Source organism: Nicotiana sylvestris, chromosome 3, assembly GCF_000393655.2.
Source record: "Nicotiana sylvestris chromosome 3, ASM39365v2, whole genome shotgun sequence".
In the NCBI taxonomy this organism is placed as follows: Eukaryota; Viridiplantae; Streptophyta; class Magnoliopsida; order Solanales; family Solanaceae; genus Nicotiana; species Nicotiana sylvestris.
In genome coordinates this window covers 178609665-178680765 of record NC_091059.1, presented here as the reverse complement: position 1 = coordinate 178680765, position 71101 = coordinate 178609665, and the positions used below count along the sequence as shown (strand labels likewise).

The 71101-nt window shown below is 38.6% G+C and overlaps 6 protein-coding genes across 10 annotated transcripts; 4 read left to right on the top strand and 2 right to left on the bottom strand.

Annotated features, from left to right (window-relative positions):
• Positions 1–29752: 29752 nt before the first annotated feature.
• LOC138888422 (uncharacterized) lies at positions 29753–30508 on the bottom strand. The gene is made up of 2 exons (XM_070170282.1): positions 30293–30508; positions 29753–30097 (listed from the first exon to the last, which is right to left on the bottom strand). Exons 1-2 carry the CDS (start codon positions 30506–30508, stop codon positions 29753–29755), a joined length of 561 nt encoding a protein of 186 aa, XP_070026383.1.
• Positions 30509–37577: 7069 nt separating this feature from the next.
• On the top strand, positions 37578–39169 carry LOC138888421 (uncharacterized). Its single transcript, XM_070170281.1, has 2 exons — positions 37578–38314; positions 39088–39169. Exons 1-2 carry the CDS (start codon positions 37578–37580, stop codon positions 39167–39169), a joined length of 819 nt encoding a protein of 272 aa, XP_070026382.1.
• Positions 39170–47407: 8238 nt separating this feature from the next.
• Positions 47408–53485, top strand: LOC104219748 (polynucleotide 5'-hydroxyl-kinase NOL9). Its single transcript, XM_009770474.2, has 9 exons — positions 47408–47679; positions 48567–48664; positions 48763–48796; positions 49778–49944; positions 50065–50248; positions 50559–50739; positions 50971–51070; positions 51678–51805; positions 53164–53485. Exons 1-9 carry the CDS (start codon positions 47492–47494, stop codon positions 53215–53217), a joined length of 1134 nt encoding a protein of 377 aa, XP_009768776.1. The 5' UTR covers positions 47408–47491; the 3' UTR covers positions 53218–53485.
• Positions 53486–53928: 443 nt separating this feature from the next.
• Positions 53929–58077, bottom strand: LOC104219754 (probable myosin-binding protein 5). 3 transcript variants are annotated; one of them, XM_009770489.2, is made up of 5 exons: positions 57250–58077; positions 55613–56461; positions 55287–55507; positions 54843–54959; positions 53929–54142 (listed from the first exon to the last, which is right to left on the bottom strand). In XM_009770489.2, exons 1-3 carry the CDS (start codon positions 57983–57985, stop codon positions 55302–55304), a joined length of 1791 nt encoding a protein of 596 aa, XP_009768791.1. In that variant the 5' UTR covers positions 57986–58077; the 3' UTR covers positions 53929–54142; positions 54843–54959; positions 55287–55301. The 3 variants fall into 3 exon arrangements, with proteins under 3 accessions (XP_009768791.1, XP_070027342.1, XP_070027341.1); XM_070171241.1 differs by having other exon boundaries at positions 55613–56458; XM_070171240.1 differs by lacking the exon at positions 54843–54959.
• Positions 58078–61098: 3021 nt separating this feature from the next.
• Positions 61099–66459, top strand: LOC104219780 (5-formyltetrahydrofolate cyclo-ligase, mitochondrial-like). 3 transcript variants are annotated; one of them, XM_009770519.2, is made up of 7 exons: positions 61099–61434; positions 61532–61671; positions 62095–62245; positions 65283–65324; positions 65454–65499; positions 65735–65805; positions 65920–66459. In XM_009770519.2, the coding sequence occupies exons 1-7, from the start codon at positions 61176–61178 to the stop codon at positions 66054–66056; spliced, it is 846 nt and encodes a 281-aa protein (XP_009768821.1). In that variant the 5' UTR covers positions 61099–61175; the 3' UTR covers positions 66057–66459. The 3 variants fall into 3 exon arrangements, with proteins under 3 accessions (XP_009768821.1, XP_009768834.1, XP_009768815.1); XM_009770513.2 differs by having other exon boundaries at positions 61101–61434; positions 62086–62245; XM_009770532.2 differs by lacking the exon at positions 65454–65499 and having other exon boundaries at positions 62086–62245; positions 65920–66115.
• A 2079-nt stretch (positions 66460–68538) lies between these two features.
• On the top strand, positions 68539–69611 carry LOC104219800 (germin-like protein subfamily T member 2). The gene has a single exon (XM_009770541.2). It carries the CDS (start codon positions 68645–68647, stop codon positions 69323–69325), a length of 681 nt encoding a protein of 226 aa, XP_009768843.2. The 5' UTR covers positions 68539–68644; the 3' UTR covers positions 69326–69611.
• Positions 69612–71101: the final 1490 nt, after the last annotated feature.

The following is a 71101-nucleotide window of genomic DNA, read 5'->3' as shown; positions in this document are numbered from 1 at the left end:
TGAAGAGGAAGATAGACAGTGAAAGAAGAGAACCAAAGAAAGAAAAGAACCCGGTACTCAAAGCTGATAGCAATGACTCAAGTGAGGAAGAGTAGAAGGAACAGCTTAGGGAACATGTTCCTACCAGTTCTCGAGGAGACTGTATGAAGTCAACTCTCCAGTAGGAAAGTTGCTGCCTGCATACGCTATTGTACAGGAACAGTTCAACAGTCAACTTTCTGTGGAAGGATTTTTACCTACCTTGCTTACATCATTTTAAGTGATGTCACACACGTATAAATACAATCAAGGAAGGTAAAATGACTTACTTCATGAGAGAACTAGATAAAGGACCTGAAGCATGTCTCGTACAATCATTCAAGTTAATCGACTCAAGATAATCTAGGCAGTGTACTTTAGATTCACATGAACTAGGTTAGGGACTTGATACCTTGGTGTTCCCCTGACAGAAGTATAAGTCAATAGTACAACTAGAAAGCAACTACAGAAAGTGACTGCCTATAACTGTACATGCAACAGTACAACAGACAGTGCAATAGTCACTTCCCATTGAGAAGGGGCATGTACTAACCAAGATTGGACATCACCAGTGAATTAACATGACTAAGGTGATGTCTTTTGTAATAAAAACCTGGTGCAAGACACAAGGCAATCTTCTCTCAAGACTTGCAAAATCAAAAACGAAAATCCTCTCTCATGACTTGCAATAACCTCTCTCAAGAATAAAGTTACTGCAACCTCAAGGACCTCATCCAAGATCGAAGATATCTTAAGTCCTTAGGTTTGTTGAGTGTTTGTTATTTGTTCTTCATTGTAACTCCTATCTTGCTTTCTTAGAAGCTGTTTTTAGGAAACCCAAAATCCATAAATTCTTCAGTTTATGTTGTGACTAGGTTTAGTCATAAGTTAAAAGTTTTTGTAACTAGAGTGTTGCAAAGTGCTTGTAATAAGTGTTATTACAAGTTAGAGTGAGTAAAAGCCTTTGTAAATATAGAGTGACAAAGTGGCTTGTGGTGAGAGCATCACAAGTTAGTTAAATTCTTTGTAACTAGGGAGTCACAAAGTGGCTTGTGGTAAGAGTACCACAAGATAGTTGAATTCTTTGTAATAGAGTCATTACAAAGTGGCTTGTAATAGGTATTTACAAGTTAGTGAAGTTGAAAGCCTACAAGTGTAGGTCGTGGTTTTTGTCCCCTTGAGTTGGGATTTTTCCACGTAAAAATCCTCTGTGTTCTTTACTTACTACCGTGCTACTGTGGAATAATTAGAGAACCTGATTCCCTACACTGGTTTTACAGTCTGTTGCTTACAGTGGGAGCTGATAGAGAATCTGGTTCTCTATACAGTAGGAACTTATTATGTGTCTCATTTACATACTAGTTTAGTAGTTAGCACTGTGGGAACTGATATAGGACCAGATCGCTATACAGTTCGGGACATTAGTATCTTCAATGGAAACTCATAGAGAACCTGGTTCTCTATTCAGTCTGGTGGACGCTTAGTTTCTAACAAATTCCAATGTCTCCTTGTGGAAGCAGAGATATATTTTGCTAAGACATTAACAGAAAAAGTTATGTCAGGTCTTATAGTATTAGCAAGATACATTAGTGCACCAATTGCACTAAGATATGGTACTTCAGGACCAAGTAGCTCTTCATTCTCTTCTTTAGGTCAGAATGGATTCTTATTTACATCAAGTGATTGAACAACCATCGGAGTACTTAATGGATGTGCTCCATCCATGTAAAACTGTTTCAATACCTTTTCTATGTAGGCAAATTGATGAACAAAAATTTCATTTTCCAAATGTTCAATTTGCAAACCAAGATATAATTTTGTCTTTCCGAGATCTTTCATCTCGAATTCCTTCATTAAATAATCAATTGCCTTTTGGAGTTCTATAGGAGTTCTAGTAAGGTTTATGTCATCAACATATAGGGCAAGTACAATAAATTCTGATATTGTTTTCTTTGTAAAAACACATAGACAAATGACATCATTTATATAACCTTCCTTTAATAAATACTCACTACGACGATTATACCACATTCGTACTGATTGCTTTAGACCATACAAAGATCTTTGCAATTTGATTAAAAACATTTCCCAGGACTTTAAATTATGTGCATTGGGCATTTTAAATCCCTCGGGAATTTTCATATATATCTCATTATCAAGTGAGCCATAAAGGTAGGCGGTAACCACATCCATTAAATGCATGTCAAGCTTTTTATGGACAGCAAAACTAATGAGATAACAGAATATTATAGCATCCATAACGGGTGAATATGTCTCTTCGTAATCAACACCGGGCCTTTGTGAAAATCCTTGTGCAACATGGCATGCCTTATATCTTTTTACCTCATTTTTCTCATTCCTCTTACGTACAAAGACCCATTTATAGCCAACAGGCTTAGCACCATTAGGTGTTTGGACTACAGACCCAAAAACTTCACATTTCGCAAGTTAATTCAGCTCTGATTGGATTGCTTCTTGCCATTTTGGCCAATCATGTCTTTGTCGCCATTATCCAACAGATTGAGGTTCAAGATCCTCACTATCTTGAATAATGCTAGATGCAACATTATATGCAAAGACATAATCCACCACTATATCTAATCGATTCAAATTTGTCTCACTATCGATTGGATTTATTGATAGTTCCTTATTTTCTTGAGTCTCGGGCTCAGTGGTTTCCTCATGAATCTCAGAATTTATTAAATCGTGGATTTCTTTACGAAATTCTTTCGTAGTGTCATTTTGATCATTTGTTTTCCTTTTTAAAGGATTTCGATCTTTGGAACCCAATGGTTTGTCACGTTTTAGGCATGCTTTTGACTCATTAGCTATGAGACTAGAAGATTGTCCAGCAGGAACATCAATACGGATTGGAACATTCTCTGCAGGGATATGTGATTTTGTTATCCTTTTCAGATCCGTAAATGTATCTGGCATTTGATTTGCTATTTTTTGCAAATGGATAATCTTTTGCGCCTCTTTTTCACAAATAGAGGCACATGGATCAAGATGAGACAATGATGGATTTTTTCACAAAATTTCCCGTTTGGTTTCACCAATTTCTCCCCCTAATTTTGGGAAAAGTGTCTCATCGAATCGACAGTCTGCAAATCGAGCAGTGAATAAATACAGGCAAATATACTACGCATCCAAAAATTCTTAAATGTGATATATTAGGTTCATGACACAAAACTAAATGCAACGGAGAATATTTATGATAATTTATCGGTCTGAGACGAACTAGCATTGTTTCATGCAACATAGCGTGACCCTAAACAGAAGTGGGCAACCTCGTTTTCATGAGTAATTGTCTTGCTATCAATTGCAAACATTTAATTAAGAACTCTGCCAGGCCATGTTGAGTGTGAACATGAGCTACATGATGTTCCACTTTTATCCCAATTGATAAGCAATAATCAATAAATGCTTGGGATGAAAACTCAACAACATTATTAAGTCTAATAGACTTAATTGGATTATCAAGGAATTGCGCCCGTAATCGAATTATTTGTGCCATCAATTTTGCAAACGCGAGGTTGCGAGATGACAATAGGCACGCATGAGACCATCTAGAAGATGCATCTATTAAGACCATAAAATAACTAAACGACCCACTAGGTGGATGAATAGGTCCACAAATGTCCCCTTGTATACATTCCAAAAACGCAGGGGACTCAATCCCAACCTTTGTTGGTGATGGTCTAATAATTAACTTGCCTTGATAACAAGAAGTGCAAGAAAATTTATTATTTAAAAGAATCTTTAAATTCTTTAATGGATGCCCATTTGAGTTTTCTATAATCCGTCTCATCATAATTTATCTAGGATGTCCCAATCGATCATGCCAAAGTACAAAAGTGTTGGAATCGGTAACCTTTTTGTTTACAATAGAATATGTCTCAATTGTACTAATTCTTGTCCAATGCAGGCCACAAGACAAAGATACCCTTTTCTGGCCAGAGACATTTTTGGTAATGATGAGATATTCAAGATTATTCTTATCTATTATCTCAATATGATATCCATTTCGACGGATATCTTTAAAACTCAACAAGTTCCTCTTGGACTTAGAGGAGAACATTGCATTCTCTATGATAAGTATTATTCCTTTAGGCAGAGTTATAGTAGCTCTTTCAGAGCCTTCAATTAATTTACTACTACCAGAAATTGTAGTAACATCTGCCTTATACATACTTAAATGAGAGAAATATTTCTTCTCTTTGAATATTGTATGTGTTGTACAAGAATCAACTAAAGAAATATTTTTACAATTGAACTTTGATCCAAGTTTGTTTTATGAGATATTCATATTTGCTTCTCATTGTTTGACAAACAAAAGAAATATACGAATAAAGATTAGTATTTTCAGGGAAAAAGAAAAGAAACAAAATTAAGTCTATGATTTGATTATGTGAATACTAAAATTTACAATGGTAGCATGTACAATATAAAAGCCAGTACAACACAATCATATTTTGTGTACGTATATATTATTCAATAACAATAGGTACTATAAGAATTAGTGTCATTTGTGTACAAAGTTTGCATCGAATTAGTGAGATGATTGAAACATTTTGTAGTTTCATAAGTTTCATGAGAAACTAGCCAAAGATTTTGAAGATTTCAATTAGGAAAGGTCGTAAAGGGAAAAAGAATTTGTTTTACGTCTCACTTATCATTCTTTTGCTGAACTGTAAAGAAAATAGTATTATTTATTGGAAAATAAAAACAGAAAAGAAGAACGACAAAAGATACATCATGTAGACTCACTGGTGATTATTTGTGTAAAATAATAAACTTTGGTATAATAAACGTAGTTACGTAATAATATCAAACAAGATAGTGTAACTTAAATAAATACTACTAATAATTCTCTGTCTAAGTAAACTGAAACTTTCTTTAAAACTAGAGCCGTCAATATTGACTTGGCCCGTTGGGCCAGCCCAGCCCATGATTTAGCAAGGCTGAGCTAGAATTTTTGGAGCCTGTTTAAAAATAAGGCTTTTAAGCCCGGCCCGAGTAAGCCCGTGGCCCGTGAGGTTTGATTGAAGCTGGGTCGGCCCGGCCCGTGGGCCTAATAAAATATTTATTTAAAATATATAAAAAATAAAAAGTATACTGCCTTTAGAGATGAAAAGTCAGAATTGGATCTTTATTAAGAGGAACCAAAACTTGATCTTGAGAAGTTTCAAGAGATGATGTTATCATGTATTGGAATGACCATTCTAGAAAATATCTCGATCTTTCAATAATGGTGCGTAATGTACTTAGTATTCTTATTACCATTATACCATCGGAATCACCATTTAGCATTGGTGGCGTGTTCTTACAAAGTACATAAGTTGCATTTATTATGAAAATGTCCAAACACTTGTTACTACTTGAAATTGGCTGCACAGGTTTTTCCGAACTCAAACTGGAAATATTTTTTATGCGAATTTAAATATTATTAATTTTTAAAATTTAATTATTTTTAATATTTAACTAATTAATATTGCATATGAATTGTAGATGAAAGTGAAGATGTTAAGACAACCTTGTCACAAGCGGATTCAAATGTGTTTGATGAAGATGGTGTGTTGGATATCTTATAAGCATCATGAACGTTCTCTTGAATAGTTTGCCTTAAGTTTTGACTTTTAGTGAATGAAATATAGTCCTGTCTTTTACTTTTTTTAGTATTTATTGTGATATATTGGAACAATATAAAAAGTTATTAAGTTTTGCGAATTTTTTCCAATAAGATATTTTTTAACTTTTAAATAATTATCTTTTTTTAGGTTAGAACTTAAAGAAAAAATATAAAATTATATTTTTAAAAATGATGGGCCGGCCCGTGGGGGCCCGTGACCCACATAGGGCTGGGGTGGGCTAACCATTATAAGGCCCATCAAAATGGTGGGCTAGCCTAGCCCAGCCCGTCAATTGCTAAAGCCCATGTGGGCTGGGCTGCCCGACCCATATTGACAGCTCTATTTAAAACAAATATTTGAACTATATTTAATCAAAACGAACTAACACTATTCCATAAAATAAATAATACTAATTGATACTAATGACTACTACTCATGTAAAGAAATATGATTACATGATGTTTATTAGCTACTACGAATATACAAAAATAAAATTTAAACTACTCAATCATCTTTAACCACGGATCTATCACCGATCAAGTGGTCTATTTTCCCATCAGGGTGCTCAAAGAAGTCTGCCACATCCAAGCGGGTGATGTCAAAATCATTGCCAGAGACAAAATTGGCTTTAGGGCCTTTATTATTTAGAAATGTTTGTAAGCACGTGATTTTTGCCCTATGAAAGAATTACTCCCAAAAAACAAATTCAAAAAATAAAACAATTTTCCTTTGTGTGCAATTTTTGTTATTTTTGTGTGGTATTTTTGTATAATTATTTGTATTTTTATGAGTGCATGTTTATTTGTTTTAATTAATAAAAATATAAAATATATCACATTTTCATTTAGTATTTAATTAAGTTTGTTTTACAAAAAATGAAAGTCACAAAAATAGGAATATTTTGCATTGTTAGCATTTAATGTCAAATTAAGCAATTTTATTTTTATTGGTGTTTAATTGTGTATGATAATTTTTGTTAGGAGTTTAATTAGTATTTTTGGAGTCAATTTAGTTTGTAGCTCAATTTAAAATTTTAGTTTTATCAAAATAATAATATATATATATATATATATATATATATATATATTTAGTTTTATCAAAATAAAAAAAAAGAAAAAAATATATATAGTTCTATTAATGTTTTGTAGTCCTTTTAATTTTGAAAAATACAAAATAATAATAAAAAAATATAGTACTTCATATTTTATCTTTATATAAAAACGAAAATTACAAAAATAGTTTTTATTAATATTTTGTAGCTATTTTAATCTTGAAAAAATATTTAAAAAGATATAGTTTTGTCTTAAATATTAGTCTTTTGGTAGTTATTTTGCTTACATAATTAGTTGAGCAACGTCGTGTTCTTATTTCTTGGGTCCAGGCAAAAGAATAATATTCGGGTTCAAACTACCCGTTTTAGGCCTAATTTTCAGGCCTAGCCCACAATAATCTGAGTCCACCACACGTGGGGAACACGGACGGAACCCGACACACGGGAAACCCCACCACGCGTGGGGGACACAAGTCTTGAACCCCACCACGCATGGGGGTCCATTTTCCTTTGCACCTATACAAAATACACGGACTACTTTTGGAAAAGGGGGGATATTAAAAAGGGACTTTGAAAATTTTGAAAGGGAGGAACTGTTCATCTTCTTCATTCTTTGAAGAAGATAGAAAAAAAAACCGAACAAAACCCTACTGTCCAAAAGCTACCGTCCGCAACCCCCTCGTCGGAGCTCCAGCTCCAGTCCGTCACCTTCCCATCGTGACCCACCTCCGACCAGCTTCCCCGTCGTCACCACTCCAAACTTCCCCTACTCCGGACCTCCATAGCTGCTCCTTCCTCAAGCCAAACGACCATCGGAACCCAAGAAAAACCCTACCCCAAACCAGTCGCACTCCCCCCCCCCGACGCCATAACCATCGTCGACCACTTGCGTCCGGCTCCCTCTCCGTCTCACGACCACCATCAACAAAGCCCGCCACCAGCTCCCTCCTTGAAACCACCATTGCTGCCCGCTACGAGCTCCAGCTCCACCCAAACCAACCCACTGCAGCATCGACGACCCACAACCACTGCTCCATCTTTTCTGTCCAAACAGCCCGCCACTAGCACCCTCCATAGCTGCTACTTCCTCAAGACAAATGACCACCGGAGCCCCGTCGAGCAGCAGTTGTTGCTTCTGCGTCGTCACTGTCCCCCAACCCTACTCCCCCACAACCAAACAACCACCCGTCAAGCAGCAGTCATTGCTACTGCATCGCCCAGCAACCACCGTCAAGCAGCAGCTATCGCTGCTACTCCTCGACGCCACGACACCCTCGTCCCTCCATGCTAATCCGCCATAGTCCAAATGTCCAGCTGCTGCTTCGTCCTTTTTCAACGTCCACAAAACAGTCCGTTCAATCTCCAATAGTTCAACTCCGAGCTCGACTTGGGTTCGTTCAAGTTTTAGGATTTTCTTTCAAGATTATTTAGTTCTTTTGATTTATTTTCCATTAGGGTTTTTGGTTTTAAGTGTTGTTCATAATCTTGTTTTGTTCGTTCTATTTTTTTCGGATTATTGAATCTTTGTTTAAAGTGTTTATTTTTGTAAATCTTGTTTTGTTCATTAATTCTCCTTCTTCTTCAAGACCTTTTTATTTGGTCAAGGTTTTTCTTCTGTTTGTTTGAGTTATAAGCTACATTCGATTTGAACAACTTCGTCGAATAGTTAGTTTGTGACTGCTTTGTTTGGACGAATGCAGCATGAATCACTTTGTTGGTCTGTTTTGATGCTTGAATCTTTTGTGTGAATTTGACTTAAGGATTGGTTGTAGTTGTGTAGTGATTTGGTGTGGCTGTAAATCAGAGAGGTTTAAATACATATTGCTAAGAGTGAGGGCAAGGCAATAATAATAGGGGATTTTTCAGGGGTATTTTTGGGTGTTAAAAGATTTAAAATGATTAGTGTTAGTAGCCTGCCAGTTAATATTCAGTGTATAATTAATGAATTATTTAATGAAAAGGGAATTAGTAGTGCAGAATACACCCTGTCTGGTATCTTTAAGGGTGGAAAATCAGAAAATAAGCATGAGATTAATGATAAAAGTGTATAGATGCACATGAGAGGGAATATACAGGCTGAAAGTGAAAAGCTTTGAATAAATAATGTTTAGTTCTAGCCTATAAATAAGGGGAGTTGATATAGAGAAGGGGACTGGAAAAAAAGGATTGAGACTGGAAGTTATGAGAACAGAAATTTTCAGAACTTAAAAGTGAGAGATAGACTAATTTTTCAGAACTAAAAATCAGTCTTTGAGAGATAAAAACTGAAAGTGAGGTTCTTTTCTTTACTGCTAAAATCAGAACTTTATTACTGCCATCTGTTGGATTGCGTTTAGTACTACTAATTTTCAGTCAAGCTTTCTGGGGTTTTCAGTTTGGTTCTGACCATTGTTACATTGGTTATTACTGTTTTGTTGCTGTTATTTGCTGTGGGATTCTGTTGTTGTGCTACTGCTGTACATTGTTGCTCCTGACCTCTTTTCTCTATTTGTAGTCCGAATTCCAGGTACACATTCGAATTTTGTAGTGATAAAGCTTTGAAGTTGAAATGCAGCAATAAAATCGAACCGCTTCAATAAAGCAGATAGTAGACAATCTGGTCTATTTAGTTTTTTTATGAACTGTTTTATTTTTTATTTTTTTATAATTGGATTGAAAAGAGAAGAAATCGTATAAATGGTCATGCGCTGATATAACATGAACCTTTCAATTTTATTAGATTAATGGGGTAAATCATGATAAGTAGCATATCTCTAGTTAGTTGTTTGTTTCCATGCATATATTCAAGTAGTCCATAAATGAGATAGAGTATTTAGTCAAAACCCAATTAGTATTTCGTTTAGATGGTTAAAACTAATTTCCATTAGTCCTCTTAAGTGATTATACTCTCATCAGTATTGGCATTAATTCATGTTACAAATAATCTCACATAGATAGATTGTGGACTTGATAAAAATGTAAAAATAAGGTGGTTGGGTAGTGTCAACATTATAGCTCCAATAATAATAATAAAAGTAAATAAATAAATAAATAAATAAATAAAGGTTCGTAGTCGATAATTTTATGTATTAATAATTAAGTATACTTACACTAATGTAGAGTAGTTTCAATAAGGTATAGTTAAATTGCGAATCCATTAGGGTTAATGAATTAGTCTATAGCTTTGATCATTTAGTTAACCTCACCACAGTTAAAAATGGCTAATTGTAGTAACGTTAGTCAATCTTGTACGTTTTTTATATACATAATTCCATTTTTAGTAATATTAGCTTATGGAATAAGGCGCGAAACAATTTTTCATTTTTACAAGTTCAAGTATAATTTTCGTTAGCATCTGTTGTAATCTATTAATTAAATAAGTTACGGTTTTTTTAGCATGTAATTAACTAGGATTTTTCTTTATTTAGAGACAAATAAAAATAGAAATGTAGTTACTTTCCTTTTAAAAATAAATAAATAAATAAGTGAGACGAGCTTCGTCAAATAAAAAATAATAATAAAAAATTTGCAGGACCCTCAGTAAAGGTTTAAGAATTTTTTTTAGTCGGGAAGGGCCGTTTAGCAAATTTCACGGCCCTACCCAAAATAATAATACGCTAGTCGCTTTAGGCGCGTATTTAATAATGTTATCTCCTTAAACTCGGGTGCACATTTATGTGACCCAAATCCAAATCTCAACGAAATCGAAATGTGTCTCTAATCACGGGTACATTGATTGTGACGTGGTCTGAGATGTATTTCCATGACATTGCAAATTCTTTTTAATAATGAATGAGACGAGCCTCGACAAACAAAAAATGCACAAGCTGCGGGGCCCTCTAAATGTATATATTAAAATACTTAGAATTCGAGGACAGGCCGTTTAGCGAATTTTACGGCCTTCCCCAAAATAACAAGACGCTAGTTGCTTTAGGCGCGCCTTTAATAATTTATTTTCCTTAACTCGGGTGCACATTTATGTGACCCAAATCCAAATCTCAACCGAGTCGAGATATGCCAAACAACTACGGGTGCATTGATGTAACGTGGTTCGAGATATGTTTCCACGACGTTGCAATTCTCGTAAAATAATAACAATAAGTAAGAAAGCGGTAAAAAGATAAAATTTTGCACATAAGTTCATATTTGTATAAAATCAGATAATCAAGCCGAATATAACAGTTGAGCGACCGTGCTAGAACCACGGAACTCGGGAATGCCTAACACCTTCTCCCGGGTTAACAGAATTCCTTATCCGGATTTCTGGTGCGCAGACTGTAATATGGAGTCATTCTTTTCCTCGATTCGGGATTAAAATTGGTGACTTGGGACACCCTAAATCTCCCAAGTGGCGACTCTGAAATAAATAAACAAATCCCGTTTCGATTGTCCTTTAATTGGAAAAACTCCCTTGTACCTTCGCGGGTGCAGAAAAAGGAGGTGTGACAGCTCTGGCGACTCTGCTGGGGATGAATGGCCCAGAACCACTGGTTCAGGGTTAGAAATTCGAGCTTGGAATAATTGTTCTATTTGGCTTTATTTATTATCTGATATTCTTATATGTGATTCATGTGCAAAATGATGTGTGTTACCGCTTTGATATTATTTGACTGTATATATAAACTGCGCCGAAACCCTTCTCTTCTTACCTCCGGGGAGAAGCTCGCTGGTCGAGACTCCCTATTCTGTTAGTGTCATACCCAAGTAGAAAGAGGCTCGGATAAGTTACAAAGCCGGACGACCCCGCGGGTCCCCGGTACGTAGCCCCCTCCTCAACTCGAGTTGTCCGCTCGTGTAAGCCAGGTCTAGAACAAAGCCCAGTTTGAAGCTTAGTAAAACATAACTTCATGCCGGATCCCTAGTAGGAAAGCGCTTATTTGCATCACGTTGCATTTGACTTAGGGGGCTCAACACAGGGGTTGGGCCCGTCTAGGAATAGCAACCTGGAACAAAAAAAAGACCATCATGTGGCATTTTATCTGTTATCGCATTAATTTGCTTCAAATTTGCATGATGACCAGCAGGTGGTAACGGGAATTTTGAAAAATAAATAAATAAATAAAAGAAAAAAATGAAAAAAGGAATTTCAAAATTTCTCGCTTAAAAGGCAGTGTCCAAATATTTTTGAAAAACCGTGATAAATTTCTTACCCGAACTACGTCGGTTTGATTCCCACCGGATGTGGGATACGTAGGCAACCCTTATCGGGTCCAACTCCCCGATTTTTGTCTTACCAATAATTATATATATATACCCATGTATGTATATACACATATTATTTCTTTCAAAAAAAAATGTTTGGAGTCAAAAAAATAAAAAAATTCCTTGTCTAAAATCACCTTAATAAATGTGCAGAATGAGCACAAGTAGGAGTTCATCTGAGGCCATTATAAACAAAGTTCCTATGGGCTTATGCATGTGGTGGAACGACTTGGGAGGATCAGGGCAAGATACGGTCAAAATATACTTGGGAAATTTGGTTGGATTGCTGGACATCGATCCACGAGGGGACGTTATCAGGGCTCTAATTTCATTTTGGGACTCGGCTCACAACGTATTTCACTTCTCAGATTTCGAACTCACCCCGACACTGGAGGAGTTGGCAGGGTACATTGGATGTCCTAACATCCCTATGAAAGAGCAGTATCTCATTGCACCAAGGACCGTAACCATACACAAATTCCTGGACATCGTAAAGATCCGCAAGAACGGTACATAACCCAGAGTTATCAAAAGGGTTTTGTAGTTTTGCATTTCTGTACGACAGGTACGGTCATCTGGGAGGGTTCAACAATCCCGAGAATAAGATTTGCAGTGGGGAAAGCCGTTTGAAATGGGAATGACATAGATGTATTGCTTTCATGATAGCCTTTCTAGGTTTTCTGGTGTTCCCTAGAGAGGATGGGAAAATTAACATACAAATCGCTGGGGTCGTCAGCACTTTGCTCAAGCAAGAAAACAGCACTCTAGCACCAATGATAATAGCAGATATTTTCCGCGCACTCACTATTTGCAAAACCGGAGGGGTTTTCTTCGAAGGATGTAACATACTACTGCAAATGTGGATGATAGAGCATCTATGTCATCGCCCTCAATTGCTGAAATATGGGTCATCACAAAAGACTTGTATAGAAGAGTTTCCCACCAGGATCGACGGTTTCAGATTGCCGGAAGGGGTCGTCGAATGGGTCACGCTACTGCGCTCTATTTCAGCAAACCAGATAGAGTGGGCATTCAAATGGCTACCCATAGAGGAAGTCATACACATGTCAGCCACCAAATCTTATTTACTATTGATGGGTCTCCAAAGTATCTAGCCCTACGCACCATGCAGAGTATTGAGACAGTTGGGACGATACCAAATAATCCCAAAAGAAGAGGATCTCAGTAGTCAGGTGATCGAAATCGGGCCTGGTGGGCAGTTCCCTGAGGCGGTCGTTCGGCGAATCTGGAATGAATGTCAAACCCTGAAGGTAGATACTTGTGTACGAGACAGGGCCAAGGGCGAAGTGTCGCCAAAATACCTCACGTGGTACCGAAGAGAGCTTGAGCACCAGAGACCAACTAAGAGAGCTCACATCCAAGACTTTGAGGAATCATCACATGCACAATGGGGCTGGTTAAAAAGAGAGGAAGGCTACCGGGCTGAAATCGGGAAGCTAAAACAACAAGTCGAGAGGCTTATATTTGAGAACAACGTGCAAGTCGCCTCGGAGCAGGGCGAAAAGAACAAGCTAGCCCAAGAGAACCAAGACACTAAAGGCCCGCCTACGCCAAGCCAGCAAAAGTAACATTGACCGACAGAAACGTCGCTCCGACGAAAGGTTGATAGCAAGTTTGAAAAATCAGGTCGTCCAAAGCCAAGAAGAATTAGAACAATCAGAAGCTCGCGTAGCAAGGATGAAGGTCAGATGGGCAAAATACACAATGGCCCGGAGGCAGCGTCTGCAACAGGTCATAAGGGATTATGAAATGAGCATCGGGATATTAAGGGAAACGAACTCCACTCTACATGATCGGATCATCAAACAAGCACGAGATGCCCAGGCCGACAGAAGACATTGTTACGATGCAATGGCCTGCATGGAAAGACAAATGGAGTTGTTCCAGGATCGACTTGCCGACAATGCTCAGGCACTGGGATTGAAGAACCGACAAATCAGGCAATTGTTCATTGAAAGGGACAACATTCGAGGAAGGATCGACGAAATTGGACATTACATCTACATGAAATGCCTAGCATGTGAGCAAATACCTCGGAAGACCCTCCTTGTTTCCATCATGGGCTGCGTCCACCGGATTATGAACGAGTTGAAGAGCTTGCAGAGGGACCTCACACCAAGGGCCGCGGAAAGGCCGAATGATGCCTCGCGGGCCCCTAAGTTGGAAAATTAATCTTTGGTCGAATCCCGTTTATTTGGCTTTGTGGCTGCCCCATATGTTGTTTTCTTTTCTTTCAGCCAAATCAATTTAAAAACTGTGGAGTCTGTATTGTTGCTATTCTTTTGTTTGAAGTAATTTGTAATAGCAAATTTTAATGATGAATTCAATGATTCCAAAAAAGAATTTTGTGTGTCTTTACTTTGTGGCAGAACTACGCCTGGTCTGATTCGCGCGGGGACGTGATACGTAGGCAATCCCCATAAGATTCGACCGCCTTTAATAAAGAAAGAAAAAGATTAATAATAAATACAAGAATAAAATAAAATACAGGGTTTCCCAAAGTGCTTTAAAATGACAATTGAGCAAGCCGGGATGACGCATGTTGTTTGAAGCAAAGCATGTTAGAAACGGTTAACTGCCTAGGAGCATTGCATCCTTGATGTGTTGTTATCAAATCTGTTAAGCTCTAACGCTAACAAAGTTTGTTGTTGTCTGCATCCAGACAGTTAGTTGTTAAAGAATTCTGGCAACACACCCTTACCAAACCAGATCCAAAGGACCAGTAGCAACAAGCATGACTACTTCAGAGAATAGTACCGAGGGAGAAAGGCCGATGAGCCAGTTGTTAAAAGAAGCGATGGAAAAAATTGAAAGGATGGGACTAGAGATGAATGCAATGCAACTAGCTTTAGCCAAAGCACAAAAGAACCCTGAGCCACTGGGGCACATGCCGGAATACCATCACTCCGGCCCTTCAACAAGCCTCACAAATCCCCGTTATCATCAAGAAAGAAGCCCCCACGATTCCCAAGCTCCACCACCGCATCAACCTCTCCCAACACCAAATGTTCCCACTTTTGCGGGACCCACATCAGCCACCCTGCAGAGAACGGCCAGCGAGCCATTGTTTCAGGCTCCCGATACGCAATACTATCCCCTGAGCCTACATTCCATGCCCCCGAACCACATGCCTACAATCCACATTTGGAGGTACCGGCAGAAATTGAAAAGTCGGTTAAAGCCCCAGAACAAGATGAGGTATTGAGGAAATTCAAAAGCCTGGAGCAGTCCTTTAGGAACCTGCACGGATTGGGCAACCAGGTCAGCGTGGCCTACAAAGATCTATGCCCTTTCCCGGATGTCCAACTCCCAGCTGGGTTCAAGATGCCTAAGTTTGATTTATATGAAGGGCACGGTGATCCCATGGCGCATTTGCGGGGATTCTGTAGCAAAATGAGCGGGGCAGGTGGCAAAGATGAGCTGCTGATAGCTTATTTCGGCCAAAGACTGAGCGGATCGGCACTAGAATGGTATACCAGGTAGGATTCCAGGAGATGGTACACTTGGGATGATCTGGCGCAGGGTTTCGCAGGTCATTTCCAATACAATCTCGAGATAGTCCCTGACCGTCTCACATTATTGAGGACCGGGAAGAAGCTCGGGGAAAGTTTTTGCGAGTACGGGTTTCGCTGGAGAGAACAAGCATCTAGAGTGGATCCTCCCATGAGAGAGGGAGAAATGGTGGACTACTTCTTGCAAACACTGGATCCAACCTACTTTGGTCACTTGGTGACGACGGTTGGAAAATCCTTCAACGAGGTAGTAAAAATAGGGGTTATGATAGAGGAGGGTCTGAGGTCTGACAAAATCTTGAATTACTCGGCACTCAAGGCCACGACCCAGGCTATTCAGAGCGGTTCGGGAGGTGCGTTGGGAAGAAGGAAGAAAGAAGAAATTGCCACGATTGAGGCAAGCAGTTGGCCCAGGTCTGGCAAACCCCACTACAACCAACCCAGGCCCCACAGGCCAAAATACTCATACAGCCCAACACAGCACTATTACCCACCTCGAGAACCACATTTCTCCATACACCAAGCCCAGACATACACTCAGCCTCCGGTTCGCCCGCAATGGCGCGCGCCGGCTCCCCAGAACACATATGCACCACCACAAAACACCTATCCTCCACCGAGGGCATATAGAAACCCTCCAGGGGCAGGCTTTCGGGGAAATCCGGATGCTAGGAATGACAAGCTGCGAAAACACAGAACTTTCACTGAGTTGGGAGAAACCTACATCGCTTTGTTCCACAAATTGAGGCAATTGGGTTTGGTTAGTCATGTCCAGACTCGAGAACCAAATCCCCCACCCCAGAATTTGGACCGATCAGTAAGCTGTGAGTACTGCTCAGGGATGCTGGGGTATGATACCGAAAAGTGTTGGAAGTTGAGGCATGCCATACAGGATCTTATTGATACTAATAAGATCGAGGTACAGACACCGGAGGCTCCTAACATCAACCAGAACCCACTGCCAGCGCACCACAAGACTCACATGATTGAGTTGGTGTATGAGGGAGGAGAGTTGAGAAAACCCTCACAAACAGTGATGATGATCCAGGCCGCTCCGAAAGAAGGACCGACCAGTGGAGGAATGGGGGTACAGTCCCAGGGAGAAGGCACCAAGCCGGTAGTGATATTGGGAAAGAGACCGTCCGCCATAACAAGCAAACCTGAGCCAAACAAGTTGGTAATATCAGGGGCTCCGCCCACACCTACGGTTGTGTTGAAAGGGGTATACAGGGAACTGGTCACCATAAAGCCTGTAGTTCAGTTGCCGATAATTGATAGCAAGGCTGTGCCTTGGAAATACGAGAAGGCAGTGGTGATGTACAAAGGAAAACAAATGGAGGAAGTTAGTTGTGAAGCGCAAGGGCTGACTCGATCAGGTCGGTGTTTTGCTCCGGTGGAGCTGAGAAGAACCAACCCCGCTACAACCAAGAAACCTGTGTCCGAAGAAGAGGCTGAGGAGTTCTTGAGGAAGATGAAAGTGCAGGACTACTCCGTGGTCGAACAGCTGAGGAAAACACCAGCACAGATCTCGCTGCTGTCATTACTAATCCATTCTGAGGAGCATCGCCGGGCCTTGATGAAAATATTAAACGAAGCTCATGTACCCAACGAGATTTCTGTAAACCACCTAGAAACTATTGCCAACAAGATTTTCGAGGTGAACAGGGTAACATTCTCAGATGATGATCTGCCAGTGGAAGGTACGGAGCACAATAAAGCTCTCTACCTAACTGTCAAATGCGAAAACTCAGTAGTTGCTCGGGTATTGGTGGATAACGGTTCGAGTGCCAATATTTGTCCATTATCCACTCTGAACCAGTTAAAGATCGACCACAGAAGAATCCACAAGAATAACATCTATGTTCGGGGATTTGACGGAAATGGAACAGCCACTGTGGGGGATGTTGTGCTTGAATTAACCATCGGTCCGGTCCAGTTTACCATGGAATTCTAGGTATTAGAAGCCACAATATCTTATAACATGCTGCTAGGACGACCATGGATCCACGCAGCCAAAACAGTGCCTTCTACCCTACATCATATGGTCAAGTTCGAGTGGGATAGACAAGAGGTCGTACTACACGGCGAGGACACGTCATGCACCATGGGTGGCGCCATTGTGCCATTCATAGAGACCGATGATGACAAAGGTCCTTCGGTCTACCAGATTTTCGATACAATGTCGGCAAACAAGATTTCTGAGGGTGAGATCCTTCAGTACCCTAGGGTAGCTTCCGTAATAATCATGATGGTCTCGGAAATGCTGGGCAACGGGTTCATGCCGGGAAAAGGCCTGGGAGTTGAGCTTCAGGGGATTGTCCAACCTTTCTCCCTGCCCAAAAACTTGGAAAACTTCGGTTTGGGGTTCAAACCAACCGCGGCAGATAGGAAGCAAGCGCGAAAAATGAAGAAGAGAGTTTGGTTTCTGCCCAAGCCGGTGCCACGTCTCTCAAGGTCTTTTGTCAGAGCAAGCGCCAAGGGGACGCCAGTCCCAAATATTCTAGGACCATTGATTGGTTTGGATGGGGACCTGAATCAGAGTTTCGAGAGGCAATTCGCTGATGTCAGTATGGTAGAAGTTGGAGAGAGTTCCAACAGGGCAGAGATACAATTTGTGGGGCCTGAGGCCAAGACCAACAATTGGACGGTTACTCCTCTTCCTGTCCGAGGGGAGTCTTGGTAGTAGGCTTTGATTTATGTTTTTTGTTTGTTCTGTTTTGTTCGGATTATTCCAGGGTGTAATCCAAATTTTACTTTTGTTTTGTAAAAGTGTGAACCCTTTTATCCCGCAAGTTTAATAAAGTTCTCTTCTTTTGTCTCATTTTAATTTTGTCTTGTTCTTTTTCTTTCTTAACAGTTCTCTTTTTACTGGTTCTAATGACATGGCATGCACAGCGGATCTTCGACCTAGTCTAATAAATCAATCTGCATCCGACTTAATGATACAAGAGGTCGTTTGTGACGATGAATCTGAATATGACGAAGATAAAGCCTTCGAAGAGATAAACCGAGAACTATGCCAATTTGAAGAAAAACCCAAACCTAACCTAAATGACACTGAGGCTGTGAATCTAGGAGACGCTGATAATGTCCGAGAAACCAAGATCAGCATCCATATTGAGCCGAATGTCAGGGAAGAATTGATCAAAACCCTCGTGGAATTCAAAGATGTTTTTGCATGGTCATATGATGATATGCCGGGATTAAGCACCAATTTAGTGGTTCACAAATTGCCCACTGACCCGGCATACCCTCCGGTCAAGCAAAAGCTAAGGAAATTTAAAACAGAAATGAGTGTAAAGATCAAAGAAGAGGTGATTAAGCAGTTGCAGGCGAAGGTCATTCGGGTCACTCGATATCCCGAGTGGTTGGCCAATGTAGTACCAGTTCCAAAGAAGGATGGGAAAATCAGGGTGTGCGTCGACTACCGCAATCTCAACAAAGCAAGCCCCAAGGACAATTTTCCGTTGCCCAACATCCATATCCTGATCGATAATTGCGCTGGGCGCGAGATCGGATCCTTTGTGGATTGCTATGCGGGTTATCATCAGATCCTAATGGACGAGGAAGATGCGGAAAAGACAGCATTTATCACGCCATGAGGAACTTACTGCTATCGGGTAATGCCGTTCGGACTGAAGAATGCCGGGGCAACGTACATGTGAGCAATGACTGCTGTGTTTCACGACATGATACACAAAGAAATTGAGGTGTACGTAGATGATGTGATCATAAAGTCTTGGCGTCAGGAAGACCATGTAGCAGACCTAAGGAGATTCTTCCAAAGACTCCGAAGGTATGATATCAAGCTTAACCCGGCCAAATGCGCATTCGGGGTTCCATCAGGAAAGCTGTTAGGATTCATCGTCAGTCGACGGGGTATTGAGTTAGACCCATCTAAGATCAAATCCATCCGAGATTTGCCACCGCCAAAGAACAAAACAGAGGTAATGAGTCTGTTGGGTAGACTCAATTACATCAGCAGGTTCATCGCTCAACTCACAGCAACTTGTGAGCCCATATTTCGGCTGCTGAAAAAGGATGCTGCGGTAAGTTGGACGGCAGAGTGTCAAGAGGCTTTCGACCAAATCAAAGGGTATCTGTCTAATCCACCCGGTGTTGGTCCCGCCTAAGCCAGGGAAGCCCTTAATTCTTTATCTGACGGTCCTGGAAAATTCATTTGGTTGTGTACTGGGGCAACACGATGACACAGGAAGGAAGGAGCAGGCCATTTACTATCTTAGCAAGAAATTCACAGTATATGAGGTCAAGTACACTCAACTCGAGAAAACATGTTGCGCCCTAACTTGGGTAGCTCAGAAGTTGAAACACTACCTGTCCTCGTATACTACTTATCTCATATCCCGTTTGGACCCATTGAAGTATATCTTTCAGAAACCTATGCCCACAGGGAGGTTGGCAAAACGGCAAATTCTGCTCACAGAGTTCGATATCGTCTATGTGACGAGGACAGCCATGAAAGCCCAAGCGCTGGCAGACCATTTGGCAGAGAATCCCGTTGATGAAAAATACGAGCCTTTAAGAACGTATTTTCCCGATGAAGAAGTGATGCATACAAGTGAGCTGACGTTACCCGAGGAACCGGGTTGGAAGCTTTTCTTCGATGGAGCTACAAACGCGAAAGGGGTTGGAATAGGAGCAGTACTCATTTCTGAAACAGGATGCCATTATCCTGTTGCGGCTCAACTACGCTTCTATTGCACCAATAATATGGCCGAGTATGAAGCTTGCATTTTGGGTCTACGATTGGCTACGGACATGGATGTCCAAGACGTTTTGGTCTTGGGAGACTCGGACCTCTTGGTACATCAGATTTAGGGCGAATGGGAAACACGGGACTTGAAACTCATATCTTATCGACAATGCTTGCACGATCTGAGCAAGCAATTTCGATCGGTGAAATTCAAACATATCCCGAGAGTTCATAACGAGGTTGCGGATGCATTGGCCACCTTAGCATCAATGTTGCACCACCCTGACAAAATGTATGTTGACCCTCTGCACATCCAAGTTCGTGATCAGCACGCTTATTGCAACGCGGTGGAAGATGAAGCAGATGGCGAGCCTTGGTTTCATGATATCAAGGAGTACCTCAGAATGGGGATATATCCGGAACAGGCCACTGGAGACCAAAAAAGAGCCCTTCGGCGTTTGTCGAATGGTTTCTTCCTCAGCGGAGGAGTTTTGTACAAAAGAACCCCGGATTTGGGATTGTTAAGATATATAGACGCCGGTCAAGCCACGACGGTCATGGCAGAGGTACATGCTGGAGTTTGCGGGCCGCATATGAGCGGATATGTATTGGCAAGGAAGATCCTTCGAGCAGGGTATTATTGGCTTACCATGGAGCATGACTGTATCTCTTTTGTGAGAAAATGCCATCAGTGTCAGATACATGGAGATCTGATTCATTCTCCGCCAACAGAGTTACATACGATGTCAGCACCCTGGCCGTTTGTGGCATGGGGCATGGATGTCATTGGACCTATCGAGCCGGCAGCATCCAACGGTCATAGGTTCATTCTAGTAACCATTGACTACTTCACCAAATGGGTTGAGGCTAAAACCTTCAAGTCGGTAACTAAAAAGGCAGTGGTGGATTTTGTGCACTCCCATATCATCTGCAGATTTGGGATCCCAAAAGTAATCATCACGGATAACGGTGCAAATCTTAACAGCAGCCTGATGAGAGAGGTATGCCAACAATTCAAGATTACACACCGCAATTCCACCCCATATCGTCCCAAGGCGAATGGAGCGGTCGAAGCAGCCAATAAGAACATCAAGAAGATACTGCGGAAGATGGTGGAAGGGTCCAGACAATGGCACGAGAGATTACCCTTTGCTTTGTTGGGTTATCGCACTACCGTCCGGACTTTCATAGGTGCAACTCCTTATTTGTTGGTGTACGGAACTGAGGCCGTAATACCAGCGGAGGTCAAAATTTTGTCCCTCCGGATTGTCGCTGAAGCCGAAATTGATGATGATGAATGGGTCAAAGCTCGACTAGAACAATTGAGCTTGATAGACGAGAAAAGATTGGCAGCAGTGTGCCATGGTCAGCTATATCAGAAGAGAATGGCAAGGGCATACAATAAGAAGGTACGCCCCAGGAAGTTTGAAATAGGGCAGCAGGTATTGAAGAAGATCCTCCCACATCAGGTCGAGGCAAAAGGCAAGTTCGCCCCAAATTGGCAAGGGCCTTATATCGTGACCAGAGTATTGTCCAACGGTGCTTTGTGTTTGACGGATATCGAGGGAAGATGTGTTGACATGGCTATCAATTCGGATGCAGTCAAGAGATATTATGCGTAATTTCTTTGATTATGGCAATTATTGGTTCGTTTGTTTGTACTTGGTACTTATTGGATAATGAAATGACGGAGGCAATTCTTTCTTCTATCCAAACACTTTTTACCCTTGTTTCCCCCTTTTGAGCCTTAAGTTATTCTTTCATATCCCTCTTTTGGAATCACTAATGAAAAAACAAAAATAATAAATATAAAAAGAAAAAAAAAGAGAAGGAAAAAGAAAATTGTAAAAGAAAATGAAAAAGAAGAAGATAAAATCACAAGAAAAACAAAACCGTGGGAACTACGTTTGACCTGATTCCTCAAAGAGGATACGTAGGCGCCTCACGGCTCGGTCATAGTGTGCATAGTGTACATAGTGTGCATAATAGGCACAGTGTGCGTAACGCACGTAGCTCAACATAGTGTAAAAAATAAAATCCCCCAAGCAAGAAAACTGGGGCAGAGGTTATGTTTTAAAGTTCCAACAAAGGTTTGATTCCAAAAGTTGTAGCGGATCACCCATCAAAGTTATTTCATTTTTTGATAGCCTTTCTTTTAGCCCCACACCAAAACCAACATCGACGTCCAAAAGACCTCCCGATCAATATACAAGAGGTGCCAAGTCAAGCAAATAAAGCCGAGAATAATACACTGATCCCCGGCGAAGAAGAGGATCATAAAACTGGAAATAAATTGATAGTCCAAAGGAATCTCCAAAAGAGAGGGTCATATCGACAGCACTCCAATTCTCCGTTGAAGAAATAAAATGAGAGAGTCTTGGCGGTGAAAACCTTCGCAGGCACCACAAGGCGACGAAAGATGAGAGATATAAAACGAGAGAGTCTTATCGGTGAAAACCTTCACAGGCACCATAAGGCGCCGGGAGCTGAGAGAAAAGAGAGAGTCTCATTAGTGAAAAACCCTTGAAGGGCACTATGAGGTGACAAGACAGATCAACAAAAGGGTCCGCGTTCGCAAAGAAATGGACACCCATTTATCCCCAGCAAGTAAGGTCATCAGGCAAGTTGATTGATACAAATAGACTGGGTCAGGAATCTACGGTGCATGTCATGATCACAAGGACCAGTCATGTCTTCCAGATAAGTTCTTCTCTTTTCCTTTTTTCCACCAAGTATTGGTTCAGAGAGATTTTCCTCCTTTTCTATCTTTTTCATTTTTCTTGCTAAGAATTCGTTTTGAAAAAGATTTTTCAAAGTTTACTACCAGAGGCCGAAGGGGTACAAAAGCAAAATACGAAAGGATAGGCCAAGAGCCGAGGCAATAAGACAAAAGGCATCGGCTGCAAAACCAAAGGACGAATTGTGTAGAAAGAAGGGTGACGTAAAGAGAGCGGAAAATGACGGGTGAAGGACTTGTGGACCAAGTTCCGAGAAGGTTTCCCCGCAGAATGTTGATAAATCCCGGACCCAAATCCGAAGTGGTCAGACGCCACAAGAAAGGGAAATCAATCCGGTGCAAGATATCCCCAGGCAATGCAATTCTATGCCTTGCCATTCCGGGAGGAAATAAAACTCCTAAAGGAGTGGTTTCGGGAGGGAAGCGGACTCCCACAGTTTGATTCTGTAAAGAGAAAAGCAGAAAAGGGGGAAAACCATCCCCATCAGACAGGTCACCCCCAGCAAGCAACTTTGTCCCCCAACCAGTGGTGGGGGCACAAAGCAAGAAAAGAAAACCGGAAAATTAACACTAGGATTAAAAATAACAAAGTCCTTTTGTCTGCTGCAGGAAAATAAAGGTTGATGATGGCAGAAGGACGCGATGCCAGAAAGGTCACCAAAACTGGGGCAGAAAATTTTCTGTCGTTGTCAAAAAAATTTCTCGGAGGAACGAGGAAACAAATACATTTTTGTTCTAGGTCGCCCACCAGTATAATGTGGGAATACATTTCTGTTCTAGGTCTCCCACCAGTATAATGCGGGAATACATTTCTGTCTTTTCATTTCTGTTCTAGGTCACCCACCAGTATAATGAGGGAATACATTTCTGTTCTAGGTCGCCCACCAGTATAATGCGGGAATACATTTCTGTTCTAGGTCGCCCACCAGTATAATGCGGGAATACATTTTCTGTTCTAGGTCGCCCACCAGTATAATGCGGGAATATATTTCTGTTCTAGGTCGCCCACCAGTATAATGCGGGAATATATTTCTGTCTTTTCATTTCTATTCTAGGTCACTCACCAGTATAATGCGGGATTACATTTCTGTTCTAGGTCGCCCACCAGTATAATGCGGGAATACATTCATGTTCTAGGTCGTCCACCAGTATAATGCGGGAATACATTTCTGTTCTAGGTCGCCCACCAGTATAATGCGGGAATACATTCATGTTCTAGGTCACCCACCAGTATAATGCGGGAATATATTTTTGTTCTAGGTCGCCCACCAGTAGAATGCGGGCATACATTTCATATTTTTGCATTTAGGCACCCACCTGTATAACGAGAGGAATACTTTTGAGTCTTATACTGCAGATCTTGAAATCAGTAACCCACCGGAAGGTAGAAGGTTACAACAGGAATCCCAGCAGGAAACAATAAAAATCCCCAACACCGGAAAGCAGAAGGTTGCAACAAGAGGTCCCAGCACAAGTTCAAGCGCATGAGTCAAAAGGAAGAAAAGACGCGTCTTGAAAGAAGCGGCCTGTGAACATTAAATTATGCCCAGCATAACAGATCTGATGAAGAGAGCCGTATCCCCAGAGGAACCGCCAAAAAGCTTAATGAAGGAAGCCATGTCCCCAGCGGACCGAACAAAATGATGAAAACTGGTATTCAGAAAAGCAAAGGGCCAGTGTCATCCCCAAATTCACGGAAGAAAAGCACCGGAGGAAACACAAGCCGACAAGAAAGCAAGGCAACAAGAACAAATTGCAGTCTAGCCTAGTTTCTTGTTTTCTTTTAAGCACGATGTAACAAGGAGATCGGTAAGCAGTGGTAATAGCATGCAACAGCAAGTAACATTGCAGTCCCACGGTAGTCCCAGCTACCAAAACTTCCCGAACTACATTGACCTGATTCATGTTTAGCCAAGGATATGTAGGAAACCTCTGGAGCAAAGGTTCGGTCAAATCTTTCAAAAATGCTTCACGTGGAGTACTTGGATGGGCAAAAATCGCTCACTTTATCTTTGCACGAAAACCCTTCGTGTTTTCGGGCAAAGAGGGGCAGCTGTAAGCACGTGATTTTTGCCCTATGAAAGAATTACTCCCAAAAACAAATTCAAAATAAAACAATTTTTCTTTGTGTGCAATTTTTGTTATTTTTGTGTGGTATTTTTGTATAATTATTTGTATTTTTATGAGTGCATGTTTATTTGTTTTAATTAATAAAAATATAAAATATATCACATTTTCTTTTAGTATTTAATTAAGTTTGTTTTACAAAAAATGAAAGTCACAAAAATAGGAATATTTTGCATTGTTAGCATTTAATGTCAAATTAAGCAATTTTATTTTTATTGGTGTTTAATTGTGTATGATAATTTTTGTTAGGAGTTTAATTAGTATTTTTGGAGTCAATTTAGTTTGTAGCTCAATTTAGAATTTTAGTTTTATCAAAATAAATAAATATATATATATATATAGTTCTATTAATGTTTTGTAGTCCTTTTAATTTTGAAAAATACAAAATAATAAAAAAATATAGTACTTCATATTTTATCTTTATATAAAAACGAAAATTACAAAAATAGTTTTTATTAATATTTTGTAGCTATTTTAATCTTGAAAAAATATTTAAAAAGATATAGTTTTGTCTTAAATATTAGTCTTTTGGTAGTTATTTTGCTTACATAATTAGTTGAGCAACATCGTGTTCTTATTTCTCGAGTTCAGGAAAAAGAATAATATTCGGGTTCAAACTACCCATTTTTAGGCCTAATTTTCGGGCCTAGCCCATAATAATCCGAGTCCACCACACGTGGGGAACACGGACGGAACCCGACACACGGGAAACCCCACCACGCGTGGGGGACACAAGTCTTGAACCCCACCACGCATGGGGGTCCATTTTCCTTTGCACCTATACAAAATACACGGACTACTTTTGGAAAAGGAGGGGATTTTAAAAAGGGACTTTGAAAATTTTGAAAGGGAGGAACTGTTCATCTTCTTCATTCTTTGAAGAAGATAGAAAAAAAAACCGAACAAAACCCTACTGTCCAAAAGCTACCGTCCGCAACCCCCTCGTCGGAGCTCCAGCTCCAGCCCGTCACCTTCCCATCGTGACCCACCTCCGACCAGCTTCCCCGTCGTCACCACTCTGAACTTCCCCTACTCTGGACCTCCATAGCTGCTCCTTCCTCAAGCCAAATGACCATCGGAACCCTAGCAAAACCCTACCCCAAACCAGTCGCACTCCCCCCCCCCGACGCCATAACCATCGTCGACCACCTGCGTCCGGCTCCCTCTCAGTCTCACGACCACCATCAATAAAGCCCGCCACCAGCATCCTCCTTGAAACCACCATTGCTGCCCGCTACGAGCTCCAGCTCCACCCAAACCAACCCACTGCAGCATCGACGACCCACAACCACTGCTCCATCTTTTCTGTCCAAACAGCCTGCCACTAGCACCCTCCATAGCTGCTACTTCCTCAAGCCAAACGACCACCGGAGCCCCGTCGAGCAGCAGCTGTTGCTTCTGCGTCGTCACTGTCCCCCGACCCTACTCCCCCACCACCAAACAACCACCCGTCAAGCAGCAGCCATTGCTGCTACATCGCCCAGCAACCACCGTCAAGCAGCAGCTATCGATGCTACTCCTCGACGCCTCGACACCCTTGTCCCTCCATGCTAATCCGCCATAGTCCAAACGTCCAGCTGCTGCTTCGTCCTTTTTCAACGTCCACAAAACAGTCCGTTCAACCTCCAATAGTTCAACTCCGAGCTCGACTTGGGTTCGTTCAAGTTTTAGGATTTTCTTTCAAGATTATTTAGTTCTTTTGATTTATTTTCCATTAGGGTTTTTGGTTTTAAGTGTTGTTCGTAATCTTGTTTTGTTCGTTCTATTTTTTTCGGATTATTGAATCTTTGTTTAAAGTGTTTATTTTTGTAAATCTTGTTTTGTTCATTAATTCTCCTTCTTCTTCAAGACCTTTTTATTTGGTCAAGGTTTTTCTTCTGTTTGTTTGAGTTATAAGCTACATTCGATTTGAACAACTTCGTCGAATAGCTAGTTTGTGACTGCTTTGTTTGGACGAATGCAGCATGAATCACTTTGTTGGTCTGTTTTGATGCTTGAATCTTTTGTGTGAATTTGACTTAAGGATTGGTTGTAGCTGTGTAGTGATTTGGTGTGGCTGTAAATCAGAGAGGTTTAAATACATATTGCTAAGAGTGAGGGCAAGGCAATAATAATAGGGGATTTTTCAGGGGTATTTTTGGGTGTTAAAAGATTTAAAATGATTAGTGTTAGTAGCCTGCCAGTTAATATTCAGTGTATAATTAATGAATTATTTAATGAAAAGGGAATTAGTAGTGCAGAATACACCCTGTCTGGTATCTTTAAGGGTGGAAAATCAGAAAATAAGCATGAGATTAATGATAAAAGTGTATAGATGCACATGAGAGGGAATATACAGGCTGAAAGTGAAAAGCTTTGAATAAATAATGTTTAGTTCTAGCCTATAAATAAGGGGAGTTGGTATAGAGAAGGGGACTGGAAAAAAAAAAGGATTGAGACTGGAAGTTGAGAGAACAGAAATTTTCAGAACTTAAAAGTGAGAGATAGACTAATTTTTCAGAACTAAAAATCAGTCTTTGAGAGATAAAAACTGAAAGTGAGGTTCTTTTCTTTACTGCTGAAATCAGAACTTTGTTACTGCCATCTGTTGGATTGCGTTTAGTACTACTGATTTTCAGTCAAGCTTTCTGGGGTTTTCAGTTTGGTTCTGACCATTGTTACATTGGTTATTGCTGTTTTGTTGCTGTTATTTGCTGTGGGATTCTGTTGCTGTGCTACTGTTGTACATTGTTGCTCCTGACCTCTTTTCTCTATTTGTAGTTCGAATTCCAGGTACACATTCGAATTTTGTAGTGATAAAGCTTTGAAGTTGAAATGCAGCAATAAAATCGAACCGCTTCAATAAAGCAGATAGTAGACAATCTGGTCTATTTAGTTTTTTTATGAACTGTTTTATTTTTTATTTTTTTTTTTTTATTTTTTTTGTATAATTGGATTGAAAAGAGAAGAAATCGTATAAATGGTCATGCGCTGATATAACATGAACCTTTCAATTTTATTAGATTAATGGGGTAAATCATGATAAGTAGCATATCTCTAGTTAGTTGTTTGTTTCCATGCATATATTCAAGTAGTCCATAAATGAGATAGAGTACTTAGTCAAAACCCAATTAGTATTTCGTTTAGATGGTTAAAACTAATTTCCATTAGTCCTCTTAAGTGATTATACTCTCATCAGTATTGGCATTAATTCATGTTACAAATAATCTCACATAGATAGATTGTGGACTTGATAAAAATGTAAAAATAAGGTGGTTGGGTAGTGTCAACATTATAGCTCCAATAATAATAATAAAAGTAAATAAATAAATAAATAAATAAAGGTCGTAGTCGATAATTTTATGTATTAATAATTAAGTATACTTACACTAATGTAGAGTAGTTTCAATAAGGTATAGTTAAATTGCGAATCCATTAGGGTTAATGAATTAGTCTATAGCTTTGATCATTTAGTTAACCTCACCACAGTTAAAAATGGCTAATTGTAGTAACGTTAGTCAATCTTGTACGTTTTTTATATACATAATTCCATTTTTAGTAATATTAGCTTATGGAATAAGGCGCGAAATAATTTTTCATTTTTACAAGTTCAAGTATAATTTTCGTTAGCATCTGTTGTAATCTATTAATTAAATAAGTTACGGTTTTTTTTAGCATGTAATTAACTATGATTTTTCTTTATTTAGAGACAAATAAAAATAGAAATGTAGTTACTTTACTTTTAAAAATAAATAAATAAATAAGTGAGACGAGCTTCATCAAATAAAAAATAATAATAAAAAATTTGCAGGACCCTCAGTAAAGGTTTAAGAATTTTTTTTTTTAGTCGGGAAGGGTCGTTTAGCAAATTTCATATCCCTACCTAAAATAATAATACGCTAGTCGCTTTAGGCGCGTATTTAATAATGTTATCTCCTTAAACTCGGGTGCACATTTATGTGACCCAAATCCAAATCTCAACGAAATCGAAATGTGTCTCTAATCACGGGTACATTGATTGTGACGTGGTCTGAGATGCATTTCCATGACGTTGCAAATTCTTTTTAATAATGAATGAGACGAGCCTCGACAAACAAAAAATGCACAAGCTGTGGGGCCCTCTAAATGTATATATTAAAATACTTAGAATTCGAGGACAGGCCGTTTAGCGAATTTTACGGTTTTCCCCAAAATAACAAGACGCTAGTTGCTTTAGGCGCGCCTTTAATAATTTATTTTCCTTAACTCGGGTGCACATTTATGTGACCCAAATTCAAATCTCAACCGAGTCGAGATATGCCAAACAACTACGGGTGCATTGATGTAACGTGGTTCAACATATGTTTCCACGACATTGCAATTCTCGTAAAATAATAACAATAAGTAAGAAAGCGATAAAAAGATAAAATTTTGCACATAAGTTCATATTTGTATAAAATCAGATAATCAAGCCGAATATAACAGTTGAGCTACCGTGCTAGAACCACGGAACTCGGGAATGCCTAACACCTTCTCCCGGGTTAACAGAATTCCTTATCCGGATTTCTGGTGCGCAGACTGTAATATGGAGTCATTATTTTCCTCGATTCGGGATTAAAATTGGTGACTTGGGACACCCTAAATCTCCCAAGTGGCGACTCTGAAATAAATAAACAAATCCCGTTTCGATTATCCTTTAATTGGAAAAACTCCCTTGTACCCTCGCGGGTGCGGAAAAAGGAGGTGTGACAATGTTTGATAAAGCTCAACCAAATGTCTTGGCACACAACAAATATTCGCTCAGTGCCCTTTTCCACCGCAACGATAACATTCCGTTTCTGAACCATTTGCCTTTGGCTTCTCATCTTTCCCTTTCCACTTTTGGTGGTTATTTTTCTTTGGGGGATGATTAACACTAGGAGAATTTCTTCCTTGTCTACAACCACGGTCACGACCACGACCACGAATAGGGCCACAGCCTTTTCCACGCTTAGCATAATGGGAATACACCTCATCAACTTCAGGCAATGGTGTAGACCCAGTGGATCGATTTTCGCGATTTCTCGTGAGCAAGTCATTGTTTCGTTCAGCCACAAGGAGAAGAGAAATCAACTTAAAGTACTTCTTGAAACCTTTCTCTCTGTACTGCTATTGCAGGACCATATTAGAGGCATGAAACGTTGTATACATTTTTTCAAGCATATCATAGTTAGTGATAGTATTTTCACAGATTTTCAATTTAGAAGTAATTCTAAACATTGCAGAATTATATTCAAAAACAGACTTAAAGTCTTGGAACCTCAGATGAGCCCAATCCTATCGTGCTTGTGGAAGAGTGACCAACTTTAAGTTGTCATATCTTTCCTTTAAGCCATTCCACAAAATAAGTGAATCTTTGACTGTGAGATATTCTATTTTCAACCCTTCATTAAGGTGACGGCGCAAGAAAATCAAGGTCTTAGCACAGTCTTGGCTGGATGCTTTATTTTTGTCTTGAATGGCGTCTCCAAGACCCATTGCATCTAAATGGATTTGAGCATCCAACACCCATGTCATATAGTTCTTGCCTTAAATTTCAAGGGCAACACATTTTCTTTTCATAATATCAGTCATAATTAAAAGAGAAGAAAAGTTATACCTTAGTCTTCTCAAAGAGCTTCTTGAGACGGTAGAGTCTCGTGCTGATAACGTGTAATAAAACAATAAAAGAAGAAGAACAATATTGCAGAGAAAGAGAGAGAGAGAGAGGAAATTCTTATTGAATTTTGAAATCATTTACAATGGGGGTAAGACCCCTCTATTTTTAGGGGAAAAATGACTTAGCCACAAAGTAAAACTCTCTACAAGATAGATATTCACTCTAATTACAATTCTATTAATAACATTCTCAGTGATTTAAAATTCTTTAATTTTTGCTTGTTTCATGTAATTTTACTAACATAATTGTTTTGTCAAATCTTCGTGCCAATTTATACTTGTATATAGGATGAACATTAAATCATGAATATAAAATCGCGATTATAAATTAAAATTGTGATTATAAATCGTTCTTCCACCATCGAACGCGTAACGCGACGATAATTAATCTTCTCCATTATACTAATAGAAAAGCCACCCGACATATCTAATATGTGTTTTATCCACAAAATATTAGTGGTATATAACTTCAAGGAGATCAAACAAAGGATTCTTGCTTCTTTGTGAATGTATATTATGCCACTCTTTTACAATTGGCTTTGTACACCGTGACTTTTCTTCTTCTTTAGGGTAGTTTTTAAATTCTAATTTCAAATTTAAATAAGAATATCTGTTACTAAATGTGCTTTAACTTCTCATTCACTGATTGTTCATACATCCTAATTAACTAAACTATTGAATATGTCCATTAGAGAAGAGATGTTACACTACACACACCGAGGAACTACAGTAACAGAGAGAAGAGCAACCTAATTCGAGAGTGGAAAATGGGGATCAAAACTGACAGTATATTACCATCTCACCAAAAATTTAAATTGCTATTTCCATTTATCATTGTTGCGGTTTTTCTTTCTATTTCTATATGAATATAATTAAGGAGAGGAAATGTCCGCAATGAATTTAGACATTAGTTACAACTCTCACCAACAGGCTGACACATTTTCGGGTCTTGTAATTCCTTCCTAAAATTTACTCCATAGAAAACTAAAAAAATATGCTAGTTGAAAGAGGTTTCGTTATATTAAGAAGGATTGCTTTTGTTCCTTGTATAATTCAATCTTTGATATACTATTTAAGGGAAAATGCATAAGTATCTCCTGACCTATACCAGGATTCTCAACTACACACTTTATCTTTGCGGGGTTTTTATTACCCCCCTAAACTATTTTAAAGTAAAATTATTTGCACCTTTAAAGCTGACATGACAGAGTACCTATTTCATCCTCCTTCGGGAGAGTGAGAAGCAAGAAAAAAACAATTTTCAGATTTTTCTTTTTGCTTTTTTACTATTTTTTCTTACTTTTTTTTCCTTTTCCTTTTCCTTTTCCTTTTCTTTTTCCTTTTCCTTTTTCTTTGTCTTTTTCTTTTACTTGTTTTTTCGTTTCTTCTCTAATTCCGGCGGATATTCATTCACCGGTGACTTTATCTTACCGTTTTTCTTCAATCTATTCTGTTTTAATTTTTCCACTTTCTATCCTTTTCACACACAAATTAAACTCTCAAAAAGATCTATTCATAAGCAAAGCAAAATATACTCAGATCGGGATAAAAATCTATCGTCGGAAAAAAAAAATTCGCCGGAAAAAATAGTGTTCATGAAATTCCGACGACTACCATTTTATGCCGCCGGTGACCAAAATAAAAAGAAAGAGAATGAAATAAGCAAAAAAATGAGAATAATAAGAAATAAGAAAAAAGGATAAGAAAAAGAAGAAAGAATAAAAAAATACTAAAAATACATGTGGCAGTGCGTGTACTTCACCACTTGCCAAAGGTTTGGTTGTCTAGTTTTAGGGTGTTATTTATTCCTTTTGAAAATAGTTTAGGAGGTAATAGGATTCTCGCAAAGATAAAGTGTCTAGTTGGGAATCCGAGTATAGGTCAGGGGGTACTTATGCATTGTCCCAACTATTTAATATTACTTTGTGAACTGAATTGTGTGTTCATTTTTTAATTTGTCATGGATGCTATAACAAGAATATTTGAGGAAACAAAAAAATGTAGGAAGTTGTATACGGTTAAAATTGGGCCCACCGATTTTACTGATTAACCGAAACCAGGGGATGGATCGAGGATCGGCCTCGTAGTATATCAGACCGAGACATGAGGATAAGGTACTGAATTCGGGATTCGAAGTACCTGTCGAGATCGAGACCAAACAGGATAGACATCGAGCAAGACCGTAGATAGCATAATAGCGGAAAGACGAGATATCCGTGACTAGTCGAGGATCATGGCAGAAATATCGGAACGGATCAAATCAGGAACGATTGTTTAGCTAATCATGAGATTTCCTTCTGTAATTAGAATTGTACCATAAGTGGAATTTCTCTACTATATAAAGGGGGTTATAATCATTTGTAACTATCTTATTCTCGCATATCAAAGCAATACAACACTCTTTTTCTTTTATACTCTCTTGTTCATCAGTTTATTTCATATTCCATAACTTTATTCTCAGTCGGTTCAAGAGCGACCTAGCTCGAGGGTTGAATTATATTTCAATACTGGTTTGCTTTACTTTGCTGTTAATTTCTATTATTAATCATCATATTTATCAACTGATACTAGGTGAAATTACGTATCCTTAAAACCACTTATAAGTTTAATTGTTATTCGATTTTAAGGGTAAACAGATTGGCGCCCACCATGGGGCTAAGGATAATAGTGATTGCCTATTACAATTTTCGTAACACACACTATTTATGCTTGTTATTTGAAGTATATTTGATTTCAGGATCAACATGTCAAACTCTCAAGTAGCGCCTACACACACAAACAATGGAACCGTCCCAGGAAATGGAGTAACTCTAGTCAACCCCGATGGAGCTCCGGCCATGGACCCAATCGACGTCAGCTCCCATATCGCCAATAATGAAAATTTGGGCGTCGAACCTGAAAATAGAGTCCGCATAGATGCTCGAACAACCGATTAGAATGCACAAAGAGGTGGAGAAGGCGGGATTAGCCTTCGAATGATATTCGAAATGTTGTAGACTCAACAAAGTGCAATAGCACAACTCCAAAATCAGAATCATGCACCGAGTAATATCGAGCTCGAGCCATCACAAGAAGTTGTTCATAGAGCTGAATCGATACCAAAAAGAGATCGAATGGAGGAGAATCGGAAACTAATCATGTTATCGTAAAAATGCTCGTGGAACTGACAAAGCGAGTCAAGACTAGGGAAAAGAATATCGAGGAAGATGATAAGAAAGTGGAAACCTATAATTCCAAGGTCGACCAAATCTCGAGAGCACCCCCGCTATTGAAAGGGCTAGATTCTAAAAAGTTTGTACAACCCCCCGTTCCCCCACCAAGTGCGCCTACGAAGCCAATCCCCAAGAAGTTCCGTATGCCCGAGATTCCGAAGTATAACGGGACAACCGATCCGAATGAACACGTCACCTCGTATACATGCGCCATCAAAGGAAATGACTTGGAAGATGACGAAATTGAATCCGTATTACTAAAGAAATTCGGGAAGACTCTATCAAAAGGTGCCATGATATGGTACCATAATTTACCACCTAATTCTATTGATTCATTTGCTATGCTTGCATATTCCTTTTTAAAGGCTCACGCAGGAGCCATTAAGCTTGTAACAAGAAAGTCAGACCTATTCAAGGTAAGGCAAAAAGACAACGAGATGCTCAGAAAATTCGTATCTCGATTCCAAATGGAAGGGATGGATTTGCCACCGGTTACCGATGATTGGGATGTTCAAGCCTTCACTCAAGGTCTCAATGAACGGAGTTTTATAGCTTCATTACAACTAAAGCAGAATTTGATCGAATATCCAGCCGTCACTTAGACCGATGTACATAATCGATATCAACCGAAGATTAGGGTCGAAGACGATCAACTAGGGGCTCCAATTGGTTCTATTTATCCCAACAGGCCTGTGGACAAAGTTAAAAGGGACGTCGATCGGGAACCACAATCGAACAGAGACTGATATCAGCCATACAATGAAGTTCGGAGAAATAACGGGCCTGGACGCAACCCCGTTTAGAATGATAAAAGGAATGATCGGGGATAGAGCTCCTGAGGGCTCATGAGCAAGGAGTGGTTTCATTAGGGATGTCGGGTCCAATGAAGCACCTCGATTGTCAGAATATAGCTTCAACATAGATGCTTCTGCCATAGTATCAGCCATTGGGCGTATCAAAGATACCTGGTGGCCTCGACCTCTACAGACCAATTTGGCCCAGAGAAACCCAAACCAAGTATGCAAGTATCATGGCACCAATGGCTATAAAACAGAAGACTGTAGACAACTAAGGGAGGAAGTAGCCCGATTGTTCCACTAGGGGCACCTTCGAGAATTCTTAAGTGATCGGGCCAAGAACCACTTTAAAAACAGAGATTCGAATAGACAGAACGAGCAGGAAGAGCCACAACATGTGATCCACATGATCGTTGGAGGAGTCGATGTTCCTTAGGGACCGATATTTAAATGCACCATGGTGACAATCACAAGGGAAAAGCGAACTCGGGACCAGAAGAAACCTTGTCTTTTAATGACGAGGATGTAGAAGGGCTCGAACAACCTCACAACGACACATTGGTAATATCTATCTTTATAAATAAATTCAAGTTAAACATGTGTTGATTGATCTAGGAAGCTCGGCCAACATTATTCGAGCAAGGGTCGTAGAACAGCTGGGCCTTCGAGATCAAATTATGCATGTAAACCGAGTACTTAACGACTTTAACATGGAAAGCAAAACCACTAAAGGTGAAATTATTTTACCAGTAAATGTGGAAGGGACCATCCAAGAAACAAAGTTCTATGTGATCGAGGGTGACATGAGGTACAATGCACTACTCGGAAGGCCTTGGATCCATAACATGAGGGCAGTACCCTCGAACCTTCACCAAGTTCTGAAGTTTCCAACTTCAGAGGGAATTAAAACAGTGCACGGGGAACAACCTGCCGCCAAAGAGATGTTTGCAATCGATGAAGTGATACCGGTATCGACACTTTCATCAACAAAGCGATCGGATTCAAAGGGACAGCAGGAAGCAAAATAACAAACATAGTTACCAGCCTTGACCCAATTGGAAGAGCATGGAACTTACGAGGATGATGAGTGTATGATACCTCGAACCTTCATAATCCCCGATGATTCTGACTCCACGAAGTCAACGGTCGAAGAACTAGAACAAATCATATTGATCGAGTATCTGCTCGATCGAAAGGTATACCTGGGCACGGGGTTAACTCCCGAGCTCAAGAAAAAACTTATTCAATTTCTTAAAGCTAATATGGATTGTTTTGCCTGGTCCCATCTCGATATGACAGGGATCCACCATAGATCACTACTCATAAACTAAGCTTGGACTCAAAGTTCCGCTCGGTGAAATAAAAAAGGAGGCCTCAGTCCGAGGTAAAACATGTTTTCATCAAAGATGAGGTAACCAAACTTCTCAAAATAGGATCCATTTAAGAAGTAAAGTATCCTGAATGGTTAGCAAATGTAGTAGTAGTCCCTAAAAAGGGAAACAAACTTAAGATGTGTGTAGATTATAAAGATTTGAATAAAGCATGCCCCAAGGATTCTTTTCCTTTGCCTAATATTGATCGTATGATCGATGCTACGGCTGGCTACGAGATTCTCAGCTTTCTCGATGCCTACTCCGGGTACAACCAAATATAGATGAACTCGGAGGACCAAGAAAAGACATCATTTATCACTATATGGCACATACTATTATAATGTAATGTCATTCAGACCAAAAAATGCAGGTGCAACCTATCAACGCCTAGTAAATCGAATGTTCGAACAAAAAATAGGGAAATCTATGGAAGTTTATATTGATGCCATGCTAGTTAAGTCCATGCGAGAAGAGGACTATTTGAAACATTTGCAGGAGACTTTCGATATACTAAGGACGTACAATATGAAATTCAACCCAGAAAAGTGTGCATACGGGGTTGGCTCAGGCAAGTTTCTCGGCTTCATGGTGTCCAATCGGGGGATAGAAATCAACCCCGATAAAATCAAGGCTATAGAGGATATCAAAGTCATAGATAATGTAAAGGCCATGCAGAAGCTAACCGGGCGCATAGCCACCCTGGGGGCAATTTATTTCGAGGTCCTCAGACAGGAGTCACCGATTTTTCTCACTACTTAGGAAGAAGCAGAATTTTGCATGGACCCCAAATGCCAACAGGCCTTGGAGGAACTAAAGCGGTACTTATCAAGCCCGACACTACTTCACACCCCAAAAATGGACGAGAAAGTTTACTTGTACTTAGTAGTCTCAGAGATAGCGGTAAGTGGAGTCCTAGTCCGAGAAGAACAAGGTACACAATTCCCTGTTTACTATGTTAGTCGGACTGAGGTGAGGCCAAAATTAGGTATCCTTACTTAGAAAAATTAGCGCTTGCTTTAATAAGCGCCTTTAGAAAATTAAAACCGTATTTCCAATGTCACCCAATATGTGTTGTAACTACCTATCCCCTTCGAAATATTTTGCATAAACCCGAACTTTCGGGGCGATTGGCGAAATGGGCCATAGAATTCAGCGAGTACGATATTGAGTATCAACCCCGAACAACCATCAAGTCTCAAATCTTGGCAGACTTCGTGGCTGACTTCACGCCAGCTCTCGTACCTGAGGTCAAAAAGAAACTGTTATTAAAATCGGGTACATCATCGGGGGTGTGGACCCTCTTCACAGATAGTGCTTCGAACGTGAAGGGGTCTAGGCTGGGTATAATTCTAAAAACACCAACATGTAACATAATCAGATAATCTTTCAAGACTCCGAAATTAACTAACAATGAGGCCGAGTATGAGGCCATGATTGCAGTATCGAATTGGCTAAAAGTTTGGGAGTAGAAATCATTGAAGCCAAATATGATTCCCTCATCGTGGTAAACCAAGTCAATAGGACTTTCGAAGTCCGAGAAGAGTGAATGCAGAGATATTTGGATAAGCTACAGGTAACTTTACATCGGTATAAAGAGTGGACCTTACAACATGTACCTCGAGAACAGAATAGCGAGGCTGACGCCCTTGCAAACTTGGGGTCATCGGTCGAAAATGACGAACTTAACTTGGGGACTGTCGTACAACTCTCAAGATTAGTGATCGAAGAAGGCCACGCTGAAATAAATTCTACAAGTCTGACCTGTGATTGGAGAAACAAGTACATAGAACACCTAAAGAACGGGAAGCTCCCATCATATCCAAAGGAGTCGAAAGATTTACACACAAAGGCAGCACGGTTAACTTTGTCCGGGGATGGAACGTTGTTTAGGAAGATGTTCGATGGACCGTTAGCAATATATATGGGACTGGGAGATACCAATTACGTCCTACAGGAGATTCACGAAGGCACTTGTGGAAACCATTCCGGTGCCGAATCGTTAGTTCACAAAATTATCAAAGCAGGATACTACTGGGTTGATATGGAAAAGGATACAAAAGAGTTCGTTCGAAAGTGCGACAAATGTCAAAGGCATGCGCCAATGATTCACCAGCCCCGGGAACAGCTCCACTCGGTCTTATCCCCATGGTCGTTCATGAAATGGGGAATGGACATTGTTGGACCTCTCCCCTCTGTCCCAGGTAAAACTCAGTTTATTTTATTTATAACTGACTATTTTTCTAAGTGGGTTGAAGCACAGGCTTTCGAGAAGGTCAGAGAAAAGTAAGTCATAGACTTCATTTGGGACCACATTATATGTCGATTCGAGATGCCTACCGAGATTGTGTGTGATAATGGAAAGCAATTCATCGGCACCAAAGTGACTAAATTTCTCGAGGATCATAGGATCAAAAGAATTTTATCGACATCTTATCATCCCAATAGGAAGGGATAAGCCGAATCGACTAACAAAACCATTATCCAAAATCTTAAGAAGAGACTGACCGACGCCAAAGGAAAATGGAGAGAGGTACTGCCGGAGGTTCTTTGGGCGTACCGGACAACATCAAAGTCGAGTACGGGGGCAACATCGTTCTCTTTAGTTTATGGTGACAGAGCTCTTATTCTAGTCGAGGTCGGGGAACCTAGCCTTAGGTTACGATATGCAACAGAAGAATTGAATCACGAGGCCATGAATAAAAGCCTAGAATTATTGGACGAAAGACGCGAAGCCGCCCTCGTTTGATTGGACGCACAAAAATAGCGAATCGAAAGGTATTACAATCGAAGATCCAATCTTCGACATTTTAAAATCGGGGACTTGGTGCTAAGGAAAGTCACCCTCAACACTCGAAACTAGAATGAAGGAAAACTGGGTCCAAATTGGAAGGGACCATATCAGGTCCTCGACATCACTGGAAAGGGATCCTACAAGCTCGGCACGATGAACGACGAGCAATTACCAAACAATTAGAATGTATCACTCCTAAAGCGATACTACTACTAAGGTACGACCTTCTCCATTTTCATTTATATTTTAAACTAACTAATTGCAGGTGTTGGATCAAGGACGGTGATAGATTCTTCAATATAAAGTCTTTAGATCTGAAAGCACACGTTGCACTCTTTTTCCCTTAGACCGGTTTTTGTCCCAAATGGGTTTCTTCGGCGAGATTTTTAACGAGGCAACCATTGATCGTGCTAACTAAGAAAAATTCAACAGTATCCAAGGCTTCTTTACAATCAACCTCGAATACTAGGGGAATTACCCTTGAATGTCAACTTTGTTGCAAGGAAATTACTTTGTAACAGCGGGGTCTCGATAGGCAAATTTTGTAAGGTCCAAACGGTCAAATGAATCGTTCCCATATAGGTTACTCGATCCCTAACGTCAAACATGTACGCATGTATAATCATCTATTGAAAGAAGTATTTTTCCTTGCCGATATCTCATGCCTTAGAAAAATTTTCTACTTTACAATTTCATACTCTTGATCTATTGTGTAAACAGGCTTAAGGGCCAATCATAATAGAAGTTCAAACAACTAACCCCATGCTCGGGGACTGCCGTTTGAAAAACAAATGAGATTGAATTATTAAAACTTCGAGATCATAAGACCTTAAAGGAAACCCTCAATTTTTATAGGCCACGATAACCCCACTCAGGGACTAATAATTCGGACAAGCTCGAAGTGAAACGGGAAAATAATCCTAATAGGCAAGTCCCAAATAAAAAGGCTACGACCAAATTAACACGGTTCGGAGATGTCCGAATTCCATAATAAAACAGGCCTTCCATATTTTCATAAACCGGTTAAAGGGGCTACCCTCGACAAAATTATAAAGGGATTCGATAATATCAAGCCTTAAAAACTCTAATGAGTACAAAATAGTTCGAACTCTCGAACAATCCCTTATTTCATACCAAGGCATTACAGATTTTACAAATGCAAATGATAAAAACTTTCAAGCCGAAAAAGGGGAAAAAGACATAAACATTATACAAAGGCCATGTCGGCCTAATACAAAAGACTAAGGGATATCTTTTGCTTCGAGTTTGAAAGATCGTCCTCGTTCGAATAAAACCTAAGGGTTACCTTATTTCGAGTCCGAGCAAATACTCACTCGAACTATGTTAGTTCGGTTTCGGTCAAATTGCCTAAACCTCGAACCTATGAATAATAATTTCATAAGGCATAAATAAAACATAAATTTCATAAGGTAGAAGTGAAATGAAATTTCACAAGACAAGACAGAAAGAGGAAGATCATCATATATGTCAAAAGTTATTTACAAGGGCAACATGGCCTGATTGGAATTCCAATAAAAAAAATCCAAAAAAGATCCTAAGTACTTAACCTTCTCCAGGAGAAATTTCTTCACCCTCGAGATCTTCTCCGCTCTCGGATCCACTCATGCTCCTGGAATCATCATCATCAGAAGAGACCAATGCTTCAGCTTCGGCTTCAAGCTCTATTGCATTTTTGATCTCGACAATAAGATCGAAGCCACGAGCATGGATTTCCTCGAGAGTCTCCCTTCAAGACTGGCACTTGGCATGCTCGGCAACCTAATATGCTCGAACCTGAGCAGTATCGACAACTTTCTTTGCTCGAGCTTGAGCGTCTTCGGCGTCGTACTGGTAGACGGCCACGATTGCCTTAGAATCGGCCTTGGCCGTCTCAACCTTAGACTTGGCCGCTATAAGTTCAGTGACCATATGAGCTTGGAGATCCTCAATTTTCTTGGCTTGTGCCAAGTTCTTCTCTTTTATGCCTTGGAGTTGGCTTTCATCCAAGGATAATTGAGCTCGAGCATCCTCCTTCTCTGAGGCAAGATGGTCCATGTTTTGCTTCCACGCTGTAGTTTCCGCCTTCACTGCATCTACCTCTCCATGAAGCTACTCGATTATCTCGAGTTTCTGCTAGACCTGTGAGATCAAATTATTAGCCATCGCTCCCGAACCGATGCCATGAGCTTCTAAGATTTTTATTACCTACTCGGTCGGGTTGCTCTATTCTTTCTGAGCCGCGGCCAACTCAGCTCAGAGGCCCTTGATTTCTTCTTCTTTCTGCTCACTGAGAAGTTTGAAGGCATCTTTTTCCTCAGTCAGCCCCCCGATTTCAGCCTCATAACGGCTCAGTTACCCTCGAAATTGGAGGAAAGCTTCGTGATGAAGCATCGAAGCCTGCAAACATAGAAGGGAAAGATTATACTAAGGGAGAAAAACCTAAGTACAAAAATGGATAGAAGAATAAGGGATTACCCGGTTTAAAGCCTGTTGGGCTTCGTTGAAAAGACAAGGCACTCCCACCTCATCCATCTAGGATCGATCTTCCTTTGTGACCAAACACTGGAGGTATCTGGCCACCCCTATAGGGGCAACAAGAACCCGAGCCTCCTCTAGGACCGTAATCACGATTGTCCGCTTGCACCTAGGATCTACACTTGGGGCCGAAAATTGGCTAGTCAATTTAAAACTCGAGGAAGCCTCACCCGAGCTCTTTTTCGGAACCTCCAAGTCACTCAGACTGGTGACATTTTCTACCCTAACAAATAAACCATAGAAAAGATCTCCCTCTTTGTAGGCTCCTTCCCCATGACAAGCCTCTGTGTCCTGAGCATCGCGTATCATCGAATCGTAGACTGAAGGAAACAAGGAGGAATCTGCGATTTCTATTGCCCCAAATGGGTCCTTAGAGGCACTACCTCCGTCTTGGGGAGTCTTGAGTTCGGTTTCACTGCCGGCGTCTGTTGCCTCTTCAACGGCTTCTTTGCCCTGAAGTAAAACATCTTCGGTTCCTTTAGGCTCGGGGACTTGGGCCGACGTCTCCTCCTCAACCTCATCAAGCCTAGGTTGAGCAGTATCGACTGCCATCAGCTCCGAAGCTTTTCGCGCCCCGGTGCTAGTTCATGCATGAGATACTAGCTCGGAATCATCTTCATTTTCTTCTTCTTCTCCCTCTTTGGGCTTATCTCGTAGCCTGAGGGCTGAGTCCATTGTTAGAGGGATAACATTTCCCTTGCGGATTCGCCTCTTCTTGGGATTTTGTTCATCCAACTTCATGAAGATCGAAGCCCCTTTCTTTTTTCTTCTTCTCCCTCTTTGGGGAAGGTTTCCTTCATCGCCGGTTAGGGGCCTCATCGGCACATCTTTCCCGAGACCTGCAAAAGAAAGACAAGTAAGGTCGAGGAAAAATTTGAAAAATGATCAAAATTGTCGAGACATGTGAAAACTTACTGTGGTTTTGTGCCTCCCATTGACCCTTTGCCAACTCACGCCATGCGTGGTCAGTGTGTGTCGACTTTGACACTAGGCTCCTGACCCAGTTCTCGATATGGGGGATCGCACCCGGCATTCAGGCAACAACTGCACCAAATAAAACACCGGTAATAGAGAATGAAAAAGTGAAGATAATAAGCAAAAGTTAAAAGATGGAGTTATACTTACATCTCATATTCCATTTCTCCGGAAATGGCATGCTTTCGACCGGGATCAGGTCCGAGGTCTTTACTCGGACAACTCGGCCCATCCAACCCCGGTCCTTGTCCTCATCTATGCTCGAGAAAGCTGCCTTAAAGGCTCGATGTTGAAGCTTTATTAGTCCCCTCTCGATAAAGTCCAGGGCTATATAAGCGTATAAGGTGATCGAGGGTAAAGGGAAGCCCATTGACTTAGCTCACAAAGAAGCGGAGCAATATCACTATCCTCTAGAAGGAGAGGTGAATTTGGCCGAGGGTCACTTCAAACTTCTTGTAGAAGTCTATAATAACCGGGTCCAAGGGGCCCAATGTGAAAGGGTAGATGTAAACACTTAGACACCCCTCCTCATACATAATGATTGACTCCTCAGGCGAGGGCACAACCACGTGCTTGTTTACCCAGTTGCAATCCTTTTTAACTTGGTCTAGGAGGTCACCAATGATTGTACATATGTACCTCGACATTGGCTCGGATCGGCCCGGAACCGAGGGGGTTTTTTCAACCTTGAAGTCAGAATCAAGAACACATGACGGAGGAAAGAATCCTTCAGGGCGGGGCTCCGCCGCTGGTTGCTTGCCGGCCGGCTAAGACGAGAAAGCTTTCTCTTTCTGCGGAACGATTTTAGATGTTTTGGCCATTTTGTTTTTGTGAACAAGGAAGAATAGAGATTGGGAGATTTGGTATTTTGGGTAAAACAAACAAAGAAAGGCTTTAGAATTTGTAGAAAGAAAAGGAATATGAAGATTGAAAGTAAAGTTTGGGCAAAAGAAGGAAGATATATTTATAGGTTGGAGACGACGGTTCAGAATCGATAGTGGCCGACAACAACTGACAGACATTAAATTCCTCAACATCTGAACCGACGGGATGTTTCGGTGCCTATCAGTTGCTGACGTCACGGTCGGGCTCGTCACTTACGTCATGAAAAATCGAGGGAAAATTCGAAGACTCAATTCGTGTCTTGTCATTGCACTCCAAGAAATGAGGGGACTATCTGTATACAATTAAAATCGTGCCTACCAGATTTTACTGATTAACCGACACCAGGGGATGGATCGAGGATCGGCCCGTAGTATATCAGACCGAGACATAAGGATAAGATACTGAGTTCAGGATTCAAAGTACCTGTCGAGATCGAGACCAAATGGGATAGACATCGAGCAAGACCGAAGATAGCATAATAAAGGAAATGCGAGATATCCATGGCTGGTCGAGTATCACTGCAGAAATCTCGGAACGGATCAAGTCAAGAACAATTGTTTAGCTAATCATGGGATTTCGTTCTGCAATTAGAATTGTACAATAAGTGGAATTCCTCTACAATATAAAGGGGGATTCTAATCATTTGTAACAATCTTATTCTCGCATATCAAAGCAATACACCGCTCTTTTTCTCTTATACTCTCTTGTTCATCGGTTTATTTCATATTCCATAACTCTATTCTCAGTCGGTTTGAGGGCGACCTAACTCGAGGGATGAATTGCATTTCAATACTGGTTTGCTTTACTTTGATGTTAATTTCTATTATTAATCATCATATTTATCAACTGGTACTAGGTGAAATTACGTATCCTTAAAATCACTTATAAGTTTAATTGTTATCCGATTTTAAGGGTAAACAGAAGTATTAAAAGATTCTTTTAATGATAGGTGAGTTCTTTGCAAATGAAAGGGCCAATTTAGAGCCTGTTTGGCCAAGCTTCTGGGAGGACAAAAGTACTTTTTCCCCCCAAAAAGTACTTTTTAAAAAATTTAAACTGTTTGGCCAAGATAAAAAAGTACTTTTGGCCAGCAACAGACTTTTCTGCTTTTGGGAAGAAGCAGAAAATTCTAGTTCTTCCAAGAAGCAGAAGCAAAAATTAATTTATTCAAGACAAAACTATCCTCACCTTAAAATTTATACTTTTCAAATTATCCCTTACTAATTTAAGCTTTTTTTTTCTTCATATTTGTTTCTGATTTTTATCATTCTCTTAAATTTAAAGATATCATATACAAGAATCATATCGTAACTTTTCAAAATTTTTATTGACTTTTCTTGTTTTTTTTGGTGTAATGTCTTTTAACTTTTCAAATTATCTTCTTCTTTCTTCACACTAAAGCAAAGTATCTACCTCCTTCTTTGGATTATCAATTCTCTTCCTACAAATAATCATATATAATTTCTTCTGTTATAAGTTATTAGTTCTCGAATCTTTAAAACAGTTATCAAATCTAATTTATGAAAATTACCTACAAATAGGTAATAAATTTATAATTTCATCGCATAATCTATTTGTATATTATTAAAAGATGAATAAAAAAATATCCACATTAAGCCAAGTGGCAGTCTCACAATAGGCCGCTAGGCAATTTACGATAAAGTTAGTTAGTTTACGTAATAATTAGTTTATAATTTAAATTAAAAAAAATTAAATTATACATTATGTGTTGCTAATAATTAGTTACTCTTTTAAATTATTTTTATTTAACGCTCAATGCCATATTTCAAGTTTGTCACTCAGAATCATCTAGTTACAACTACCATGGCTATCCATAATTTCATCTGACGATATTCTTCTACCGATAAGGAATTCAACTATTATGCTAATGAAGACATTACTGCAAAGATTGAGGAAGGAGATGGGTTTTCTGATATTCCTTTAGAAATGCAAGACAAATCTTCTACTAACATGGAGACGTTGTGTGATAGAAGCAGAGAAGCAGAGATGAAATTGTTGAAAAATATTATCATGTGTGAGTGACTTTACTTATTATTTCATGGTAGATTATCAGTATATAGTAATTTGTGGAATAGATTTCTATTCCATGAGAAATGATGTATTTTGATTATTCAAATTATTGTGTAACAATAAGTAATTATACTAGATAATATTGTATACTTTGGTATAACTATATATGTAAAATTGAGTTAAATCTTTATTATGTTTGTTTACTTTATATTTATATTTTAATTAAATAAAATAAAAAATAATAAAAATCTCTTACAATAAATATTTAAGTTCATTTTTCTCTTTAAAATAATTATAAGACCTTGGTACTATCCTTTTTGGTAATTTGATACTCAAAAGCACTCTTTAGAAAAATTATTCAAATACAATTTGTTTATTAAATGTTGTAAAAAGTACTTCTTAAATGAATTGGCAAAACACAAACTATTTTACGGAAAAAGTACTTCTAAAAAAAATACTTTTTAAAATAAACAGATTTTGGTAGCTTCGCCAAACAGGCTCTTAGTCTAACTATTGGCGAAGGACAAAAATATATCAATTCATATAAGTTGCCATCAAACAATGGCATTACTGGTCAAGCAAATTCACTTCATAAAATGGACGCATCTTCAAAATTTGGTGTTGCCAATTTGAGGTTATAGGCTTATAGCTTCCCAATCTGTTTTCTTTATTTTGTTCCATAATACTAAGTGAATAGTTATTACTTAAAAATTTAATTTATGCTATAATGATCATTGACTAGTTATAAGTTCACTATAAGTTGTAGGGAAAATGTATAAGTACCCCCAGACCTATATCCGGATTCTCAACTATACACTTTATCTTTGTGGGAATCATATTACCCCCCTAAACTATTTTTAAATGGAATAAATACCACCCTAAAACTAGACAACCAAACTCTTGGCAAGTGGTGAAGTACACACGCTGCCACATGTATTTTTAGTATTTTTTTTATTCTTTCTTCTTTTTCTTATCCTTTTTTCTTATTTCTTATCCTTTTTTCTTATTATTCTTATTTTTTTGGTTATTTCATTCTCTTTCTTTTTGTTTTGGTCACCGGCGACATAAAATAGTGGTCGTCGGAATTTTAAGAACACCATTTTTTCCGGCGACAGAATTTTATCCCGATCTGAGTATATTTTGCTTTGCTTATGAATAGATCTTTTTAAGAGTTTTATTTGTGTGTGAAAAGGATAAAAAGAGGAAAAATAAAAATAGAATAAATGGAAGAAAGACGGTAAGATAAAGTCGTCGGTGAATGAATATCCGTCAGAATTAGAGAAGAAACGAAAAAAGAAGTAAAAGAAAAAGACAAAGAAAAAGGAAAAGGAAAAGGGAAAGGGAAAGGGCAAAAAAGTAAGAAAAAATGGTAAAAAAACAAAAAGAAAAATATGAGAATCTTTTTTTTCTCTTCAAATACACATACTTTGCCACGTCAGCTTTAAGGGTGCAAATAATTCTACTTTAAAATAGTTTAGGAGGGGTAATAAAAACCCCGCAAAGGTAGAATATGTAGTTGGAAATCCGTGTATAGGTCAGCGGGGATTATGCATTTTGCCTAAGTTGTATTACATTAATCGTTTTGTTTAAGTAAAATATATATATCCATATATGCTTTGCATATTGTATTTGAAATTGTTGAATTTTTATTTGCTAATCATAAACGTAAAACATAGTAGAATGTAAGACATAGTCGAATTTTAAATTGTTGACCTTTTATTTTTATTGTGTTTTAAATGTTTTCCAAGATTTAAATAGAACTTTTTGTTGAACAGATTAAAGAGAATTTTTGCTAATCTAATCATGTAATTAAAGTTTATATTAAAACAAAAATAAAAAATAACACGATTTTCAATCGAACTCGATTGTGCAAATTCTACTCATGCTAGTGAGTACTGATTACTAATAATTCTATGCTTTTAATACTTGGATATTAGTAGTACAAGAAAGTAAGACTCGATCTTGAGACTTGAGAGAATTGCTAACAATTCTTTGTTTTGTTTTTTGAAGAGAATTGGTAACAAGTTATTTAAAGAGTTTTACAAAAGTAAAAAAGGAAAAAAATATTAGAAAAAGGAATACGATAATTTACTTTCGGGCCCTAACCCGACCCGCTACATCACAAGAAGAACGTGCCTTTGTGTTCCAGTTTACTTGAGAACATCATAGACACGCCTCTACTAACAGGATACACTTTGCTGCTACAAGTGCGGAGACAGAAGATACAGAGAGAGTGAGGAAAAATGGCGTCCTTGGGTCACGACGACCTCCAATCGGCTAACATATTCATACCGGAGGAGTGGTCTGACGCCGCCGACACCATAGCTTATGATTCTACAACTCCGCCGCCGCCGGTTACCTTTGTCTGCGGTCCCAAAAATAGCGGCAAGACCACTTTCTCTCGCCTCCTCCTCAACGTTCTTCTGCAGAGGTTGAGCAATCGACCTTTTATTTTTACTTTGTAAATTTCGTCTTGGAGTACGAGAAGTGGTTGCATACTTGTATTGAATTGAATTAATGGACTCGTGCTATGTATTATACATTGCATATGTGACATTGTTGCATGTTTTGAATTTGAGAATGTACTTGTTTGATTTGTTCAGTTCTTTTAAACGATGTCCTAATGTTCTGCTTTCTTATTTCATGGTACCTTAAGGTTGCCTATGGTTTAAAAGCAAGCTCAAACCATTTCTAAAACAGAGGACAGCTTTAGCTTTCTCCTTGTAAAGCTATTATCTTTTTGTTGAATAGTTAGAATATTTACTATCAAATATAAATATACTTAGTCAATCTTATCCTGTTAGTATTCATTTTAATTTTTTTTGGGTTTTGGTACAATTGATTTCCGAAACCAAATTCGATTTAAACCGTGTTTTCCCAAAAAACCAAATTCCCACATTCAAACGGTCCAAAACCAGAAACATCGCCACCTAAGAACCAAAATATATTCCAGTTTAGTGTTTTCAGAGTACAGTAATACACTGGGTACTATACAGTCCTGTTGATGATTGGAAAGCCTTATGCCCCGATCACTTTTCCTCTGCATATTGATATTTTTGATGATCACATTGTTTTGTTATTACTGCTGGCTGTCCTTGAGTGGCTCTGTGTGATTATTGTCTGAATCAAACAATTATGAACAACCACTCTACCTCTGCATATACTTGTGGATGATCACATTTTCTGTTATTATTGTTGGCTGTTTGTGAGAGGCTATGCGTCCTTTTTGTCTGAATTAGGTAATTATAGCCTGTTGATCCCAAAATTTCTTTGACTATAGAAGTACATATTTGATCATAAATTGTCTTTGGGTTTCAGATACAAGAAAGTGGCTTATTTGGATACAGATGTTGGGCAGACAGAGTTTACTCCGCCTGGTTTGTTATCCCTTACTACAATTGACAAAATAACTTCAGGTACACCTATTATTCCTCAACTGTTACATGTTTGTGTTTGAGCTGTTCGCATGATGCTTTTATTCACATTCCTCTCTTTTCTTGTCTTTCTGCATCAGATCTGTCAATTCCGTGCCTAAAGACTCCTGAGAGGTATAGTTGTTGAATCCATACCTTGGGAAAACATAACTTTGTGCCATTAATTCACTTCTGTTGTTACTTGTTTAACTAGAAAAAGACATACTTAAATTTGCATACTCTTTTCGGTCTCTGTTGTTGGAAGAGTTTAGAACCCTTCTTCCCCTTTCCATTCCCACCATCTTTGTCTTGCAGCAGCAAAAAATAGGACGAGTGATATGATATCTAGTCTATTTTTTTAACCATGTTCAATATGATATTTAGTGTTTTTTTCTTATGTAAAGAGGGCAAATAAATGGAGAATGGCACACCCAAGAGTGTGGCCTAGTAGTAAATGGAGAAGGCGCACCCAAGGGTGTGGCCTAGTGGTCAATGAAGTGGATTGAGAACCTGAGGTCTCAGGTCAAATCCCAACGGAGACAAAAATAGTAGGTGATTTCTTTCCATTTATCCAAACCTTGCTAGATAGAGTTACCTTGGTGGATAAAGTTACCTAATACCTGTTGCTGGTGGGAGTTAGCTTGTATCCCGTGGAATTAGTCGATGTGCATGCAAGCTGGCCCGGAAACTACGTCTGTTAAAAAAGAAATAATAATAAATGGAGAATGGCCGCCGGGACTCTAATAGCAAACATGCTTTGCATTTGAATCATGTGCCAGAGGTTTAACGTCGTTTTAAGAGCTGGTGTTGGCAGCTTAAATCTGGTAGTAGATTTCCTTTGTAGCAGAGAGCATTGGCATTTGCGAAATTAAGAGTGTCCTCAAGCACATTGAAGATTTTGTCTAGATCTTGCTGGAAGAGAGAGATGCCTTTTTAGTTTGTCACATGAAAGTGGAAAAGCTGCTTTCTCTTGTCTTTGGGAGTTCTGTAAGCTAAGTTGTGCATAAGTTCGTAGTTGCTGAATATATGAGTTGAATGAAAGAAATTTCATCCTCTTTTGGTAGCAAGTCCAAAATTTGCTTGATATTGATTTTGACTCCAAATTTTTTCTTTCAGATGCTTCTTTTTTGGTGACATATCCTCAAAAAGGGATCCCAAAACATACTTGGCTTATATATTTGCCTTGTATGATCACTACCGGAGAACATACCTGTTGAGCAATGGCAAAAGTCCTGGAAATGCTGGGGTTCCCCTTGTCATTAACACAACGGGCTGGGTGAAAGGCAAGCTTCTGTATTTATTTACTTGCTTTTGCCTGAATTTAGGCTAGTGTGGTTCGTTTTATCATCGATTTGGATGCAATTTTCATGATCAAGTCTGATTCTGGTTTTCTCATCTTACAGGTATTGGCTATGACATTCTTGTGGATATTCTAAAATACATCTCTCCTACCCATGTTGTAAAGATTTGCATATCAGCTGAGAGCAAGAATCTTCCAGCTGGTGCATTTTGGGTTGAGGATGGTGATGCTGCTGTTTCAACTCTAATTGAGATCAACTCTGCTCGTCAGGACTCTTTTAACAGATCGTATGTGTTTATCTTTTCTCTCTTTAGTTTTTACATCAGATGAGTGAAGTTATATTCCATTTGAGTTGGAAATAATTCTCTTGACAAAGATGCTTTTCCTAGTACATTAACATCTCTTTACCTTAGCCCTTAAAATATGTTAAGGGAGGGAGGGAGGGAGGGTGGAAAGGGGGGGACACTATACATACCACATGTCACTTCATTTGCCTTAAGCAAGATCCAGAATTTATTTGTAACTGGTTGGGTTGTCTCTGCTCCTTAAACAATTTATATCCCCCTTGTTTCTTAGTCCTCTGATATGTTTTCCCAGGGTTCTTGTACAGAAAGATGCACGTCTTCTGCGTGATCTACGTGTTATGGCCTATTTCAGACAATGCTTCCAAAGTGATATGCAAATCACAACAATCAAGGAACTCTCTCGAGCATTAGCTGCCCACCCTCCATACGAGATTCCTGTATCAAGTATCAAAATTAAACACGTTCATTGTGAGGTAGGTTATGTCATGCTGAATGACATGTTCTACATGCAATGCTTTGTAACTTTGGTGTTGACCAAGAGCATTGCCGTCCATATCTGTTGGATCTTCTTGCCTGGGGCATTTTCTACATTCTTGCTTCCTCCTTTTCTTATTTATTCAAATAGTTTACTATTATTCCAGTCTTATACAAATATATTTAGATATTTCTGTCATATTCTGATTAGCTCTATATCCGTATGCCAGGTTCCGAAGAGTGAGGTTTTCTACAGCTTGAATGCAACTATTGTTGGTTTGGCAGTTGATTCTGAATATTCTGAAAAATTTCCTGACTGCATGGGCTTGGGTAAGTTGTTGCAACTAAATTCCCACACTTAAAATTTTGTAATATTGTCAGTTTTATTTACCTCTCTAAAAAACATTACCAGTTTTCCTTCTTTTCAGTGGACAATTACTTGTTTTCTTTGTCTAGGAGGACTTCAGTATTTTTTGCAGGTCACAGTGTTTATTTATGTGGATTTTTAAGTGTTTAGCCACAGATAGGGTAGTTGAAGAACCATGAGAGCGAGAAGCATGAACATGATGCAAATGATCTAGTTTTACAATGAATACACTTAGTAAAATGTACTGTATGCTATTGCATCATTTAGCAGTGATCTTGCTTGTTGGATCCATTTCCACAACACTAATGGTCACTTGTATTTGATGATGCAGAAGTTTGTGCTATTATTACTGATTGTCCGCATCAAACATTATTTCTTAACTGCGACTCGGCTGCCTTTGTATTAGCTAGAGGAATCACACTATGCCCAACCATAGAACTAGATCTAGACATGTTTGTTTAGTGTTAATGGCAGTGTTTTCTGTTCCTAATAAGCTTAAATTTGATGTTGCTATTGGATGTCACTTCCCGCTCATTGTTTTCTTTCTTTCCCTGCTTCAAAATGATTCAGGAATAGTGCGTGCCATTGACACTCTGAAGCATGTACTCTATGTAATTACCCCTGTTCCAAAAAGCAGTCTACAGAAGGTGGATCTTCTATTACAGGGCTTTATCCAAATACCGACTTGTTTGTTGCAGGTAATTATGCCTCCCTTTGCTTAGTCAATCTAATCCCTGCTGTTCCTTGTTTTACTCTTTTTCTTTGCTTTGGCTATAGTACTTGTTTATTTTTTTATTTTTTTTGATGAAGTAAGTTGTTCCATTAAAAAAGCTTCAAGAAGATGCATAGTTACATAGTTACAGGAGGCCTAGTTACAAAGGCAAAAACAAAAAGGAGAAGCTAGGCCCTATACAAAGTGTCAATCTAGGACAAGAGTACTAACAAAGTCCAAAAAATGACCAGCACTAATTACAGGGGACAATTTTGTCCAGCAAAAAAGTTCAAGTAGGCATTTTGCCTTGAGAGAGTGATTTGGAGTTGAGATGCCATCAAAACATCTTCTATTTCTCTCTGTCCATAAACACCAAAAAATAGCTGCAGGAATCAACCAGATTTTCTTGATGGCCTTATCAACTTTCCACAAACATATCAACATCTTCTATAGTATGCCTTTTGTTTATTTTTATGGCTTATGTTGTATGTGAAGAATTATAACAGAAGAAAATATATGGTGTAAAGGACAAATTTTGAATCAAAAGGTATTTATGAAATAATAGATAATTTAGACCTGTGACACTGCATGCTGTTTTCTTATCTGGCATGATTTACTGGAAAATTATGAAGTTTCACATCCTGCATCCTTTTATCTATGGACTGTGGTAAACTATAAGTAGCCTCTGTATTTAAAAGGTTGAAAGATGGCTTGTTTATATACAATCGCACAAGAAGCTAGTGTTTTTTTGGTATGATGTTATCCTTATCCTTTTCCAATTAAGAAATGACGATCATGGCCTAGCTTTTTTCTTCTAAAATTTTATTACTATTAGGGGGAGGGGGAGGGGCAAGGTTTAGGGGGAATTACATCATGGGATTCGATCCTTCACCATAGGGAGAAGGATGAGGGGGTCACACCATGTGAGTTACCCTCAAATACCTATAATCGCCTAGTTTGAAACTTTATTGCAGGAACTTATCAAAAACAAAAAAAAAAAAAAAAGGAAAAAGAAAGAAACTTCGTTTTCAGGAAACTAGAATGGTTGTGTACAGTTTGCATGATAAGTACATCTGCTGATGAACCTGTACACATGCATGATCTGTTCTTTTCGCTTGGGGCTAATGATGTCAAAGAAAGCATTTCAAAATGAAGAGGACAACTTCAGGGAGACTGTATTACTGCAAATAATTTGTTTTCATTTTTTCTTCTCAAATTGTTGTTGATTTGCATTTCAACTGTAACTCTTTCAGCTTGTGCATAACACTAGAGAAAGAATGGGTATTACGATTGTCTGATAAATTTTCTGAATACTTTGTCTTAATGTGAGTTGGTTCTCCTCAGGTACAAGGCTGCATCTCACCTTACATGTCTGCTGATGTGTTGCCTTCAGCTTAGGCAATAACTAGGGCTCACGTATCTGGATAACTTCACTCAATCTTGTACAGCTTAGTAGAAGTGACTCGTGAAGGTTGGTTATGCTAAGTTATATCTACTTCTTCGACAATCACCTTATTTGAAAGGTAGATTTAAGAAACTTAAGAACTGTCGGCCTTATAGTTTGCTACTTGCTTTATAGAAGGTTATTAAGTATAGGGTGACTTTTGTATCTTTGTTGGACAACAAACTTTCCTCTGTTTAAGTACAATATAATCTGTTGGAGTCATCTTGTTCTTTTGGAATTTCTGGTCATCCTAACATTGGTTGCTCTACCATTTATGATGTGTTGGCGCACAATCACTTGATGACTTGTATCCTTGTCTGCTGTGGCATACTCTGATGAAAGCTTTGGGGAATAAGGGAAGCTTGTCTAAAGACTGAGTTTGGCTCAGAAACCAAGATTGGAACAATCGCAATAGCAGCTCTTATCAAAGCATTTTGGGAGGAAATTTTCATCCCTTCGTATAAAAGAGAGGAAACGAAAATGAAGATTCTAGTTAACTGAGGCTTTAGGAACCAAATGAAGGTGTCTATGAGTGAAAAAGAAAGAGAAGTAACGCATTAGAAGATTAGGATCCATTTAATGCTCGCTCACACCTTCCACTCTGCTCGTTTAGTTACTGTTTAAGTTATATTATCTGCCAAACAAGAAGCTGTGTACATCTGCTGTCAATGAAATCCCTGTCGTAGCATCTGATGAACAACTCGTTTCAAATAGATTTCAAGAGGTCAAGAGAGGTGGATATTATACAAATATATAACCATCTATATGCATTTACATTTAACAAAACTATTTCTTCGTTTCAAATTGGAGTCCTCCCGTGCGTCCATTCTGCCTTTTGCTGGATTATTTCAAACTTGTCTGGTTCCAAGCCAACTTCACCTGCAAAAAGCAGTATTAATCAGTGCCTTGAGATCAAATGTTCGCATATTGAGCCATATACCTTTCAACAACTGGTCAGATATTATATTTTCTTTTTTCCTATTGGAAAATCGTAATCCTGATCAATTTGAAGCCCTTGTTGAAGATGTATAGTCTATAGTGGACATCATTGGGGCCTTTAAAATATGATCATACGTCAATAAGAATCCAACCTAAGTTAACCTACGTGTTTCCCTGGCGATTATCCTGTAAAGCTACTTCAAAGTCAGCACTTAAATTTAAAAATACTTCAAACTTAGCACTTAATCCTCATCAGGAAAGTCGAAGTTTAAAGCAATCAAGTTCTTTTGATCCTCTATTTGGTCCACTGCAGAATGATATTAACACATTCCAATATGTCCTCACTTAAAATTGATTTTTTCTTCCAAATTCCTGAAAAAGATGGGATTACACCCCCAGTATGCAGAGTCATCTCAACACCAAACAACCCAAACACTGGAGAAGCTCTTCCCTTCTTTTAATCAGACAAGCCGATGATATATCAAGGCTAGTCGGATTGTGCTATTTTGGTGCGACTAATAACTTCTCCAGAATAATTTCTAGTGCTACTTTGGGTGCAACTAATACAATATTTTGAGTTAAAAATTCACGATGGAGTCAGTGAATATACAAGCATCAAATAGAATATTACCAGACGAACCTCAAGCTCTAGGTATTGAGAAGTAAAGCTCCGAGAAATGCCAAAGCTGGGAACTTCAGGCTCCTTCCAAGACTGTACATCCTAATGTGGAAGAAGAAGAGAGGAAAAGGAGAAGAACTGCAAAAAACACTTGTTACATAACTGACTCCAGCAGATTACTAGGAGCGTTAAGCTTCAAGTGATGAGGGAACTGACAATTGACATGAGACGTGCAAAGCAAAAAATTGATCTCTGTTAACACGACCAATAAATTTATAATTGGAGCTCAATTTTTAGCTAAAAGGAGCATTCATGATTCTGTGGCTCTCGAACACTCATCTGTAGAAAATTTACATCACACAACTAATGTAGCTTTCTATTTTTGCTCATTTCTCCCCTTTAAAGAAATTCTAGTACCTCTGGGAGCAAGAATAAAGATAAACAACTAAGAAGAAGAGAAATCACCTTTTTGGACAAAAGTCATGCATCTGCATTCCCTGTTGCTGTATCAGGGTATCTAAGCTCCCGCAGATGTTGAGCTATCTCAGTCAAGAGTTTGGTTCCTTCTCCACCCCTCTGTAATGTCCTGGCTGCGTGTTTTAAGAAGCCACTTTCTGCTTCGACAGCTCTCAATCTCTCTCTGATTAGAGACACTTCTCTTGTAAGGGTAACCTTATTCTCATTCCCTAATAACATTGTAGAAGTTTTAGTATCTGTTGTCTGACTTTCAACAAGAATGAGAAGAAAAAGCAAGGCTGATAAATAAGGAAGCAAAGACTGATCATATGTACCTCTGTCTTGAATCACATTTGATTCTAACACATGAGATTCAACATCCGGAGGTATTTTAATCTTCTTTTCAAGGTTTGTCAACAAATCCTGTAGATAAGATCTCTCATTCTCAAAATCAAGGTTTGATTCATCAACAGTTCCCTCTCCATATTTCCCAGGACGTTCAATATGGAACTCGTTTACTCCATCCTGATCCATATCACGAGGACTGCCACATTCTGATCTTTCACCGAAGGATGATACAGAATGAGATTTCAACTCTTGATAATCATCATCCGCATCGACTTCACAGACCTCACTACCTACTCTCTTGACATGTCCATATTTCTCCCTGTAGGTCTCAAGTTCAGCTTCCAATACCTTTATCTCCTCCTCCCTCTTTAAAACAAGATCTTTCATGACTTGTAAGGCCTCTTGGTCATATTCAGCCTGCTCTTCCATCATTCTCTGATATTGCAAAGCTTCCATTTGGACAGCTGCCTTCTCTGCTTGCAAGCGCGTGATCATGGCCATGGCATTGTTTGCTGCAACAGCAGAGGCACTTCTTTCTTCATCCAATTCCATGTACAGTTCCATGAGAGACTTTCGGTCCAGACGAACCTGCCTCTTCAAGCGATGCAAGATATCATCATCTGCCTCATTCGCTGCACTCGTGTCATTAGCATCTGAAATGAATTCACTCTTATCACCACCCAATTTTTTGGGCCTATAAGGCCACTTAGGACTGGCTTGAGCTGAGTCTGACAATGGGATCCCAAAGATTTTGTTTCTTGCAGAATTTGGGGTTTTGCAAGATTCATCATGTATGTCCTCAGGATCTGTAGCTGCATTAATATCATCTCTACCTGCTACACATTGGAAAAAAGAGAGTTAAAGTAGAAAAGATTATGCAAGAGATGTGAACTATGCGCTGATGGATGCTATAATCCTTCTTGATTCAGAGAAGCTTTCTGTAACTGCAATTCCACCATTTCTTCTGCTTACATTATTCTTTCTTTCTTAAAGCGAGCACCAAGCACTAACATACCATGAAATTAACAACATACTAACTCTTAGCATCAAAGACAGATAAAGGGAAAAATTGTAACTACCCCCACCCCCCAAAGCAAAACCAAAATATTATTACTATCCCCTTCAACAATGACAGTCTCGTATGTGCTACGAGAGAATGAGGTTATGAGCAGGGGCGGAGCTAGCTCTTTGCTTACGGGTTTGACCAAACTTAGTAGCTTTTGTCCCGACCCTGTATTTGTCTTGTGAAATTCATGGAATATATACAAATTATTAATTTAGAACTCAATAACTTAAAGAATTAGAATCCCAGCTCCGCCTCTGGTTATGAGTTGTCATGATAATGTAAGGATTTAAGTTATACACACTGGCAATGGGTAGAACTTAAACTCTAATTGTAAAACCCCTGTCTAACTCAACTATTCGACTTTACGGCTATTGTGATTGCGAGAGAAAGGAGGGATGGCGCCTTCCTTTACCATCTGGTGGTTGAAAACAAAAGTGCTTGCACAAGTTAAGATGAAAGAGCTCTTCTCTTTCTTTCATTGTTCTTTTTTTCTTTTCACCACAACACTGATAATGAAGAAAACATGAAGCAAAAGAAATACTCAAGATAAATAGGTACCTGCATTTTGGTGACCCTCATCATCTGGAAGGTCGGAGTCATTATCTGAGGTAAACTTCAGCTCTGTGTACCGAACATGAGGCAATTCTAGATTGCGCGATTCCTCATTTCTCCATGTTGTCAAGGGAGATCGAGGAGACGGGGCAGGAGCTTGTGAATAAATATTTTCATTTATAGACAAGTCCCGCGTATATTTAGACCTCAGTTTCAGAGGCTCCCCACAACAAGAACACCTCAGGACAACAACAGTTCCAGTTTTGATGACTTCATCTTCATTCTTCACTGATTTTATGGAAACTCTCTGATCATCTCCATCCATAAAGCAATCAATGTCTTTATGCAAAATCCCAACTAATGACTTATACCTATCACAATCAGAATCCTTCTCTGTTGCAAACGAGAGAAGGCAGCCTTCACACATGTTCCTAATATCAGAAAGCTTCTTGTGGACATGACAATACGCAAGGGAAGAGATGTCCTTTTTGTGAACTTCACAAATGGAATCATTATAATAAAAACTAGAGTTCCTTTTAATGAAAATATGATCGATCCTCGTGCATAGCAGGCAGGGAACTTTCAATTCAAAGAACTTGGCGAATTCATTGGTGAAAAATGCAAGAAAACCATCAATGAAAAGAATAATGATCATCGCCCATTCAAGAATAGCGTATATGAAGAAAACCCCAACTCTTCCCATCTTCTGTTCAACCAAACGCTTGAAAGATCGCGAAGCCATTCTTTTTACCTCAACTTTTGTCTAATAAAAACAACCCAACAAAATTCAAGACAATGAATGTTGATCAGAAGAGATGAAGAAATGAGGGATCAAAATGCAAGGGATGAAATGAGATAGATCATGATCTTGGTAGGTAGAGTAAACCCCAGATCATGACCTTCCTCTTAATTTCTCTCTAGTAGATGTGAAGAAGGAAGAAAGGAAGAGTGTTTCCCTAATGCAAATGTTTCCAAAAATTGGATGGTGCTGTGGATTTCAGCTATATGTTATGTACCAAATGGCCACTCTTTCTTGTTCAACTAATTAATAGGAAAGTGCTTGGCGGATCAATTAACTGAATTAACGGTCGTCAATCGTGCTCAATAAGCAATAATTATGATTAGGAATTTTTTCGTAACTATACCATATATGAAACCTTATTACCAAATATGTGCATACTATGTAAATTACCCGCCCAGTCCACAGTTTTCCTACAATTTCTGTACCATTTGTTAAATACACGATTAATTGGGCAAAATCTTCCATAATTAACGCGCTAAAAATCAGGAAAAAATCTTGCGATTGATTGAGTCTACATTAAATTCAAGTTTTGAACGGAAAGGAGATTTCTGTTCTTCATCTGTTCTTCCATATATTTTCCACCATTGATAACCATTAAAAAGCTTGAAAGCTTTGAATTCAAATTTGAGTTTTCAAAAATCATTATTTGTTTGGATTGGGTGTTGTTGAAAATAATCGGGAATATGGTTTGGAGTTTATATCTCAATTTTGAGGGGTTTTGGTGAAGATTAGACTTGGTTTTGACTGAATTTCAGATTGAAACTCGAAGAAGAAGAAGAAGAAGACATATTGCAGAAATTGTAGATAAATTGTAGTTAAATTGTAGATTATTTGTATTCTGATTGTAAATGCTTTATTTTCTGTTTTCATAAATAAAAAACTGCTAAAACTCCTACAAATCTTCTGAAAAAGCGCAATTATGTCAAAAAACACAATTATGCTACAATTGGATGAGAATTGGGATATAAAAATTTAATGTACCCAGTTTATAGATATTTTGTAGATAAATTGTAGATTATTTGTATTCTAATTGTAGGTGCTTTGTTTTCTGTTTTCACACATCAAAAACGACTAAAACTTCTATAAATCTTCTGGAAAAAACGCAATTATGTCAAAAATCCCAATTATGCTACAATTGAATGGGAATTGGGATAGTAAAATTCAATGTACCTAGTTTGTAGATATTTTGTAGATTTTCAACATAGATTGTAGTTTAATTGTAGTATAAATGTAGTAATTATGTAGATACCCTTACAAATAATACTGCTTTATACATACTTAAAATTGATTTGTAGTATATTTGTAGAATTTTTGTAGATGAAGAGAAAAATTTTGTAATCAACATGTGCGAAGATGTATTTAATTCAAATTCTGATCAATCCAACTGTAACTACAATTTATCTACAATTTCTGCAATATGTCTTCTTCTTCTTCTTCTTCTTTGAGTTTCAATCTACAATTCAGCCAAAACCAAGTCTAAATCTTCACCAAAACCCCTCAAAATTGAGATATAAACTCCAAAACATATTCCCAATTATTTACAACAACACCCAATCAAAACAAATAATGATTTTTGAAAACCCAAATTTGAATTCAAAGCTTTTTAATGGCTGTCAATGGTGGAATTGTTGCTCTTTTATCTCTTTGAAAGTTTGTTCTTCTTCATTGAGAAAATTTGAAGCTGAAGGTAAATGTGTGTATGAACTTTGAAGATTTATCTTCAATATTTGGTGAAGGCAGTAGCTCTATGTCGTAAAACCATAAGAATATGATTTTGAATCCGAAAAGAAATAGGAAAGCGTGGGCCCTATTATTTCGTACGTAACAAAATTGCAATTTCCATCTCTGTATTTTTTGAGAAGAAGAAGGAATGGAGAAGAGGAAGAAAGGGGAGGGGAAAAACTGCGTAGGTCTTAGGAATTAGGGGGATAGAGAAACGTGAGATATATGAACACCTTTAATTAAGGAGTAAAAACTGCCCATTAATTAGACCCTTAATTAAGTATGGTATAAGATTGGTAATTTGGTATACTAAGTGTAATTAAATCAAACCTTAAACATTGAGGGTAATAAGGTTTCCTATGTGACATAGGAAGGTAAAAATTCCTTATGATTACTTCTCCGCTTACTTTTACTTGTCCTCTGTGAACATCGCGCATCCTTTAAAAAATAATAAATGAAGTGTATAATTTACTATCATAACCATATTAATTGATGCATATTTTTAATAGATTTGAGAAAATAATTTGAAATGAGTAATTAATACTTTGGATATAACATGAAAAAAGAATTTGTCTTATCTTGATATGTTAAAAGTGACAAGCAAAAGTAAAAAATTTATTTTTAGAATACTGGACAAGCAAAAATGGACGGAGGTAGTAATTAATATATACAATAATTATCTCAATTTACCACTTAACTATACTAAATTATGTTATTCGGTATTATCGTCAATTGTGCGACTGACATGTGACCTATCAATCCTAAGTATTATCTTTCGCGATCCATATAATTAATCTGTCTCATGAGATCTTATCCCTGAGATAGGCATACTCCTCTCATCCATGTTACTGTGTTACATGTTTTTTGCACAAGCATAACCCTTAAGTAATATATTTAATAGCTTGAATCATAATTATAAGAGTACTAATTGAAAAATATACTAAGTAACTTTGAAAAAAACAAATTAGTAATTTCTCGTTATTTTAAAATTAAATATTTTGAAATAAATTTATTTTATTAAAAGTGACTAATATTTGGAGAGTACTTCCTCCAATCCAAAATAAGTGATTTTTTGGCCTTTTTTTTGTGGTCCAAAATAAGAGATTTTTCTAGATTTTAAGAATGAATTAATTATTTTTTTCTTACATTGCCTTTGGAGTATGTGTTAGGAATTTTATGTGAAGAGATAATAAAAGTTAATATGATTAATTTTATTTATTTAATATTAAAAGATAAATTTCTTAATCCGTATAAAAGCAATCAAAAAAATTATTTATTTTGGACTGGAGGAAGCAAGGAATAGTGTGGTAATTCCCTAATCCCAAGTGCTGTATAGAAACCTGCGGGCATTTGGAAACGTGAGGAGCACACATAAATCATATGTGTGCACGCACGACCAGGCGATTAAATGACCAATCCTTGGACAGTAGCCACGTCAGCTACTGCGGTGGGACTATCCAGCACCCGCTTCTTTTTCACCCGCTCCGCCATCCTCCGCCGTCAACCCTCACCGTGTTACGGCGTGGCCACCATGAGCGCCACCGGAGAACAAAACTTCAGTTCGGACGCTGCCCATTTGGAAACAATTTTCAAGCAGAAAAAGGCCCTCCGTTCTGTTGTGAAAAGAGATCTCAAGTCCATGGATCCCACCCTTAGATCCCAAGAAGGTAACTTTTTTCAATACACGTACGTGTTGTAGAATTTTATTATTTCTCTTCCATTTGAAGGTATATTGATAATTTTCATTTGTATGCGAGTGGTTAGATGAAGCAATACAAAGGATTGTAATGGAGGCTCCATGGTTTAAGGCTTGCAAGAGATTGTGTGCTTACATAAGCTGTAGTGCTTTGCGAGAAGTAGATACAACCCGAATACTATCTCATATTCTCGGAAGCCATTCAGAGGTGTGTTTCTACGCATCAAAATGCTTAGCCAAATGTTTCATTCAAAAAATTTTAAGCCCCTTTGCCGCTACACTAAAATTCTCGTATGTAAAGGGGATTCAACAGTTTATGTATAACCAAAAAAAGGTTTTTGCCCGATTTACACAGTATAATTTTGCAACGAATGGAATTCAATTGAACCTCTGGAATTTCTATGTTACACGAACTGGTTTGGGATTGAGTCGTGGTTGATTGATTAATTGATAAATGGGCTGTGCTATATATTGGATAACATAAGTACTCCTCCACTAATGTATTAAGCACCAGGTGGCACCATTGTTACAATTTCTTGGTGTTGCTCTCTTCATTTTTAAGTGTTTTATTAGTTATAGACCTTAATTCTCGTTCTCCTTTCCCATTATCAAATAAGATCAGGATTTGCAGATGCAAAAGAAGCTTTTTGTTCCAAGAGTGGAGGATAGGAACAGAAACATGCGAATGCTTCACATCTCAAGCACTAACGATTTGATTGCAAATTCAATGGACATTCTGGAACCAGCTCCAGTCGATGCTGATGGAAATGAACGTGAAGATGGTACATTTACTTTTCCTTTGCAAATACTGAATAGTCTTTTTCTTCACACTGCTGTAACTTTTTTTACTGCAGCAACAATAGGTAAAATGCACATAATCAACTTGTTTCATGTTACATTTCAATGAGTTAAAACCTCTAGTAATTCATAAAATTTTGATGAGTAATTTCACTCTATGTCTCGAACTTGTCTTTAAGTGTGGAAGTTTGTATCATTTCAGAAAACTCTATTATGGGTGTTACTATGTTAGGGTAATCCTTGCTTTATGTTTTACTAACTTTCCTAAAGTGCCCATATTGAATAAATTATTTGGTGCATAGGAAGCCTCATGTTACCTTAGTTGTCTTGTTCATGTTAAAAGTGGAACTTTTTTGCTTGTTCTCATTTTTGTTGTTACAACTACATATTAGTTGCTAGAAGCTCCCTCAGAAAAAGTATGCCCCTTCCTTTTAAGTATAAATCCCAGCCAAACTAGTTAGTTTGTAGAACTAATGGGATATGCTCTGTCAACACACTTTTCCCCTCTACAAAAAAATTCATGGTTATCAGGCAATTTTTTTATAGGAAATCATATTCAAAGTAATAATCTAGACATACACTTCGGGTGTGAGTAGATACGTGTCTAAAACAGGCAACACATGAACAGGATGTAAAAGGAGAAAGCGGTAAAAAATTTTGTTCGTTTTGATTGATGAACCGTCAAAGATTATACGGAAAAGGGTCAAAAATATCCCTCTACTATTGAATATTGTTTAAATTTACCCTCCGCGTGATACTAATCGATAAAAAATGCCCCTACCGTCTTACTATTGAACAAATATGCCCCCAAGTTAATGGAGGGGCTACGTGGCGGCCATTTGGTCCTTCCGGATTTATTTTTTAGACTGACCTGGCCTAATACCCGGTACCTGACCCTAAAAATTAAACCCTTATTCAACATCCCTATGAAGTTTTTCCTGTTATGTTGCAGGCAAAGCTTGCTGCCGACACCCTCTTCTCCACCATCACCTCCCTCACCTCTTCGGCTCATCTCCATAGCCACCACCAGTGAGAAAGAAACCCACCTTCACCCATACCACTCTAAAAAGTTGCAAAGCACATTTAGATCTTATTCTCCTATTCATTTACCTTGTCTCGACAATTACACAAAGTGACAAAGAGCTATGAGGCGGACATAACAAATACTGAACTCTCATTGCTGCAGAAAGATCAAGATAAAGTTTAATTCTCAGCGTTGATCTATGCCTGTAAGAGCATATAAATTGAAGGTTTAATTTCATCCCTCATTTCCAAGCCCGAACAAGATCAAAAGAACTGATCGCTTTCTACAATAACAAAATAGTTATCTACTAGCCATGTTTTCTTTCTGTGATAATGCCGTAGCGTAGGACTCCAGGAATTTTGGAAGCTGAACATGCTCAAAAGATGCCTAAAGCTTTTAGCTTTGATCATTCGACGCCGAGTGAAACGGTTCCTCGCTAAATAAAACCAAAGTTCCACTACAACCAAGGAAAGAGATAGATCACATCTTGGCCAAATGCCAATCCTCCTAGTTTGAAAGAGAAAAAGAGTGGAGATGTGCGAAAAAAGATCACTCCTAACTAACCAGTCAAGTGAAAGGAGCCCGCTTACCCACTCCCCTTTCCCCCCATTGCTAGGAGCCTCGCCCTCTTGACTTGATATGTCAAGAAGACTACAACCGATAGTGGATCACCTTTTGCTTAAAAAGGCCCGCCCATCTCATATATATGATAAAGGAAGCAGGCTGTTTTTAGCTATTTTTGCTTTTTCTTTTGTTTTTTTTTTTCTGGGGGTCTAATATGAGATGTATAACGTGCTCATACTCATCCATTAGGATGTTCCCCCCTTCAAGAGCTCCGCTAGGATACTAACTTGGTTACCTAGCATTGAATTAGGTAGGACACTCGTCCTACTTCATAGATAGAAAAAGAACTAGTAAGTCCATTATTTGTGGTACCCCTAAGAGACCTTTTTCCTTTCCTTGTATTGTATTAAATAAAAGCTAAAGCACTTTCTTTTAAGAATGTATCTGGTTCCATCTTTCTTTCGTTAGTTAAGCCACCTTTTTCTAAAAAGGATTGTAGTAATTCTGGTTTGAAAAAGAGTTATCTTTTGAGCTTGATAGAATGGCAATAAATTGAAGAATTCTGGATTTGACATTGTATATTATAGCTTTGTGGGTCTGAATAATAAGAAATATAAACAGATTATTTCTTTTACTCTCATGGAGATTTAACCTTCTTTTCTTGGATTTACCAATGTGGATGTGCAAATAGAGATTGACCTTCATTTCTTGAGTTTTCCAAGTAGATTTGCAGATAATAGGCTCCAACAAAGGAGATGAAGTAAGGACCAAAAAAGTTAGGGTTCAGATTTTGGTATGAGGGTATCGGGTAGTGGGTCGGGTCAGTATAAAAATAAATCCGAATATACCAAATGGCTTAAATGGCCGCCATGTGGCCTCTCTGTTAGCTTGGGGACATATTTGTTTAATAGTAAGACGGTAGGGGCATTTTTGATCGATTAGTACAATGGAGGATAAATTTAAACAATATTCGATAGTAGAGGGATATTTTTTACCCTTTTCCGAAGATTATAATATACCTGATACAAATGGAAAGAGCATAGCAGATTTTTAGGTTCATTAGTACAAGATGAAAGAGCGTTATATCTTTAGGTTCATTTGTACAGCTGAACTTTTGGCGTCTCTGAAATTGATACCTTTTCCTGGTGTGTTCTCTTATTGTACTATTGTTGTTGAAAGAAGTGTCAATTTTTCCACTTATCCAACAAGGAGGAAAAAAGAAAAAAAAAAGGTGCTGGTCTTTGAGACCTACTTCATCAAGATAGTAACCAAGTTATGAATACATTTTCTCGCTTATGATTGATGTATAGCTCATATTTGGACATGTTTGTTGGTACACACATTTAGTTCTGTCCAGTTCTCTTTCGAGGGTGAGAATTGGAAAAGCATTGTGGACTTAATGGTAGTAATTGAAAGATTTTTTGTTGTTGCAGTATTGTTCGCAAATGAGCCTGTTGATTTGTTTCTTTTACCTGGTAAGTGCGTTAATGTTTGTCATTAACTTGTGAAACTCTAAATGATTCAAAGCTTGAAATCATTGGTAAATACATTGGTTTTGGTAATAATATATTTACTCTCTCTCTCTCTCTCTCTCTCCTATGAAGGACTTGCATTTGATAAAGCTGGAAGACGGTTGGGCCGCGGTGGAGGGTAGGATTTGTCCCTTTGTCTCTGTAGTTCCCCTTCTGCAGAAGTAACAGCTTTGGTTAATATAAATAGAGAAAGCGTACAAGAAAGGAAGCAGAAGGGGGACCTGTTAAAGAAAAAAGGAAAAACAAAATAAGAAGAGTAGTCACATGGTTTTACCTGTTCATTCTTGATTGCACTTTTACATTTTTGTCCTCTTGTTGATAATCCTTTGTTTTTCATGGTTTGACACAAATAGTTACTACGACACCTTTTTGTCAAGATATCAAGAGCTTGCAATGGAGCGGAATTGGAAGCAACCTCTCAAAAGTATGTCTCTGTGTCTGCTTCTTTCCAGGATTACGTACCATTTCGCCATATCTTCTTTGTTCACAGTAAACGAATTTTCCTTTTCTATAGCGACTTTTTCACTTTGGATTGCAGTTGCACTTTGTTACTCAGTGCAGATAGTGGATGAGGGTACTATACCACTAACTCCAAATGATATTCTTGTGGATGCACTTGTATCACCTTCCGGTGTGATTCCTATTAGTCCAGCTGCGCTGGAGATACACCATTGAAAAGATGCTCTTTTAAACACGAAAGCCTCAGGAGAGTCCCCAGTCACAGCATCATCAAAGAGGTGGGGAAGGAATCACACCTTACTGAATTCTGATCCAACAACAACAAACCCAGTTTAATCCCATACGTGGGGTCTGGGGAGGGTAGTGTGTACGCAGCCTTACCCCTACCCGATACAGGCAGAGAGGCTGTTTTCAATTAGTGAATTCTGATCCAAGCATATAATACTACTGCGGTCATGGGCAAGGATAATAGCTTGTTCTATTTTCTTGAGAAATGGCATCTGGAGGAAGAGGTTATTATTATGAAATGATCTGTTGTTGTAGGTTTGGTAGCCCATGTGTATAAATTGATTTGAACCATTTATTTGTGGTAACATATATGAATGACCATTATCCCCTATCTCTCAGGGTAGGCAGCAAGTGGTACAACCCTGTATCAGAGTTCTCCAAATGGGATAACATATGAATACATGTCATATTAGAGACATGTAGGGGTGGCATATTAGAGACATGTAGGGGTGGCATATGGACGGTTTGGGCTGAATTTGGATGGATCAAAATGGGTTGTGTCAATAGATGGGTCATTGCCCAACCCACCTATTGATAGTGGGGCGTGGTTGACAATCTCATTCAGATCATACTCAATATTATGCAATACCAAGGAAACGAGGCTTGTGTTAATATTGTTATCGTTATACAACCTAAGGCCCTCAAATGACCTGAATGCGATGTAGTTACAGTTGGATTTTTACTTTTATATAGATCAAAACAGAACGTAGTACTATCGTTTATAAGTCCTTATATTTGAATACGAGCAACCAAAACATTTTGACTAAATCCACATAATATTGCTACTGTGTATTAGTTAATCTCCTGTTACTATCTACCACATACTATTGTTTTTAAGTTTATCTTGCCAAACATGGCAGTTATTTTACATACAATAATTTGTCACTCTTCAAATTTCATTATCATCGTGGTATAGTCAAAGAAATTAAATAGATTAGATTACATGCAGCATGCGGTGTTCTAATTACGTTATCGAAAAGTCATATTCCAACAAACTTGGACGTCATCTTCCCAATAAAATTTATCAGGAATATAGGATCAGGTGAAAAAGAGAAGCATTTGATTGAATTCTTCCTCAGGATCTCAATGTCAGGCAAATAAACGACTTTTTCCAGTATTTGAATTTTAGTTGATTATGTCATATGCCAATTAACAAAAATATTGGGCATGGGTAGGTTTACCTACTCAGTTTTCCTCCAATTTGATCATTTTTCCTAGTAATTGTCTAGTATTCCAGTTGAAAGATAAAAAAACAAAATTCTTCATGAATACTACTCCAGTTGTGGGCGTTATTTCTTTTTCTTATAAGGATTTTGACCTGCATTATTTTTGGAAAATTTTATTTTGTGTCTCATACAACTTACACTAGTTGTATGAAATATCTTTTTTGTCTCACAGTTTCGTGGACCCAGATTTTTATGGACCCAGAAGTATAAGATTGGGGTACACAAATTTGTGAGACAAAAAAGAGTCTCACACAACTAATGTCAGTTGTGTGAGGCACACAATAAAACTTCTCTTCATTATCTTCAATACTTTGATTCATTAATTCGTTAAAAGGTTAAAAGAGGGGTGGCAAACTGGGGGGTCAGGTCGGATATGGACAGGTAAAAAATGGATAATGTATAAATGGACAAAATATCCGACCCGATCCATATTTAATACGGATAGAAAATGGGTTAATCGGCAGATAATATGGATATCCATATTATCCATGGCTTCTTGAATATGATCACTTTTAGGAGAATTCCTAGTCTCCCAACTTAATGAACTCATAAGTTGAGTCTTTGCAAATGTAAAAGTTAAACTCATTGGTTATCCATTTTTTAAGTGGATAATATAGATCTTATCCATATTTTGACCAATATATAAAAAGTTCATTATCCAATCTATTTTTTAGTGGATAATATGGATGGATAATTCATTTGCCACCACTAGTTACAAGTATTGGAACACTTAAATCTAAATTCAGGCTTTCCCTTTGATTTGGTAGTTAGAAACTGATCCAAAATATATATTAGAGCTTTTCTGTTGTTGTAATGTAGCACAGCATCCAGAACCTCTGAGCATGGCATTTAGTTCAAATCATGATTTAAAAACTTAATAGTTTATGAATTCAGGACTGTTTCAACTTATTTGGCTTCTTATGTTATACCATAGGACGGGCTAGGATGAACCACCTGATTAGAAAGGAGTTGAACGATTCATTGCTTTGACAAATCATACAATAATTCACAGAGGTCGTAATTCCCAAGTTTAACTTACTAGCTATTCCATTGACTATTTCATCTCCCTACAGAAGTTAAAACGTTGCATTCATCTGTTGTCAAAGTTCCAACTAACCTCAACTAAATTTCCTTTCTTTTATGTATATATGATATGATATGATTTTATTTTAACAGGTTGCCTTCTTGCAGATGAGATAACATCAAGGCATAAATAGCCCTTAAACTCCTGTCCATTAGTACAATGCCACACTATTCTTTGAATCAAGTTTCATTCTACAACACTAAACAATGGCTGCCCTGAACTCTCAGTCGGGGTTTTCTATTGGTGTGACATTCTTGTTGATAATTCTGGTAGTCTTACCGTTTCCTTCTCACTCAGCTGATCCTGATCCATTGCAGGATTTCTGTGTTGGAATTCTGAACAGCACATCAACATCTCTTAACGGCTTTCCTTGCAAACCTGCTTCCGAAGTTACTTCGGATGACTTCTTCTTTGATGGTCTAAGCAAAGAGGGAGACACAGACAATGTATTTGGATTCAGTGTGACACCAGGAAATGTTCTTGCTTTCCCGGGGTTGAACACGCTAGGTCTCTCAATGAATCGAGTTGACTATGCCCCGGGAGGGATAAATCCACCCCATTCACACCCTCGTGCAACTGAGTCCGGGGTTGTCATCAAGGGGAAACTCTTTGTTGGGTTCGTGACAACGGATAACAAGTTCTATTCCAAAGTTTTGACTGCAGGGCAGATGTTTGTGGTACCCCGAGGACTAGTGCATTTTCAAATGAATGTTGGTAAGGGGAAGGCATTGACCTTCACAGCTTTTAACAGTCATTTGCCAGGCGTAGTCGTCCTTCCAACTACACTATTTGCTTCGACACCTCCCATTCCTAATGATGTGTTGACTAAGACCTTCCAAGTTGAAGCAAGTGTCATTGATGGAATCAAGGCCAAATTTGGTGCTTAAAACTCCATTGTCTCAGAAGTAATAGCTATAACAGCTGAATAACAGAATGGGAAGGAAAAGCGTAAAATATAAACTTTTGCTCTCAAGTGTTAGCTGTGTATTTGTCCAACCTTTCATCTGGCTCATAGATCTCCATGTATGTAATGTGTAATCATCAATAATGCAGAAAGCAACAAGAATTTTTACTTCTCCGTAGGACGTGTACATATGGGTACTCAAATGATTTCTTTGCAGTTACTCATACAAATAAGAGTTATGCTATTTTTCACTATATCATTGACGTTTACAGTGTGTTGTTCGCTATCACTTCTCATACAATTTAGTACTAGTTTGCAAGTTTTGGTTTCAGTTTATCTATAGCAATAACAAAATATGCATTGAAGCTAATGAAACCTCCAAAAGGTGGAGGCCAGCTGAGATTCTGTTCTTGTTAATTAAGATTTAAGAAACTAAACGAAAAAAATCATCTCTTCTTAGGGAAATTCAAAAGAACCAGCAGAGGTACATGTTCATGTATTGACTACCGAGCTCTGGCTCTGCTACTCTATCTATTTATATCTTTACTGTCACAAATCCGAGGGAAGATTTAGAAGCAACTATGCAATTGAGTGATTTTGAGCCTATGTTGCGAAGACTACATTATTGCAACACAGATATAGCCTACCACGTTTACCTTCACAAGGTAAGCGTACACATTACCCTCTTCAGACCCCGCTTTGTGGGATTGCACTGGGTTTGTTATTAGTATTGTTATTTAAGATATAGCCAACCACGCTATCCAGTGGTCGCGCCATGATGTGGATATGTGTTGAGTTGCATCGCTCGATCAGCTAAATGCTACTGGCGATGTAATAAGCTATGCAGTGGGGACCTTCATTCCCCAAATAACTAGGTTTATGCTTCAAACAAAAACATTATCGGAATCTTCAGAATAGACTTAGGTTTATGCTTCCTAGTGAAGCATAAACCCACCGAGTTTTAGGTCTCTAACTAGGTAGTTTGGCTACTCCAGGCCCACAGCTAAAAACGAAACTCTCGAACAACAGAAGCATCCTATTCTGCTGCCTGCCAAACCTCTGCTTTTCCTTATGAGTTTTATTGCGCAATCTTTACAAATAACCAGTAGCTTCCAGACTAATGTGGAAATAGAAATACCCAATTTCAGGCCATTTTACATAAGTTCTTCCCCTATCCTTCATATTTGGCTGTCTTATATATTTTGTTATATGTTTCTTTGAGCAAGAATATATTCTGAGAGATTGTGGATGTTCAGAGCGTTCGGAATGGGAAGGCATCTGTGCCTAGTACAGGAAGAAAGTCTGCGTAGTCTATTTCTTATACCAATACAACATAGTACAAGTACACTGAGTTAGACGACCTTGATCATACAAGATAAAACAGACAATTCTACTGGAAATGAGGGTGATTACGATTACAAATTTAAGAATGCTTCTTCTATAATTTCACAAGTTGTTGGAGTTATTAGCAGATATATGCACAATCCAGGGAAGGAGCATTGGCAAGCTGTGAAGTGGATTCTACGGTATATTCATAATACTGTAGATGTCGGGTTAGTTTTTGAGCAGGAAGACAATCAGTCTGTAGTTGGATATTGTGACTCAGATTTTGCGGGTGATATGGACAAACGAAGATCAACTACTGGTTATGTGTTTACTTTTGCAAAGGCACCAGTTAGTTGGAAGTCTACTTTGCAGTCAACAGTTGCTTTGTCTACAACAGAGGCAGAGTACATGGCTATTACAGATGCTGTGAAAG

Excerpts from the sequence above, each read along its gene's own strand:
- LOC138888422 (XM_070170282.1), bottom strand. The coding sequence starts at position 30,508 with ATGACATGGGTGTTGGATGCTCAAATCCATTTAGATGCAATGGGTCTT. Across the intron at positions 30,098-30,292 it reads GATATGACAACTTAAAGTTG|TACAGAGAGAAAGGTTTCAA; the intron begins GTCACTCTTCCA and ends CTGCAATAGCAG.
- LOC138888421 (XM_070170281.1), top strand. The coding sequence starts at position 37,578 with ATGCAGAGATATTTGGATAAGCTACAGGTAACTTTACATCGGTATAAA. Across the intron at positions 38,315-39,087 it reads TTCGAGAAGGTCAGAGAAAA|GTGTTGGATCAAGGACGGTG; the intron begins GTAAGTCATAGA and ends AACTAATTGCAG.
- LOC104219748 (XM_009770474.2), top strand. The coding sequence starts at position 47,492 with ATGGCGTCCTTGGGTCACGACGACCTCCAATCGGCTAACATATTCATA. Across the intron at positions 47,680-48,566 it reads CTCAACGTTCTTCTGCAGAG|ATACAAGAAAGTGGCTTATT; the intron begins GTTGAGCAATCG and ends TTTGGGTTTCAG. Across the intron at positions 48,797-49,777 it reads TGCCTAAAGACTCCTGAGAG|ATGCTTCTTTTTTGGTGACA; the intron begins GTATAGTTGTTG and ends TTTTTCTTTCAG.
- LOC104219754 (XM_009770489.2), bottom strand. The coding sequence starts at position 57,985 with ATGGCTTCGCGATCTTTCAAGCGTTTGGTTGAACAGAAGATGGGAAGA. Across the intron at positions 56,462-57,249 it reads TGAGGGTCACCAAAATGCAG|CAGGTAGAGATGATATTAAT; the intron begins GTACCTATTTAT and ends TCCAATGTGTAG. Across the intron at positions 55,508-55,612 it reads AAATGTGATTCAAGACAGAG|GGAATGAGAATAAGGTTACC; the intron begins GTACATATGATC and ends CAATGTTATTAG.
- LOC104219780 (XM_009770513.2), top strand. The coding sequence starts at position 61,176 with ATGACCAATCCTTGGACAGTAGCCACGTCAGCTACTGCGGTGGGACTA. Across the intron at positions 61,672-62,085 it reads TTCTCGGAAGCCATTCAGAG|GATTTGCAGATGCAAAAGAA; the intron begins GTGTGTTTCTAC and ends AAATAAGATCAG. Across the intron at positions 65,500-65,734 it reads CGGTTGGGCCGCGGTGGAGG|TTACTACGACACCTTTTTGT; the intron begins GTAGGATTTGTC and ends TGACACAAATAG.
- LOC104219800 (XM_009770541.2), top strand. The coding sequence starts at position 68,645 with ATGGCTGCCCTGAACTCTCAGTCGGGGTTTTCTATTGGTGTGACATTC.